General features: G+C 39.9%; 4 protein-coding genes across 4 annotated transcripts; 1 reads left to right on the top strand and 3 right to left on the bottom strand.

Moving 5' to 3' along the window:
• The first annotated feature begins 31738 nt into the window (after positions 1-31738).
• LOC110696733 lies at positions 31739-32918 on the top strand. The gene is made up of 2 exons (XM_021874088.1): positions 31739-32101; positions 32365-32918. The coding sequence occupies exon 2, from the start codon at positions 32368-32370 to the stop codon at positions 32845-32847; it is 480 nt and encodes a 159-aa protein (XP_021729780.1). The 5' UTR covers positions 31739-32101; positions 32365-32367; the 3' UTR covers positions 32848-32918.
• A 132-nt stretch (positions 32919-33050) lies between these two features.
• LOC110696725 (putative protein TPRXL) lies at positions 33051-33918 on the bottom strand. The gene is made up of 2 exons (XM_021874080.1): positions 33607-33918; positions 33051-33517 (listed from the first exon to the last, which is right to left on the bottom strand). Exons 1-2 carry the CDS (start codon positions 33886-33888, stop codon positions 33233-33235), a joined length of 567 nt encoding a protein of 188 aa, XP_021729772.1. The 5' UTR covers positions 33889-33918; the 3' UTR covers positions 33051-33232.
• A 19-nt stretch (positions 33919-33937) lies between these two features.
• Positions 33938-37402, bottom strand: LOC110696994. The gene is made up of 4 exons (XM_021874332.1): positions 34845-37402; positions 34598-34741; positions 34033-34482; positions 33938-33949 (listed from the first exon to the last, which is right to left on the bottom strand). The coding sequence occupies exons 1-4, from the start codon at positions 36615-36617 to the stop codon at positions 33938-33940; spliced, it is 2379 nt and encodes a 792-aa protein (XP_021730024.1). The 5' UTR covers positions 36618-37402.
• A 13135-nt stretch (positions 37403-50537) lies between these two features.
• On the bottom strand, positions 50538-59369 carry LOC110696719 (26S proteasome non-ATPase regulatory subunit 1 homolog A-like). Its single transcript, XM_021874074.1, has 13 exons — positions 59035-59369; positions 58809-58872; positions 58032-58137; positions 57781-57892; positions 57529-57697; positions 54160-54629; positions 53936-54071; positions 53592-53840; positions 53277-53497; positions 52942-53200; positions 52054-52286; positions 51466-51973; positions 50538-51376 (listed from the first exon to the last, which is right to left on the bottom strand). Exons 1-13 carry the CDS (start codon positions 59175-59177, stop codon positions 51047-51049), a joined length of 3000 nt encoding a protein of 999 aa, XP_021729766.1. The 5' UTR covers positions 59178-59369; the 3' UTR covers positions 50538-51046.
• Between the last annotated feature and the right edge of the window lie 12720 nt (positions 59370-72089).

Raw genomic sequence — 72089 nt, 5'->3', positions numbered from 1 at the left:
ATGTCCCATCGTATAACAACTTATACTTGGGAACATAGTTTTGAGGAATAAATTCCCTCGCCCCAGTCTCGGGGTTCGCCTGTATGACAACCTTGAAGAGTCCTTTGTCAAGAATCTCCTCTTTGGCTTTACGAGGAATAGGCGGCAGCTTAGAGTCGTCTGTTAGGAAAGGTGGGTTCCTATTCCACTTGTTAAACTTTTTGTTCTTAATTGTGTCAAGGCTGGAGATGATGTAGAAAGTGTTCCTCCAATCTTTTCATTTATTCTCCTTCCCCAAAGTCATCAGAAAGCCTTTGTGGCTAGACAGCTGATACCAGCCGGTACCACTTGTTTTTGGAGTCCGGCTGAGGTAGTTCATATGGGCGAATGCCTCAAAACTTGATTCTACCTCATGCATCTCGCTGAAAGGAATGGTGTCCTTCCAACAAGTGTATTATTCTGATAGAGGGTTCAGAATTATTACAGAGTTAATTCTTCAGTAAGGTCAAGTGATCGGAATTCCTAGGTGGAGGCCGCTTCCGATCAGTAATATTAAGTAATAATTAATATTACAGCTTAATCTTAACTGAACCCTTCAGGTCAAACCCAATCGAACAACCGATCCGAGACGACGAATTTATCCGAAGGATTTAATGAGTCGACAGAGTTTTACGATTACAGACGTCGGATATCAAGCCTAGGGCATCGAGACCAAGCGTCGCAAAATCACAAGCAACAAGTACGAGCATAGCCGTAGCATCACATTGGCCTACCCATGTGAAGTGCTAGGCTAGGCTAGCCTATCGCAAGCCTAGGCGCACCATGGTGTGCTAGGTGCGCCATAAATGCTAGGCGCACTAGGCTGCCCATCGCAGCACCATGTGCGTGTCTGCGTACCTTCGCATGGCACAGCACCACAACATGCGTTCTTGGGTATCTAGGCGCCATCGCAGGCCACACGCACCAATCACAGCCCATCGCACTGCTGGGCACTTGCGTATGTGCGTGTGTGTGTGTGCCTCGCACCATCGCAAGCTCTAGCACAAGCATACGCACTATCGCATGGCTAGGCTAGTGCGTATGTGCGTGTGCGTGTAGGGCATCGCATCAGCAGCACTAGCCTTGATCTGTGTGCATGCGTGCAAGCCATCGCAGCATCACAGCACCAAGCTTCGCATGCTTGTGCGTGTGGCTGGCGAGGCAAGGGGCCAGCATGCGTGGCTCGCTAGCAGCACGCATGCTGGCTATGCGAATATGTGCGAGAAGGGGTAGGCAGCAGCACCACGCACTAGCTAGCATGCCTGTGCGTGTGTGTGCGATGGCCAGGCAACAGCGCCCAGCCCCCAGCACAAGGCGTGGCTCGCTAGCAGCACACAAGTGCTGGGAGAGCTAGGTGATGCGTGTTGTGCGTTCCAGCTAGGCATGCTAGGGTGGCTGTGCTAGCTGGTTAGCAAAGCAAGCAGCCAGCTCACCCAAATGCATTGTGGCGGTTTTGTGAGGGGTAGGGACCAAGGCTTGGGCAAAGCCTTGGGGAGCAAGGCAATGGTCCCCCCACCTCTTCTTGGTCCTCACCTAACTCTTTCTCTCCCCTTGACACTTGTTGCATTGTGATTGATTTGATTATTAATTTATTTTGGAATTAAATTAATTATAAAAATTATTCATTTTCCCACATTGGTTGGGAAATGAAGATCAAGGGTTCATTTCCCTATAAATACCAAAGCTTGGGTATTTGGGAAAGAATACACTTGAGTAGAATTAAAAAGGCAACTCTTGATATTAGTAAACCTTAAATTCGTAAAACTCTTAGTTTTATTTGTCGGGGCCTCGACTAACCTTCGAGGCTTAGGACGCTCGGGTCGGGTTCGAGGGTACGATCCCGTCGGAGGCCTCGTATTTTCGGGGTTCAAGTAAGAGCTCATTGTTGAGCGAAACACGCGTCAAAGGTATAATCTTTTATCCTTTCTTGTGTTTTAATTATGTTTTGTTTGTTAATTGCATTTATTATGGGGGCGGGTCTTGGCGGGTTTCATTCCGCGTAGTGTGGGTCACTACGAAACCCTACAGCGGTATCGGAGCCACGCTCCTTTTATTTTTTGCAATTATTAATTAATTAAGGTGTTTTAAAGTAAGATTTAAATTCTGGTTTTGCTTTTCTAATTAGATTAGAAGCTCGTTTTAATTAATTTTAAATCTCGTATTTCCATCGATTTGGCTGTCGAACCCAGATTTTGGCTCAAAAATAGTGATTTTTGGGTGGAATCGACATTCTGAAACAGATTCAACCCTCTTTGAAATCTGTCCAGAAGCCAAATTCGAACCAGAAACCCAAGTTTTTGGGGTTTTTTCGTTTTTCAACGAAAATTTTAAATCTTTTTAATCCTTGATTAATGCAAGCATTACATGGTTAGATTAAATGCATTATTGCATCCCTAATCTACTGCTATTTGAATTATCTTTGAGCATAATTATGGAGTTATAATTAGTGCTTGAGTTGATATGCTATTTTTCACACAAAATTGTTTTTTCACAATGATGCAAATAAATGGCATTAATGTGTGAATGTGTAATTTTAAGTTCCCTAGTATGTTAAAGTTCTAATCTTTAAAGGTTTAAATGATTGGAACTCTAAACCTAAATTCCATATTGAACAAAGTTTGGATTTTTCATTTTGGTTGATTAAAATCCATGAAGTTCAAATACATGTGAGTAAAATTTTTGATTAATCTTCATATTGGAAGATGTAATCTTGGTATTTTACACAAGTATGAAAGTTGGAAATTTTTTTATCATTAGATGGTTACTTTATTTTTCCAACTCCCATTTGTCAAATCCATTATTAATTTACATATTGGATAAATTAATCATGGACATAGCTATTTTAATTTTAAGCATAAAGGAAGACCTAAATTATTTCAAAAATAATTTTTTTGGATGATTTAGGCTTGTCCACCGTTAAAATTGAATTTAATTAAGTTGGACTTATTTTATTTTCATTTTTGCCTTAAATTAATTCTAAAATAAATTTAGATTAATTTTATGTCACACGTAAATCGGGATTAAAATCCCGAGAAATGGCACGCAAATCAAGGCAAAAACACCTAAGCGCCACCAAGGCTAGTTGGGCTGCCTAGCAGCCCACATGTGGCTGCCTATGGTGCGCACAGGTGTGTGCCTTGAGGGGCTGTTGTGTGGCATGGGAGTTGCATGCTGTCGTAGTGCTAGGTGTGTGGAAGAGCGGCTAGAGTTGCTTGTGCGTGCTGCTGGGCAGCGAGGCAGCAAGCCCCAGCCAGCCTGCCATACGCTGCCAGGCACCAACTAGCAAGCCAGCATGCGCAGCATGCGTAGCGAGCTACTAGTGCTGGCTGGCGCAGCATGCTACGCTGGGCGTGGATGCTGGCACACAGCACAACAAGCGCATCACATGGGTTATGCTGACTTAATTAATCGGATTGGGCACCCACCAAGCAATTATGTGGGCTAGTTTGCTTGTTTTTGAGCTATGTAATTTTGTAAAAATTTTGCCGTTTTAAATAATTTATGTAATTATTTTAACGAGGTTAGACCTCAATTTTTTCGGCTTTTGCAAAATTTTGATTTTGACAAATTATGGGTTATGCCGACTTAATTAGTCGGATTAATTAGGTATGGATGTGGAATTTAGTGGGAGCTTAGTTGATTACTTGAGCATTTTTCTTTTAGAAATAATGGATTAAACAACTTTGACTAGTTTTAATTAGGCGCGCTAATCGGATTAACCACCTAAGTTAGTTACTAGTTTTGCGTGTTTAATTATATATTTCGTAATATGCATGGGCCATTCTCAAATAGTGAATGGGTGAATGAAAGATTGTTTTTAAAACAGGTTATTGAAAGTGGCAACTAGTGGGACCCGACTAGGATAGAAAATACGGACTGCGTTCCGTTAAGTATTTTTATAAATCTAAACACGGTTTGCGAACCGTTAAGTATTTTTGTACTTTAGATTAATCTTAGTCGTACTAGCTAGTTAATTTATTTTGGCCAAATGTCTCTAGACGGCGTTTCGATGAAGACGAGCCAAAATGAAGACCCATCGAAATCGAAGATTTCAAGGGGTCATGCTAGTTGCCAAATGCATCAATTTATACTTTATATATATGTTATTGTTATATATGAATGTTAGATGCATGTCTAGGATTTCATATGTTGCGACGATTAGTTAAGTTCACTTAAATCAAACCAACATAGAAACCCTAGGTCCCTTAATAATATTGAGCTAAAATTTGTCGTTCCAAAAACAACACTTACCGAACTAATGCGCGTATGTGATGGGCTATGCCAAAGCGAGGCATCACTACTTCCCTAGGAACGTAAGGTATACTAGGCATACAAGTTGTCTTGGTTAAGCTCAACGATATCAGTAAGGAGTCCTTAGATGTCGTGGCAAAAGAGATAAAATGTCAAGAATGCATTAGATGCGACATTTTATCAAACCGAGAGTAGCTTAGAGCTATTAGCAATTGGATTTCTTACCTTAAGATATTCAATGATTAAGACAAGCCAAAGCATGCTTAACCATTTCTTGATCTTTGGGATCTCGGAATCATTTTATTCTGACCCAAAAGGGACAAATTTATCAATGCGTGGATAAAATGCTCAATAAGATTGAAAATATGCATAAACGCCTTTAAATTTCAACTTATTGATTTATGAATGGTTCTTCATTTCAAATTCTTTCAATTGTAGAACAATGTCTGCAAGTAACTCAAACAACAACCAATTCTCTTTACGCTCAATTCTCGACAAGGAGAAGTTGAGTGGGCCTAACTTTCTTGATTGGTAAAGAAATCTGCGCATTGTACTAATGCAAGAGAAAAAGGAATACGTCCTTGATGAGGAAATGCCCGATGCTTCCAATGAGGAGGTCACTCAGGCTGCCCTTAACCGATTGCAAAGTGCCAATCGGGATGTCAAATGCATCATGCTGGACACTATGTCTCCGGACCTTCAAAAGACTTTCTTTGAAAAGGAGACGACTTTTGAGATCATTTCTGAGCTTCAGAATATGTTTCAAGAGCAGGCCCGAACTGAAAGGTTCGAAACCCACAGGCAGATCCTTGAGAGCAAGCTCAAGAAAGGAGAGCCAGTCAGTCCGCATGTCCTCAAAGTGATTGGATTATTTGAGAACATGGAAAGGCTTGATGCTGGGTATTCAACCGAGATGGCAATTGACATAATTCTCCACTCGCTTCACAAAGGCTATGATCAGTTCAAGATGAACTATAATATGCATAGCATGGAGAAAACCCTCACCGAGCTTCATGGTATGTTGAAGCAAGCCAAGCAAACCCTCAAGGATGAGGGCAAGCATGATATGCTCATGGTGAGGAAGGGCAAGCCATTCAAACGTCCGGGCAAGAATAAGAGCTTTAAAGGGAAAAAGAGAAATTTTCCGCCTAAGTCAAACACTACCAAAGGCAGCAAGGACAAAAGGGTAGCCTCTTCCAAATTCGATTCCGAATGTTTCTACTGCAAGAAGAAGGGACATTGGAAACGGGATTGCCTCAAATTCAAGGAAGATAAGAAGAACGGCACCGTTGCTTCTTCATCAAGTATTTTTGTTATAGACTTAAACTTCGCTAGCAAAACATCATGGGTATTAGATACCGGATGTGGCTCACACCTTTGTTCCAATGCTCAGGGACTAAGGATAAATAGGAGGCTAGAGAAGGGAGAGGTCGAGCTTCGGGTCGACAATGGAGCAAAAATGTCTGTCGTCTCCGTTGGAACTCTCAGTTTGTCATTGCCCTCTGGGCTTATTTAAGAACTTGACAATTGTTATCACGTTCCTAGAGTTACCAAAAACATTATTTCAATATCGGCGTTGGACGCCAAAGGCTTTGAATTTCGAATTAAGAACAATAGTTGTTCATTTTATTTTGATAATGTTTTATATGGTAAGGCATATTCAGAAAATGGTCTTTATGTGCTTTCTCTTGACAAACATGTCTATAACATTGATGATACTGCCAAAAAGGCTAAGACCATCGAGTCGAATCAAACCTACTTGTGGCATTTTCGTCTTGGCCATATTAACGTCAAACGCATCAAGAAACTTCTACAAGAAGGTGTTCTTGACTCATTCGACTTGGAGTCGTTTGAAAATTGCGAAGGATGTCTATTAGGCAAGATGATAAAATAACCATTCTCAAAATTGGGAAAGGGCAAGTGACTTATTAGATCTAATACACACGGATGTATGTGGACCAATGAGTACACCCGCAAGACAAGGTTACTGATATTTCATCACCTTCACCGAAGATTTTAGTAGATATGGCTATATCTACTTAATGTCGAATAAATCTGAATCTTTTGAGAAATTCAAAGAATTTTAGAAAGAAGTTGAAAATCAACTTGGCAAGAAAATTAAAGCACTTCGATCAGATTGAGGTGGCAAATATTTGAGCCATGAATTCGACGATCACTTGAAAGAAAATGGTATTCTTTCAGAGTTGACACCTCCCGAAACTCCTCAATGGAACGGAGTATCCGAACGGAGGAATTGAACCTTATTAGACATGGTTCGATCAATGATGGGTCTTAGTGAACTTCCTATCTCTTTCTGGGGACATGCGCTACAAACCGCGGCACTAACACTGAACCGAGCTCCGTCAAAAGCTTTTGAAAAGACTCCATATGAATTATGGACTAAGAAACCTCCTACGTTGTCTTTTCTCAAGATTTGGGGATGCGAAGCATATGTCAAGCGATTAATTTCGGACAAACTTCACCCCAAATCGGATAAGTGTTTCTTTGTGGGATATCCAAAAGAAACCAAAGGGTATTACTTCTACAATAAATCCGAGAACAAAGTGTTTGTTGCTCGTGATGGTGTCTTTTTGGATAAGGAACACATTTCCATAATGACAAGTGGGAGGAAAATCGAACTCGACAAAGTTCGAGAGGACGAGCAACAATGTCAACCTGATAAAAATGACAATCTAAGTGCTTTGGAAGCAGCTGAGAAGATTGGTCAGAATCAAACAGACAATGTAAATGCTCAACCTATTACCCTTTGTAGGTCGCAACGACAAAGATCTCAACCAGACAGATACCTTGGTATTGTCTTAACCGATGATCAAGACATCCTAGTTATGGATAGAGATGAGCCAGTGAAATACAAGCAAGCTATGACAAGCCCCGACTCTGCTAAATGGAAAGAGGCCATGAAATCCGAGATGGACTCTATGTCTGAAAATCAAGTCTGGGACTTGGTGAATTTGCCCGTGGGTTACACACCCATTGGTTGCAAATGGATCTTCAAATTGATCATGAAGACAGACAAGGATGGAAATGTATCGATATACAATGCTAGACTGGTGGAAAAAGGTTATAGAAAAGTCCACGAGATTGACTATGATGAAACCTTTTCACCAGTTGCAATGCTAAAGTCTGTCCGGATTATTTTAGCGATTGCTGCATATTACAATATTGAAATATGGCAGATGGATGTCAAAACCGCCTTCCCAAATGGGATTTTGGAAGAAATTGTGTATATGACACAGCCAGAAGTTTTTGTTGATCCGAGCAACGCTAGAAAGGTTTGCAAGATTAAGAAGTCCATTTATGGACTAAAGCAAGCCAGCAGGAGTTGGAATCTGCGATTTGATGAAGCTATAAGCAAGTTTGGTTTTATCAAGAATCCAGATGAATCTTGTGTATACAAGAAGGTCAGTGAGAGTGACATCGCATTCCTAGTCCTATATGTCGATGACATACTGCTCATTGGAAATAGCACAAAATTACTTGAGTCCGTAAAGGGCTGGTTGGGAAAGTGATTTTCAATGAAGGACCTAGGAGAGGCACAGTACATATTGGGCATCAAGATCTACAGGGATAGATCTAAGAGGATAATTGGATTGAGCCAGAGTACTTACATTGATAAAGTACTGGCACGATTCAACATAGAGAATGCAAAGAGAGGGCATCTACCCATGTCCCATGGCGTAACTCTCAGCAAGAAACAGTGTCCACAGACACCAGTTGAGCGAGAGAGAATGGATCAGATTCCATATGCTTCGCTAATTGGGTCGATCATGTATGCCATGATATGTACCAAGCCAGATGTATCGTATGCCTTGAGTGCTACGAGCCGATACCAATCAAACCCAAGAGAGTTGCATTGGACCGCGGCCAAGAATATCCTGAAGTACCTGAAAAGGAACAAGGATAAATTCCTGGTTTATGGTGGCCATAAAGACCTGGTTATTGAAGGTTACACCGACGCTAGCTTCCAAACTGACATAGACGACTTCAAGTCACAGTCAGGGTACATATTCTGTCTGAATGGAGGAGCGTTTAGCTGGAAGAGTGCCAAGCAGAGCACCACTGCAGACTCTACAACTGAAGCCGAATACTTGGCTGCTTCAGAAGCTGCTAAGGAGGTTGTTTGGATTCGCAAGTTCATCGGTGAAATTGGTGTAGTACCCTCCATCAAGGGTCCGATAGATCTCTACTGTGACAACAATGGAGCTATCGCTCAGGCTAGAGAGCCAAGAGAGCACCAGAAGGTCAAACATGTCCAAAGGCGATTTCACATGATAAGGGAATGGAAATCCGAAGGTGAAATCAGAATTTGCAAGATCGACACGGATGATAATGTGGCCGATCCTTTGACTAAACCTTTGCCTCAAGTGAAACACAACAAGCACATTGAGGCAATGGGAATCAAGCACATTGGAGATTGGCTTTGAAATTCCCTATACATGTGTTTTAATTAAACTGGTTGTTTTAATGTAAGACACTGTATTGAAACCATTCATTTAGGGAGTAATTAATTTTGTGCAAAATTATCATTCACTCCATTACTATTTAATTGTGGTTTAGAATTAAATAATGAGTCCATTCGATTAATGGAAATACTCAAAACAGGGTATCAAGACCATGTCTTGGATAAAGAAACACCTGTTAAGTGAACATTGAATATTTAAATAAAAAATTATCCCTAATTGAGGTCATCTAACTGATGGACGATTGATGACCATCAGAGATTAATGTGTAGTATGATTTACAGCACCGTTTCTTGTGCTACAAGGACATGAGGGTCATAAATCATTTGCACAGGTGCCAGTTTGGAACTGCACTGGATCGACCTATGAGAGTACTTTAAGAGATTCAAAATTGTCATAAGTACATTTCTCATTATAGCTATCGGAACTCGTTTCCTCGACCATGAGTATTGTGAAGTTTTCTTGTTTGAGTACTAGTCTCTTTGATGTTGCCTAACAGCAGCCGTAACTGGGGATCATAACGGGAACAATCGGGAGATTAGGTCCTCTTAGTAAGAGAAACTTACAATGCAAGACTAGGAATGTCCCCCTATTAACAATAGGGAACATGTCTTTGTTGTTTACAAGGCCGCTCGAAGAGTGAGACTATGAAAATGCATGGCCATGCTCAGATGGATTTTAGAAATCATCTGCTTATTGACAATCGAACTCGAAGATCGAGAAACACTTCTAAACATAATAAGGATGACGATGAAACTTACCTTATAGTTCACGAAGATACATTAAGAGACATAGGAAATGGGCTATACACTATATGCACACTTGTCCGGAAGGACAAGTGGGAGATTGAAAGGAATGGTGTCCTTCCAACAAGTGTATTATTCTGATAGAGGGTTCAGAATTATTACTGAGCTAATTCTTCAGTAAGGTCAAGTGATCGGAATGCCTAGGTGGAGGCCGCTTCCGATCAATATTATTAAGGAATAATTAATATTACAGCTTAATCTTAATTGAACCCTTCGGGTTGAACCCAATGGAACAACCGATCCGAGACGACGAATTAATCCGAAGGTTTTAATGAGTCGACGGAGTTTTACGAATACAGACGTCGGATATCGAGCCTAGGGCGTCGAGACCGAGCGTCGCAAAATCACAAGTAACAAGTACGAGCTTAGCCGTAGCATCACATTGGCCTAGCCATGTGAAGTGCTAGGCTAGGCTAGCCCATCGCAAGCCTAGGCGCACCATGGTGTGCTAGATGTGCCATAAATGTTAGGCGCACTAGGCTGCCCATCGCAGCACCATCTGCGTGTCTGCGTGCCTTCGCATGGCACATCACCACAGCATGCGTGCTTGGGTACCTAGGCGCCATCGTAGGCCACACGCACCAAGCACAGCCCATCGCAGTGTTGGGCACTTGCGTATGTGCGTGTGTGTGTGTGCCTCGCACCATCGCAAGCTCTAGCACAAGCATACGCACTATCGCATGGCTAGACCAGTGCGTATGTGCGTGTGCGTGTAGGGCATCGCAGCAGCAACACTAGCCTCGCTCTGTGCGCATGCGTGCAAGCCATCGCAGCATCGCAGCACCAAGCTTCGCATGCTTGTGCGTGTGGCTGGCGAGGCAAGGGGCCAGCATGCGTGGCTCGCTAGCAGCACGCATGCTGGCTATGCGAGTATGTGCGAGAAGGGGTAGGCAGAAGCACCACGCACTAGCTAGCATGCCTGTGCGTGTGTGTGTGCGATGGCCAGGAAGTAGCGCCCAGCGCTTAGCACAAGGCGTGGCTCGCTAGCAGCACACAAGTGTTGGGAGGGCTGGGTGATGCATGTTGTGCGTGCCAGCTGGGCATGCTAGGGTGGCTGTGCTAGCTAGTTAACAAAGCAAGCAGCCAGCTCACCCAAATGCATTGTGGCGGTTTTGTGAGGGGTGGGGACCAAGGCTTGGGCAAAGCCTTGGGGAGCAAGGCAATGGTCCCCCCACCTCTTCTTGGTCCTCACCTAACTCTCTCTCTCCCCTTGACACTTGTTGCATTGTGATTGATTTGATTATTAATTTATTTTGGAATTAAATTAATTATCAAAATTATTCATTCTCCCACATTGGTTGGGAAATGAAGATCAAGGGTTCATTTCCCTATAAATACCAAAGCTTGGGTATTTGGGAAAGAATACACTTGAGTAGAATTAAAAAGGCAACTCTTGATTTGAGTAAACCTTAAATTCGTAAAACTCTTAGTTTTATTTGTCCGGCCTCGACTAACCTTCGAGGCTTAGGACGCTCGGGTCGGTTCGAGGGTACGATCCCGTCGGAGGCATCGTATTTTCGGGGTTCAAGTAAGAGCTCATTGTTGAGCGAAGCACGCGTCAAAGGTACAATCTTTTATCCTTTCTTGTGTTTTAATTATGTTTTGCTTGTTAATTGCATTTATTATGGGGGCGGGTTTTGGCGGGTTTCATTCCGCGTAGTGTGGGTCACTACGAAACCCTACACTCGCAGCTGGCAACATAGCCCAAGATGTTGAACCAAGAATTAGGGGCTAGTTGCCAGACACCCGGCTGGTATCCGTCCAAAATCCTCTCTACAGCCGGATGTAGAGGAAATCTTAGGCCAGCCTTAATTGCCGCCTCGTAGCAGCCGAAGCAGGCGTCCTCGTAGCTGGACTGCTCGAGCCAGACTTCCGTGTCCTCGTCATCCGGCATGCAGATTGCATACCCATGCCCCATGACATGCTCAGCTCAGAAACTTTCCATTTTTTCAGCCATCACCTTCCGCCTGCCCTTTGGGACATGATGAAAGTAGGCGGTGTGTTGCTCTCTGTTGGAAGCAGACGGCTCCGCCCAACTTGGTCCCATGTCTACTAAAAGGGACTCTTGCGCAGTCTCTAGTCGAGAGTGCCTCTTTTCAAATTCATCTGAGACTCTGTTTGAAGTACTTGTCTCGGAATCACTATCTGAGCTCTCAGATGAAGAACCCGCCTGGTTTACCAGATCAACAAGCACTGGCATAGCATTTTCAGCCTCTTCCCCTGATTCTTCTAAAATAGAATCACTAGGGGTACTTGGGGCATGCGGCACGTCAGACAACTCGCTGATAGGCGCATGGAAATAGGAGCCGTCTGAATTGGTTACCCTTGTTGTTCTTTTGGTTCTGGTCATGGTGTCCTGCACAGGCACATAGACAGTCGGACTTGGGCCAGTTCGCAAAGGGTGGTCCAGAAAGGGGCAGTCGGCACTTCTAGTTCTAGATTTAGCCGTCCCCGGTGACCGGCTGATCACTAACCTAGGTCGTGCCGTGTGCTTTTGGGAAACCATTTTCAAAAAGAAAAACAAAGTATGAAAAAATAAAAAGGAACAGACGGTTACCTTTACTTGATGAAGATGAAGGTACTCGAAAGTCCACAGCGAATGTAGGAGCAGTCGGTTGTTCTCTCAGAAAAACAAAGTTCTCTCTAAATGTTTTTTGGAAATGTCCAACAAATAACCAATTAGAGGCAGCCACGTGTCACCTCGTGAGAGGTCCAAGGTGGACCAACCAGGTCATGACATGTGGCAGGTGAAATTGTCAACTGAACAAGTGGTCTCCTACGGCCCAAAGTTCCAGGCAAAGCCCAATCAGCCCTAAGTTTACTAAAACCTTGTATTGGGCACGTTTTCTAACACCCTATAAAAGGGAGATGTTTCCCTCCTGGGAACATCTATTCAGAAATATTGAATACACATTAACTCTACATTAGAGAAAGTTAGACACCTGACACCCCAAAACCGAGCAATTATACATTGCATATCCTCTCTTGGAATCCGAGAGAGACCCTTTACTTTCCGCACTTTACTTCTCATACACGTTCTAACTTGATCGTTGGAGGCGGAGCTCCCACCCACCGGAGTCTCTGTTCTTTTGCAGGTACAAGCGTCCAGAGGTTAGTCTTAGATCTGTAACTCTCCCGAAGGACATCAAAAAACCCCGAAACAGTAGTAGTTCGTGGAGGTTGTGGTTTATGGTGGGGGTAATGGAGGAAGCCATAAAAGGGAGAATAGAGAGAAAGAAGGATGTGGTGGTGGGGAGGAGAGAGAAAAAAGCAGGGGGAGTTTTTTTTTTTTTGTTTTTTTTAAGGAAATTTTTACTTTTGGTACCACAAAAACACTTGGTATTCATTTTTGCTACCACTCAAATTTTTTTTTTATTTTACTACCACCAAAAATCACATATTTTAAAATTTGATACCACTTGACGGAATTCATAAGGGTTCCGTTAAGTTTATTCAAAAAAAAAAATGTTTTAAAAAAAAACCAAGCCCCATCAGCCCGAAACCACCCTAAACCGCCCTATTCCCCCACCAGAATCGCCCCCATTCACCTCGCCGGCGACCGGCCATCCCCCTCCCGTCGCCGGCGCTAAGCCTCTCCCTGCTGGCAACAACTAACCACCTCTACATCATCATCCCCCTTCCCCTGTTCGTTTTCTTTGGCTGCTCTGATTCGCTTCTTCATCATCCACCATCAACTGAAATCAACGGCTTCAAACGCTTCACCTTCAATCATCATCAAATCGCAGCCGATGATTCGATTCAATAATGCATCTCAGCTGCCCAATTTCATTAATTCCGCTCTAGAGTCTCTGATTCTTTAGCTAAATTGGGGCGTAAATTGCCAATTGCGGGGCTGCAAATGCTGAAATTGCGGGCTGAATTAGAGCTTCTTGCGGGCTGCTATTTGTTCGATTGGGCTGTCGGCTTCCATTGATGGTGGTGTGGAGCTGCTGGTGGAGCGCGACTTCTTGCAGTGGTGCAGTAGGCGGGAGTGTTGGTTTAGGCGGTGCTCGCTGTAGTGTTGCGTTGGAGATTGAAGTGTGGGCTGAGCTTGGTGATGTTGGAGAGAGCAGAGGAGTTGCGGTGGTTCGGTGCTGTGGATAATTGTTGTGCTGGTGGCAGTTGCGGCGGTTTGATGTGATGTCGGTGATGGTGTGAATGGTGGTGATGCTAGAGGTGCGGCTGGCAGGGGTTAGTGAGGTGTTTGCGTGAGGAGCTGGTAGTAGGGGAGTGTTGGTGAGTGGTTAGTGTGGTGTAGGTTAATAAATTGGTGTACTGTGGTGATGGATAAATTGGGCCCCACTTAACAGCAATATTGACATAAACCGTCAAGTGGTATCAAATTTTAAAATATGTGATTTTTAGGGGTAGTAAAATTAAAAAAAAAATAAAATTGAGTGGTAGCAAAAATGAATACCATGTGTTTTTGTGGTATCAAAAGTCAAAATTTCCTTTTTTTAACTCAAATTTCTAAAATTAAATGTAAATATTAAAATAATGAAAAATAAAAAAACTAATCATGAACTGCCACGTATGCTAGGTAACCGGTTGTATCGGGTTATTGACCTGCTGGGTTTGATATGGGAAGATGGGGTCATGGGGGTACAAGGTTGGATTAATCTAGGATAATCAAAAGGTGAGATTATTTTGGAAAAACGGAATAAAGGTTGTATTATTTTAGGTAATTTTTCCATTAAAATATATATATATATACACATATAATCTGGGCAAAACTTTTTATAAACACCTGGGTGGCTGGGTGCACATAAAAGTAGGAAAGCCCAAGGATGGTTTTTTGCTCATTTGATATTACACCCTTAGTGCACCCTTGCACCAAAAGTGTACATAACATTTTCACAATTTGGGAGTAAGGTATCCCGGTCAAACAAAACAATTTCATTTCAAAAGAATTTCCTGCGTTTTTTTCTCTCTCCTCTTTCCTCTTTCACGTGCAATTTTCTCTCTCCTCGTTCAAGTTCAGCCGGTTTTCTACTCTCTTTCTCTCTGATTTTTCATCACAACTTCTTCAATCTTCATCAATTCTTCGTCAATGTGAGTTTATTGTTTATATTTTTGTTGTTTTCAATTAATTTTAAGTTACATTCATTGTTTATTTTCGTTTTGATTTTCTTTTTATTTATGCTGATTTCAGCTCACTAATTTTAGGTTACGTTGTGTCGATTATGTTTTAGTTTTTTTTTGTTGATTTTAGTTTTATTTTCGTTTTTTTGAGTAATTATCAAGTTGATTTTAGTTTTGTTTTGCTTGATTTTAGTTTTTAACATGTATTCTTGCTTTGGTTGTGTATTTGTGAAATTATGTTGTGGTTTTGTTGCGATTTTTGCTCGGTTTTGTTGCGATTATGTTGCGGTTTTGTTGTTAATTTGTTGCGATTATGTTGTGGTTCTTTGTCATACATTGTATTCGGAGAAGATGGCGAAATTGTTTCAGCAGCTTGAGTGCACGACCTAACTGTCATCTTCTTGGTTAGTTGTACTAAGATGTTCTTGTTCAATACATTGACCTTTTGAATGATGACTAATTATATAAGTTAGCTGGTTCATCGGAGTAGTGTAATTTCACTTTTAATTTCTATGGAGTATTAGCTTGTCTATAAGCATATTAGCTCTGTTTTCACTTCAGTTGATATTGGAGTATAATTAGTCTACTGATTATTAGCTATGTTGGCTACATTAAATTATTCATGCTTTGACAATTGACAGTGATTATTTGACAATTAACTTTAACTACTCTATCTATCCTTATATTGTTTTTCACGCATATAATCTTATCAACTTAAACTATTAGGTGATGCAATCAAACTAGTAGGTGATGCAGTAGGCTCTGTCAAAGGTGGTGTGTACTTTTTATGCAATTACAAGTGTGAATTATTTTTGAATTGTCTTGCATCAGAGAGATAATGATGTGCTACTTAGGACAATATTTTTCACTTTAAGGATCTTAAACTTTGATTTGAAGGAATTTTGGGGTATAATTAGAACTATGAATTGTGTCTTTGAGCCACTAGTGAGCAGTCATATGCTAGTAACCTATTCTCACAAAGCTCGAGCTTCTTTGTAAACTACAGCTAGTTCAAGAAAGTCATTTAACGGATTTGGAATATGTATTGTTCTTGAAATTGTGTTGGTGATGAATTTAGTGTGGTGTAGGTTAAGATTTGGGTGGGGTGGGGTGGGGTGGGGTGTAAGATAATGCTGGGTTGTAGGGGTTGTAGTGCTGCATCTTGTGGGTACTGGGTAATATATATTATTTAGCTTTAAATTCCTTACTTAGTTAACCAGGCCACTTGGGCGTGATTATGTGAATCCTTGGTGCTTCTTCAACTAGTCTTGCAATTATCATGTTCACAGTGTAATAAGACATTATCTGAAAAAAAAAAAAAATTCTGCAACATAAATCTGATTAGCTTTAAACATCTCAGATGGGGAAACCTCCTCATTAGCATGAGTTAACTCCAACCCCTTTTCCTCCAACCCCCCCCCCTTCCCCCTTTTTATTTCTCTTACAAATTTGCTTCTTAATTTGATTTTTCCTTTGTTTTAGTTAGCTTACATTTTTTTCGGGTTTTTTGTAACAGTGCTATGGATTCTTCGGTTGCTACTGATCCTAACAATGCTAAAGATTATACGGATGTACATTTGGAAAGGATAATGTACGTGTTTTTTTATTTCCTCATTTTATGTTTTCTTATTAAATGATTGCTGATTTAATGAATTATTAAAGAAATAGTTAATTGCTCATTTGATTAGTTTGCTCATTTTACAAATGAGTAACTAACTATTTGTTCATTCGACAAATGAGCATCTATGTTTTGCTCATTTGTGTAAAATTAGCAACTAAATATTTGCTCATTTGACAAATAAGCAACTAACTATTTGCTCATTTGCTAAATGAACAAAATATTGATTGCTCATTTGACAATTGTTCATTAGATAATTATCGGCCTATGCTTCTCTATCATAATATACTCTAGACCCTCCCCTAAAGTATCTCTTCACTACACCTCCAAAAAAAAATCTATGTGATATTTTACTTTTTATTAATGATTTTGTATGAGCAGGAACTCTATTGAAAAGGAGGTTGCTGCCGATGTTGGTTCATCAGGTGTTGCTGCCGATGTTGGTTCAACAGGGTCTGCTGTTGATGTTGGTTCATTAGGGGCTGTAGTGACAGAAGAGAAGCTCAGTAAAAAGAAGCAAAAGAGAATCAAATTAGTTATCTCTAAGGGTCAAGGAAAAAAAGGTTGAAAAAGGAGTGAAAGAAAAACAGATGATTAAGCTAGAGGAGATGAAATCCAGCAGCAAATTGCAAGGTTTGAAGTTAGGCAATGAAGTGGAAGGTTTGAAATCTCATGTTCATGGGACATTGCATAGTTGGATGTCACCCTCATCCATTGTTCAAGTTATGGAATTAGTTTCACTTTCAGAAAATCAGTGGAAAGCAGTTAGAGCTATAGGATTTGGGTCGATGGAGTTTTTGAAGGTGAACCAACTGCCTTTGCAGTTGGGTTTATCGTTGGTGCAGCACTTTGATGCTAACACGTGCTCATTAAATATTCCCGATTCTAATCCTTTCTGTATTACTGAAGACCATGTGCATCAAGTTCTTGGGTTGCCAATAGGGGGCATAGAGATTGATAAAAATAATTTTTCCAGAGATAAGAAAGTCATTCAGCAATGGAAAAAGAAATTCCAAAGCAGCTCACTCTTTATCAAAATAGGGGAGCTTAAAGAGTTTTTGAAGGAGCATAAGTCAGCTGGTGCTATGTTCAAACGGAACTTTGTAGTTCTTTGTGTGTCTACACTGATGGATGGTAAACTTCTTATTTTTATTTTGCTCATTTTACTTTCAACTTGCTCATTTTCAATTTAGTTTGCTCATTTCTATTTTATTTTTCTCATTTAAATTTTTGTTTACTCATTTTTCTTCTGTTTTGCTCATTTTTTTGTCAGGGAAACAAAACATGAATATTAATTCTGAAATTCTTACATTTATTTCTGATGTTGATAAAATCAAGGACTTGAATTGGTCAAAGTATATCCTTGGTTCTCTCGTGAAGGGCAAGCTTTTCTGAGAAGAACGTCCAACTCATTCTTTTCCTGGGTCTTTATTGTTTCTTATGGTATTACTATAATTTTGTTTTTTTTAATGTAGTATTTCTTACTTATTTGTTGATTTTTAATTTACTAATATTTTTTTTCTTACTTGTTTGTAGTTATTGTATGTTGATCAATTTGTACTTGAGGAAGTTCGAGCTGCACGTGAAATTCCAATCTTGAAAGGGTGGACAACAGCTATGTTGTCAATACGTGAGAAATTGGAAATCTTTAAAGGGAGGCTTGGAAATATTCGTGTTAAAAAGCTTGATGCTGGTTCTTCTAGCATGACACAGCCTAAAATGGTGCTTAACTTTAATTTTTTATTTTATTCTTTTCCTTTTTATTCTACATTTTTAACTTTTTTGTTTTTTATTTGGGAAAAATTCATTCCTTCTGAAGTGGAAACTCAAGTAGATGCCAATAAGGAAATCATATGTACTTTAATATTCTTTGTTCTTTTTGGAAATAACCAACTAATTTTGCTCATTTGCTAATGAGCAAGCAATTACTTGCTCATTTTTGCAATGAGCAAATAATTTTTTTGCTCATTTGACAGATGAGCAAATTATGCAATTTCTTTATGTTTTATAAGTAAGATTGGTTTATATTTGTTAGGATATTTGCTTTCAACTTATTCTAACTTTCTTTTTCTTTATTTTTTTTTTGTTTTTTTGGCTTGATTTTAGGAACAATCTGATCCAATTTATACAAAAAATGAAGAAACTGAACAAGATCTAAAGAAGGTATTTATATGAGTTTTCTGGAAACCAATATTAATTCTTATGGATCTTGCAAGAAGTTTCAATGGACCTTTCTGACTACTAATAAAGATATGTTTTTGTCGCTTGTGAAATTTGTTTGACTATTCTGCTGTGAGTTTCAAGATCAACATGATAAATTTGGCAATAGTTTGTCCTGTCTGACTGCCATTTCAAATATCTTCAATACTGTCATTAAGTAGACTTATTTTATATGTGGTGTTGTTCCTGCCATGTTGTGTTCCTACTTGATTTGTTCCTGATTTATTACAAATCAGCCCTCCCCCCTGATCTGTTTGATCGTTTCCTGCCCTGTCACCAGTGATATCATATATTCAGTCAATTGTAGTCATCCCTATAATCCATGTAAAGCTGCCTTCCATGCTGTGTTCCTGCTCATGACAATATGATATTGCCATATTCCTGCACTTGTGTCCCTTGTGTTAAGTGCTTGTATCCCTGGATAATCTGCCTTGTCCTGATGAGATTTAATAGAGACCTTATTCTTTCTCTCAATTTTATTTGTCTAGTTACCAAGAATTTGTCAAATGAGCAAAAACTTCAGTGCTCATATAAAGTTCAATTTGCTCATTTAATTTTCATATGACTTTGCTCATAACAAACCAAACCAACAGTAGCTAGCTTTGCAACAGCAGAGAAAGTCTGACTGAAATCCTACCCTTCCACTTTTTGATACCCAATAGCAACAACCCCAGCCTTGTATCTTTCATTCACTAGTACAAAGTACAGAGTAAGGCCTTATGATTTTAAATCAGAATCTAAATCAATTTTGCTCATTTTATATGATTTTGATCATTTTATATTCAGTTTGCTCATTTTATATTTTTTCTAGAAATGCCTTATGGATCTTACAATAGCTTCAATGAATATAAAAACTTCAGTGCTCATATAAAGTTCAATTTGCTCATTTTTATATGACTTCTCATTTCATATCCACTTTGCTCATTTCATATTCACTCTGCTCATTTCATATTTACTCTTTTCATTTATATTCATCTTATTATGTCATTTTTATTTTTATTTTTTTTATTTTTTATTTTTTTTTTTACAGAAATGCCTTATGGAGCTTGCAACAGCATCTACAAACCTAGTCTTGGCATACATGGATTTCAGTCAAAAACATGAAGCTGCCGTCAAGTATTTTCCAAACAACGAGAAGATACAAAAGTTGAAGGAAGATGCCATGAGCATAAGATGAGCTCCAAAACTTTGACTGAAGATAATCCTCTTTCATTTAGCCAAGATGAACAGTATTGGCAAGATCCGGCAGTAATTGAAGCTTGGGATAGGTTTTCAAAGATTTTAGGCAACGACAAGCATGCTGAATCTACAATCAATGCAAGGGTTGTTCATCTAAATGAATCATAACCTATTGATATTACTAAGATTGCTGTTGAATGTGTTCACATAGCAAGTGGTATCGCTGATGTTGGATCTCCATCCGTTGTCTTAGAGCTAGGGCTGCTGAACATGTGTTTAGATATAGTTTGAGAAGTTTAGTTGCCAAAGGATCTGGAACTCCTACATTCAGTTTAGGAATCTCTTCTCAAGAAACTGATTCTCAGGAGAAGTCCCCTAGCATTGCACCTACTAATGAACCTGTAGTTGCTCCTGTCAGTGCACAAGTTGGTGCTTCTGCAATAGCTTTTATATTAGCTGTTGCTGATGCTCTAAATGCTCAAGAATATCCAATTGTGCTTAAGAGAAAAGGAGATACTGAAAAGGAGAGTTATATTACAAAGAAGAAGCGTAAAGTGAAACCATCGTTGCAGTTTAGATATCCTTTTAAGTCTTGGATTATCAACATTTACACACCATTAATAGCAGTTCAGAAAGGTGTTATGGATTCAGTTTTTCATGAGAAGAAAAATCGTTTGTAAGTATTTATTGCAGTCATATAATTGTTTATCTTGACTTATCTAATTTTTTCTCATTTTCAAAATGAGAAATATTTTCTTATTTAGAAATACTGAGTTAGACCTATTTTAGGAGATACATTTCAGAGTAAAGGGTGATGGAAATTTTAGTAGCCTCTTGCATTTTGAAGTACCCCTCTGGAAATTGGAAATTGACCTTATGTTTCTTTCTTAAAACGAGTCCAGCTCTGTACTCTCGTTTTACATACCTTCGATTGTTATTATATTAACTTCCCTAAATCTTATATGTAGTGATCTAGGGTTTTCATGCGAGGGTGATACTGGTATTGAAGTAATGATATTTCAACTTGAAATGCTAAAAAATCATAACAAAATTCATGTCGAAATCATTAATGCATGGTCTATTGTTCTGAATTATAATGAGCAATATAGAAATATCAATTCAGTGGACATTTCTTTTTCCAGTCTTACTACAAGTGTAAGTTCAACTCTTTCATTTTATTTTGTTTTATTTTTTTCATATTCACTTTGCTCATTTCATATGATTTTTTATATTTGAATGTAGATGTAGTTTGTATTTCCAAAAACTAATATTAGTTCTTTGCTCATTTATTAAATGAGCAAACTGTTCAATGCTCATTTGTCAAACTATTCTTGCTCATTCATTGAAAATAAATATTTATTTTTTGCTCATTTGTCAAATGAGCAGTTAATTTTTTGCTCATTTGTCAAATGAGCAGTTAATTTTTTGCTCATTTGTCAAATGAGCAAAACCTTCAGTGCTCATTTGTCAAATAAATTTCAATTTACTCATTTTATATGACTTTTCTCATTTCATATTCACTTTTCTCATTTCATATTTACTCTTTTCATTTATATTTTATCTTATTTATGTATTTTCCTTTATGTATTTTTTTAGGAATGCCTTTTTCAATACAAAACTGATCGTGCTCTACAAAGGAATAAAATGTTTTGTGATATTGTGGAGTCGGAATTCAGCAAAACAGTCATCCCAAATATAGATATTGAGCTTTTCTTTTTCCCAGTATTTGAAAAAGATCATTAATTTTTTGGTATGTTTTAACACCACCACAGAGCGTGGTACAATGGAGGTTATTGATTATAGTGAAGGCTCTAAAGAAAACAAGAAATTTCATAAAAATCTGGTATGGCTCAAGATTTTGTTAGATTATTTTAGAAAATGATTAGAGTTTAGTTGTTTATCTTGGTCTTGTTCTGCCTATATTTGTTTTGCCTGTTTTTATTCTTATTTTAATTTATTTATTCATTTTCAGAAAAGCGCGTTTTCATATTTCATGGATGGTGAAGGAACTATACAAAGTGTTGTTTTGTCGAAAGAGATCAAGTCTATGGAGTCTGTGGTGATTGATTTACCTTGGAAGTCTTCAGATGATGATCATTTGCATTGTGGAGTTGCAATGATGAGGCATATGGAAACATATATAGGTTTGCAAAAGTGGAATTCAGGTTTAAAGAAAAATAATGTAAGTCTTTCACATTTCATGCTTGTTGTTGCAACTTACAGGCCATGTTCCTCTCATATGAGTATTATAAATTTGGCTATGTTCCTTTCATATAAGTATTATAAATGTCTTTTATTTGAGGTATTTGAACCCTCCATGCTTTGATAGTTGCAAATACTAAAATACTAAATTATTTGCTCATTTGTCAAATGAGCATATATATTGATACCTTTTTTGTCTTGTGATTCAATGATTCAAATGACCAAATACTTAAGTTAAGATCTTATAAGTTCATGTTAGATAAGTTACAAGATTAGTCAATTAAATAGAGCCAAACTATTTAAGACTTGTACACACTCTGGGTAATTTGATAGAAGGTCCTTAAAACACATAAACTACTGACCCATATCTTGCCCATTTTTGGATCTCTCTGATTGCTGGAATATAACTCTTGGTCTGATAGAAGAATTCCCTTATTGTTTAGCAAAATTTTAAAGTAATGGTTGTCAAATAAGTCTGTCGAGTTCTAGTCGAGAGTAGTTGTCTTGTTTCCATCACCATTAACTGGGCACAAGCTCTGCAACTGTGATACTAGGCTAGTGTCCATGGTTCTTTATAGAGCTCTAGTATTAGAAGAATTGAACAGCCTTGAGCTGAAAGCAGCACATCTTTCCAATCCTATTGTATGAGCTGAAAGTACCCTTGAGCTCTAGTGTGATTTTTCTAGATGCATGACAATAAGACATAAAAATAGTATTGAATCGCAGGCAGCTATTGCCAGTATATCAGCACAGAACAAAACTCCACTGCATGTACTCTCATTTGCACTTTTTATCCATTTTTATCTTAAGTGCAACTTGTTGATATGCATGCATGAAGCCATTACTAATCTTTTGTACAATTAATAACCATCTTTTTGCTTATTTGAATTCTATTTTCATTTTAATTCTATTTTGCTACTAGTTGAATCAAAATTTTGCTTTCTAAGATGACCTTCTGCAACTTCTGAATAATCTGAACTATTGCTTCCCTATACTTACCTTGAACTATTGCTTCGTTGTTTCTCTTTGTAGGTCATAATCATTGAAAAACTTCGTTTGAAGTATAGCTTCTCAATTATTTCAAGTGAAGTAAATACTGTTAAATATGTTAAACAAATTGTTCAAAAGAAAAAAAAGGTTTGAGGAAGCTAGTGTTACAACTGAAGAAAGCTAGGGGCAACAATCCAAGAGCATTCAACAAAGAAAATTGAAGACTAAAGTTGATTAATTGTTATGATGTTCTTAGGATTTATATAGAACAATAGAAGTATTAGTTTTTATGATGTTATCAATGGGACAAACGATCAAATTTGACAAATGTGTTAGTGTTTATTTTGTTCTTATAACTTTTGGTATGTTAATGTAATGGAAAACATTTTCTAAAAGTTGATCTTATTAACTAAGTTGTTGCTCATTTGTTAAATTAGCAACTAAGTATTTTCTCATTTGACAAATGAGCAACTAAGTATTTGCTCATTTGACAAATGAGTAACTAACTATTTGCTCATTTGCTAAATGAGCAAAAAATTAATTGTTCATTTGCCAAATGATCAAATAAATGTTTGCTTATTTTACAAATGAGCAACTAAGTATTTGCTCATTTGACAAATGAGCAACTAACTATTTGCTCATTGGCTAAATGAGCAAAAAAGTGATTGCTCATTTCCTAAATGATCAAAGAAATGTTTCCTTATTTTCCAAATGAGTAACTAATTATTTGTTCATTTGACAACTAATGGTTACTCATTTCAAAAATGAGCAAAGAAATGCTTGTTGATTTAATGTATGATTAAATAAATGTTTGCTCATTTGACAAATGAGAAATTAACTATTTGCTCATTTCAACAAAGTTAAAAACACAAAATTTTTATATGAGGGGATGTGCTAAAAATATTAAACTTCAAATTGGAGTTCAATTGCATTTCGAGGCATGATTATTATGACAAATCCCTCTACATGTTTTGGCCATTGGTGGTTTTTGATCTTATTCTTCCCACACTTCTTTCCCCTACAAAGTCTGTCAGTCTTATAGATCAAAGCATACTGAAAAGTGACAAACAGATGCACACAATGACAAGAACAGAAAACAAATAAAGAAATAACAAGTACGGCCTACAGTTAGGAATTTATATAAAAATATTAAATCTTATATTTATATAAAGTTATCATTACACTTTTTTTGGATAATTTTTAATATCATGATGACTCAATTCACCACAACCTCTACATAATCTTTTCTGGTTTTGTTCTATAGCCTTTTCTTTTTCTCCCTTCATCCTTTTTGCACTTCTACCTCTTATTTCAACATTTGGCACATCAATCTCAGCCCCTTTCTTTTTTGAAGCCTCTTCATTTGATACATGAACTCCAGTCCCTTTATTCTTTGAAATTTTTGGAGGTTTGACAATTGTTTCAGTTGGCACACTAGCTCAAATCAATAGCTCAATGTCTTGTTCATTGTTGTTTGCACTTCCAGCTGTTGTTTCATTATTTATTGCAATCCTCTTAGCCTCCAAATCCTTTCTTATTCCTTGAAGATTTATCACAAGGTCTTGAATATCTTCATCTTTGCCTTCTGCCAAACTTACACAAGTGTGTATCTCTGACCATAAATCATTTAACAATTTTTTCTTGTCAATTATATTAGCACATTGCTCTAATTGGTTTCCTCCCATGTCAAAAATTGGTTTCTTCAGTGCCATAGTAGTCCATCTGTGTAGCATATACTGCTCAGGAATGGTTTCAAACCTCTTTGCTTTCCAAACCCAAATCATATGTCTACATGGAATTCCTTGTCTATAAAATAGCTTGCAAGAACATGTGGTGTCATAGTTAGTTGGATTAAACACAACATTAAATGTTCTAGTCCGATTTCCTTCACTTACTTTTGCAACTTCCAATCCATTTTCTTTCTTCAATTCATCAACACCACAAGAAAAACAAGCAATTTCAACCTCATATTGAAATTCATACGGCTGATGTGAAAAAATGTGAGATCCCTTGATCTCCCAACCAGTTCTTGAGGGTAGGCGTCTCAAACTGAGGGCCATTGTAAAAAACCATAGACATAGGAACCCCAAACCAGGTGATGATGTTTCTCCAAATATAGGAGATGACGTCCTTTGTCTTAATGCCTTTGACCGCCTCTGCCTCTACCCATTTGGTGAAGTAATCTACAGCCACTAGAATGTATCTTCTTCCGCCTGAGGTAGGCGTATAAGGACCTAGGATGTCCATGCCCCACTTTGCAAATGGAACCGGGCTGTAGATCGCAGTCAGGTTAGTAGCCGGACGGTGTATGAGCCGGCCAAATCTCTAGCACTTGTCACACTTCTTCACCATTTCCATGGCATCTGCCTCAAGAGTGGGCCAAAAGTAGCCTTGCCGCCTGACCCTTTTTGCTAAAGTTTTGCCGCCTATATGTGATGCGCAAAAGCCCGAGTGCAGATCCTTTAAAACCTCTTTTCCCTTTTCAGGGGTGACACACTTCAGCAACGGCTGGAGGTAATCCTTTCTAAAGAGTTCCCCCTTATAGATCTCGAAACTTAAAGCTCGTTTTTTCAATGCTGCCGCTTCTAAAGGGGCATCCGACAAAGTGTCGTCTACCAAATAATCCCGGATGACATCCATCCAGGTAGAGCTTCGATCCAGAATTTCAATGGGATCATGTTCAATACTTTTTTTTTCCATGACTTCCCAAAAAACTGACCTAGGCGTATCACAGGGGGCGGATGATGCCAGTTTTGGCAGCGCATCCGCCTGATTATTTTCTGACCTAGGCACCTGACTTAGATGAAATTCATCAAGTGTCCCAGCCTCATTTTTGACCGCCTGCAGATACTTGATCATTTTCGGATGGATGGCCTCATAGTCACCATGTTATTGACTAACAATCAACAGAGAATCCGAGCAAGCGTCAACTTTCCTTGCCCCTGCCGCCTTACACATACGTATACCGGTAAGCAGGGCCTCATACTCCGCCTCATTATTTGAGGCTTGAAACTTGAACCGTAGTGCGTATTCATATGTATCTCCTTCCGGAGACTTGCAAATTACGCCTGCACCACAGCCGTTCATAGTAGATCTCCCGTCTACATACACCTTCCAAACCTGATTAATTAATGTCTTCCGGCTACTCCAGCCTTGTCATTTCAACAATGAAGTCAGCAAACGCCGGACCCTTCACTGCCTTTCTCGGTTCGAAGGTTATTTCTAGGCTCTGCATCTCAATAGTCCATTTTAGCATCCTACAAGATGACTCCAAGGTTGTCATTGGCCGCTTGAGGGGTTGGTCTGTGTAGACCACCACCGGATGTGCCAAGAAGTATGGTTTTAACTTCTTTATGGCCATGAAAAGGACAAGGCCAAATTTTACAACCAAGGGGTACCGTAGTTCAGCATTTCTAAGCACATGGCTAATGAAGTACACTGGGAGCTGATTGCCGTCTCTTTCAGCTAGGAGAACGTCACTGAGGGCATGATCTGAGATGGCCAAGTATATGTAGAGAACCTCCCCAACTAAAGGATTGACCAGCCAAGGTAGTGAGTGAAGGTGCTCTTTTAGCTTTTGGAATGTCGCCTCAGCATTCTCCCCCCATTCAAATCTTGTTTTCTTTTTTATTGCTTGGAAGAAGTAAAGGCATTTGTCGCTTAACCGGCTGAGGAATCTCCCTAGTGCCGCCAGACAACTGGTTAATTTTTGGACTTCCTTGACAGTGCGAGGTGACTTCATGTCAATTACTGCCTGTAACTTTTCTGGGCTAGCCTCTATCCCCCTTTGATCAATAAAAAATCCGAGAAACTTCCAAGACTCAACACCAAAGACACTTTTTGGGATTAAGCATGACCTTATGCCGCCTGAGAGTGGTGAAGGTTTCTCGGAGGTCAGCAAGGTGATCCGTTTGCAGCTTAAATTTGACTATCATGTCATCGATGTACGCCTCTATATTCCTCCCAATTTGATTAATGAAGACGGTATTAATCATACGCTAGAAGGTAGCAGGTGCATTTTTCAACCCAAAAGGCATCACCGTATAACAGAATAGCCCTTGATCTGTGATGAATGCTGTCTTTTCTTGATCTTTTTTCCACAAGGGTATCTGATGGAAGCCTGAGTAGGCGTCCATGAAGCTCATCAAGGCATGACCGACTGTAGAGTCGACCAGACTGTCGATCTTTGGAAGTGGATAACTATCCTTTGGACATGCCTTGTTCAGATCAGTGTAATCGACACACATCCGCCAGGTACCATTCGACTTCTTTACCAGAACAACGTTGGCTACCCAGTTCGGGTAGTAGCACTATCGAATGAACCCGGCATCCATCAACTTTTTAACCTCGGCGGCAGCCGCCTGAAACCTTTCCTCACCGTGATTTCTTTTCTTTCGCCTAACCGGCTTCTTCTTAGGATCCACGGCGAGTTTGTGGATAGCAAGATCTGGGCATACGCCTGGCATCTCTTCCACTTCAAAGGCAAAAATGTCTTTGAATTCTTTCAACAATTGGTGCAAGTCTGCCCCCAACTTTGCAAAGGCAACCGTCCCCACCTTCATAGTTCATTCTGGTCGTCTGTCGTCCAGAACGATATCAATGTTATCACCAGCCGATTCGGTACGGAGATCATCTGACCGTTCCCCGATCAGTGATTGCTATTGCTTCTCTTTCTTGACGGCCACTAAGTGATCTACCTTTCTCTTTTTACCGGTTGCCGTGGGAGCAGGCGCGGCTTCTTGACAGTTGTTAAGGTCAATAGATTTCCCACTTTGGCCGGCTGTAGCCACAATAGGTTTGACGTCTGAGAGGTAACACTCTCTCGCCGCCTTCTGATCCCCGCTCAGGGAACCTACTAACCCATCATCCCTCTCGAATTTCAGCAACATGAGAGACGGAATGATGACTGCCATGGACTCGTTGAGGGTAGGACGGTCCAAGATCAGGTTATAGGCGGTCAATTCTTCGACCACCAAAATTTGACAACCATGTGTCGCCCATCCCCCTTCTCACCTAGCCGGATGGGTAGGTCAATCCTTCCCACCGGATGCACCACTCCTCCCCCAAAACCGACTAAGGGGTGGGAGGCCTTGTGCATGCTGCTAGTTTTGTACTTGAGCTTTGCCAAGCACCTGCAGCTGATAAGGTCAGACGAGCTCCCGGTATCAATGAGGATCCGGCCTACTCGTTGGTTGGCGACTTTGCACTCGATGACTATGGGGTCATCGTGAGGCCGCCTGACCTTGCCCTGGTCTTTCTCAGAGATGATGACCTCAGGGAAGGTGTCTTTTGACGCCTGGCCCTCATTCACTGAGTTGACCTCCAGCTTCCGGATGTTATCTTTTGTGCCCCGGATGGTTGGTCCACCTCCGGCGAAGCCGCCTGCTATAGTCATGATTTGCTCCGCATCAGTGTCAAAGCTTATAGCAAGATTGTCTGGCTTCTTGGACGGCTGTCCATTGTTTGCCCGGGGGTTGCCCTTGGGTTTCACAAGGTAAGACTTTAAAGCCCCCTCATCAGCTTGGCGGTCTAGTAGCCGCCTGAGGCTATAGCAACCATTGGTGTCATGGCCTATGTCCTCGTGAAAATGGCAGAACTTAGACTTGTCCCGGATTTTGATGGGACTCTTCATTGCAGTTGGTTTCTCTATAGACAACCGATCTTTGACCTCCATGAGGATGGAGGATCAATCCTTGTTGAACTCGTACTTGGGGACGTACGGTTTCAACTCTTTCTTCTTCTTCTAGGATGACTGATCAGAATGGTCAGCCACCTAGACTTCTTTTCTCTTTTTGCTCTCTTCTTTTTTGACCGGTTGAGCTGGCCATCTGTCCCTTTTGTCGGACTTTTTAGGGTCCGACGTCTGCTTGATGGCACAGAGCTCCGTCGCCTATATGTAGGCTTCGGCTTCCATCAAAGCTTCCTGGAGGGTTGCTACCCTCTTTCAGACTAGGTCAAACTTGAAGGTCGACCCGTCTTTCAGACCCTTAAAGAAGTCTGTGTAGGCAACTTCGTCAGACAGTCCCTGGATCTGAATTCTCATCAGATTGAACCGCCTAACATAGGATCTCACCCCTTCTCTATCTACCTGTTGTATAGCCCCCGAGTCGAGACTTGTCTTCTTGGCCGGGATGTTCATAGAGAAGTTAGACACGAATAGGTATGCCAGTGTCTTGAAGTTGTTGACGCAACCGGCTGGCAGGTTGCCAAACCATCGTTGGGCTATGCTCTTCAATGCTGCCAAAAAGCATCTACACCAGGCGGCATCATCCAACTCCTGCAAATATATGAGGTTGGTGTACGCCATAAGGTGGTCTTCCGGGTTGGTGGTACCGTCATAGGAACCAACCAACACGTTGTTAACCTTGGCCGACTGAGCCGCCTCGGTTATCTCCCTAGAGAAAGCCGAAGGCTGTTCCCCAAGGTTCAGCAGTCGGAGCTTCCAGTCCATAGGCTGGACATTCTGCGCCTCCTGACCCCCGAAGAGGACCGGCTGCATGTACGGAGATCCATACGGAAAGTATGGCTATTGGGGCACATACGGAGCCGGCTGGATAATATGAGGGCTAGTTCGTGCGGACATGCCGCCTAACTGACTCTCTCGGTTTGTCTCCGAATACCTCATTGAAGTATTATGGAGACTGTCTGAGTATGTCGACGTGGATGCCGACTCAGACATTTGTTGACTTCTCCTTTGCTAGAGAAACATCTGAGCATCAGAGAATGTCTTTTTTTACCCATCCAGCTGAACTTGCCGGATGGCCTTCCTCTTCCCCACTTCGGGAAGCGAAATTTTGAAGGATCCACCATGGGCCAATCCGGTCCCTGTGGTTTTGGATGAGGAGTTGGGATCCGGTACTTAACCGACTTTTTCCCAAAGGGAGAAGGCTTCTTCCAAGACGGAGAAGGCTTCTTCCCAGAGGGAGATGGCTTTTTGGCCGACTGACCCTTGTGGGAGCCTGCCTTCTTGCTTATCAGGTCCTTAATTTCCCCTTTGAAACTACTCATGGATTTCATGAATTCGTCTCTGACAACAGGGGCAGCACCCTCAGCCGTTTGGGCTTGTTCAGCCGGCTGGCTGGCTGGGTGGTTGAGACCTTTGTCATTATCCCGTTCCCTTGTTTCCTTGGGACGGGGGCGTCTGGATCTGAACGACCCGTCTGGGGCCATATAGGCTTCGACCCCCTGTCGTCGCCACTATCTTGGTCCGTATGGACCTTAGGTTCGGCTAGAGGCTGTTTCTCGTTGGTAAGTGGTACAGACTCATGGGATGCCATTCTGGAAGTACTCTCCCCACAGACGACGCCAAATGTTTCAGGTTTTTTTGAGGTGTCCAGCGGGAGAGTTACAACACTAGAACTGGTAGTCGACCGCTTATACCTGCAAAAACACGGAGACTCCGGTTGGTTGGAGTTCCGCCTCCGACGATCAAGTTAGAATACGTCTGAGTGAGTAAGAATGCGGAAAGTGAATAGTCTCTCGGATTCCGGGAGATTCTGCAATTAATATTGCTCTGTATTTGTATCTGTGCATGAATGTGCAATAAATGAGGACTTTCCTCTATTCATAGTAGAAGGAGATCAGTTCCCCTATTAGGGGTACGGTGCCACGTGTCAGTAGAGGAGTGGATCCCATTGGGCCTCTCTGGGGTTGACACATGTCAGCATACCAATGGGCCACGTGGCATAGGGTAATTTTACCCCAAACAACAGTCATTCTAGTACCATCACAAATGTGCCAACTACTCCTACAATAGTCAGTTCTCCTAAAGTAACACCTTTGCTCACTCCTGGAGGAACAAAAGAATGGGTTCCAATATGCCCCAATGAGTTGAAACCAGCTATAGGGATGAAGTTTAATAACCTTGAAGAGGGCCTTGAATTTTATAAAAGTTACGCATTTGCTGCTGGATTCAACACAAGAAAGTCTACAACTAAAAGACAAAGAAGAAGCAAAGAATTAAAATAACATTATATCTTATGCAATAAGGAAGGATACAAAGAGAAAAGAAAGGCTACTGTTGAAAAAGATTTAAATAACAAGGAAGGAGAAATCAATGAAGAAAAAGCTTTAATCAAAAGGAAGAGACTCGTTACTCGTGTTGGGTGCAAGGCACATATTGTCATAAAGCATTGTGATGATAACAAATTCATAGTGTCACAATTTCATGAGGGACATACTCATGCACTTTATATACCTAGTTGCAATATCTTCCAAAAAGAAGGAAAATGAACATATTGCACAAAAATATAATTGTGAATAATTCTAAGGTAACATTTTCAAAGTCTCTTATATTTCATGAATTCTCTATATGTTCTAATAAAAGTTGTTTGCTCATTTGACAAATGAGCAAATAATTATTTGCTCATTTGAAAAATGAGCATTAAATTGTTTGTTCATTTGAAAAATGAGCCTTAAATTGTTCAAATGAGCAAGCAAATAATTTGATGAGCATTGAATTGTTTGCTCATTTTAAAAATGAGCATTGAATTATTTGCTCATTTGACAAACTATTTTGTTCTTTAAATAGGTGAATATTGGTCCCGTTACAACTTTTCGAATGATGAAGGAAATTGTTGGGGGATATGATAACATTGGTGCATCTAAGCAAGATTTCAAAAACTTTCATAGAGATTTAAAAGCATACATTCAAGGAAGCGATGCTCAAATGTTCGTGGATAACTTTACCAACAAAAAGATAATGTGGAGCTCTTTTTTCTTTGATTTTGAGATGGATGAAGATTATTGCCTTTGTAGAGCATTGTGGGCAGACCCCCTTTGTAAAAAGAGTTATGCTCTATTTGGTGATATGGTATCCTTTGATACCACATACCAAACTAATAGGTAATTCATAATAATCACAATTCATTTTTAGGATATTTTGGATTTTAACACCTTACAAAAGGCTGAAAATGTTTTTTAACACCCCCCAAAAAAAAACTTTTATTTTAACACCTCCCAAAAATATAAAAGTTGGAAGTTAACACCAAAATCCATCTTCCGTTAACAGAACTGTTAGTGGGGCCCACCCCAACGGATATATTTTTAAAAGATCTGTATATAAGAACCATTCTTCCACGATTCTTGCACGATATATAAGAACCATTCTTGCACGATTCTCCCCCAATGAACGAAATCGTTGTTCTTATTGAATAGCAGCAGCGCATTGCATTGTTGCACGATACTTGAAACAATTCTTTCACGATTCTTCCACGATTTTTGAGAAGAGGAACAGATTGAAGCTGCTGAAACAGGTGAGTGCGGTCAATTGTTCGGTTGTTTGGTAATTATGGTTTAAATTCTCTTCAATTATTATTTGCAATTGTTTCGTACTCAGATTAATGGTTGGATTATGTTATGTACGCATCTAAATGCCCAATTGCGAAATTAGGGTTCGTCAGAAATTGAATTTGGGGCTTTTCGTATTATGAAATTAAAAATGAATTTTGTTGCTGTCAATGTTAATTCGTCAGTGTACAAATCTGTAAATGTGACTGTCGATCTAAAATTGATGCAGATTATGTCGTTTGTTAGCTCTTCCCCTCCTGAGGCCAGAAAATGTAAGTGTGGTGTGCCAATGGCCAAGCTCACTAGCTGGACAAGGGAGAATCCAGGCAGGAAGTTCATATCATGTAAGTTTTATGACCCAATAACAGAAACAAGGGGTTGCAAAGCTTTCGAATGGGTTGATCAACCTGATGGAACAGATTGGCAAACAGGGGTTATCAACAACCTGTTGTTGGATAAGAAGCTGCTAAAGGGTGAAGTTAATGAATTGAAAAGGGAAGTTGATGAAATCAGTGGCCAAAGGAGGTGCCTACTTAATGAAGTTGATAATTTGAAGATGAGATGCAAGGCCTTGAACGCTGACAGGAAGAGAATGAACAGGGAGTGCAATGAAGGGAAGGTGTCTTCAATCAGCTGTTTTGGTTGGGTGGGCATGGCCATTTGTATAGGTTTGTCAATGGGTGTAATTTTCCTAATGGCTAGGGGTGTGTAATAGTAAGCTGTATTAAGTAGTTATAATTTCTTGTAATGACTTGAAGTGTTATAAATATGTCTTTTAATCAACCTATTTATGCCTTGTCTAAGTTCCTATTTATGCCTTGTCTTTTAATCAACCTATTTAAACATGTGAAACATTAAAACATGGGAAATATGTGAAACACTAAGATAGTTCAAGTACAGGTTGACAAAAGAACCTTACTTCAACATGTTTCAATGGCAATCAAAGCCATGCAACCATTACAATTCAATATCTAATTGTTCAAATTTGTTAAGGGAAGCCACTAAAAAACTAGCAAGTTACATAACCAGTCATGAGTACATAATAAAAGTTTGAAATTGTTCAACAGACATAATGTTTGATATCCAGCATGAGTACATCACTGAGTAAGGTTGTTGAGGGATTGCAGCCTGGCCCTTGTTACAACACCTGTGGCTGTTGTAGGCTGACTTGAGGAAGACCTTGTCTTTCTTTTTGGTTGGCTTGAGGCAGGCTGACTTGAGGAAGGCTGAGCTGAGGATGGCTGACTAGAGGATGGCTGAGCTGAGGAATGCTTAGCTGAGGAAGACTGTGGCTGTGGGCGCTTGCTGAATGGCAGACAACCTTCTTGCTCTTGAGGAAACTTTTTGTTTCCTATGCTGTTTGGTCCAGCCCCAATTGCACTCTATGACATGCATATAAAAATAAAAAGTCAATGGAAAAGACACATACATATATAAAACAAAGGGGGAGTTGGTGTAATGCTTGTGTTACCTTTTTAGCAGCCCTAATCTCTTTCTTCTTCCTCTCCTCCACCATCCAAGGAGTGTTCAGTGGGGGTCTGCCTGCTGACTTTATCAGCTCTGTAGCTGGTGCAGCAGGTACTTTGCAAGTCTTGGCATAATGCCTATATCCCCCACAGTTGCTGCATTGCTTCTTCCTCTTGGTACTTGCCTGACCACCTGAAGAAGAACATTCTCCTGGCTCAAGCTTCCTTTTTTTGCTCTTTGGTCTCCCAGGTTGCACCTTAACAGAAGGGGGTAGTGGTTCCCTCATTCTGACTCTCTCCCAGTGCTTTGGGCCAGGCATTGGTTGGACAGTTGATTCATAAGCAGACCTGTATGTGTCCATGGTATAGTATGGGTCAACAACAGCCTCTATGTCACCCCTCATATCCAATATGCAGGCATAAGCATGAACACATGGAATGCCAGTGAGTTCCCAATGGTAACATGTGCAGGTCTCCTTGTCCAAATCAACCAACACCTGGTCATCCTTCAGCTGCACCTCAAATGTATTCCCTCTGGATGGCTGCACCACACAGGACCTAGCCACAAAGTCTATCCTCCCCATAACATGCCTCACATATGGCACTAAGTTGTGTGTAATTGTTTTTGAATCCTCCCACTTTTCATTATTCCTGTTCATAATATACCTCCTCATCCATTCCATTTGGGTGAGGATAGGTTTATCTCTGGCAGGCCTAATGACTGCATTGAAAGTCTCACACATGTTGTTCAACAACATGTTGGACTTGCAGTTTGGTGTGAATGCATGTCTAGACCAATGGTGGGGAGGAATGTTGATTAAATACTCATATGCCTCTTCATCGAGGAATTTGATAGACTCCATGGCAATTTCATGCTCAAACTGACATATAAAAGCATACCAGAAATCACACCAAGCATATACAAGCTAACCAATATAAAAACACACCAACAGTCATATAAAAGCATAGGCTAGCTTCAACAATCAATAAACTTACAATGGTGGTGGCCCTAGCTGCTCTCCAAAACAGCTCCTTAAAGGTTGATCCAGTGAAGTTGAGCTTGAAGTTAGCCCAAATATGCCTCACACAAAACCTTTGCTCAGCTTTGGGAATAACATCAGCCATTGCTTTAATCAAACCCTACCAAATGCAGACAAAAGTATAATCATCAGTCAATCACATACATACACATGAAAACTTAGAAATTGAACCTAAATAGTTAAGAGGGAAACAGAAGCATTACCTTTTGCCTGTCAGACATGATGGTCAGCCCAGCTCCTTGATCATGTGTGAACATTGACATAAGGGATTCCAAGAACCAACCCCAAGTTTCCTGGTTTTCAATCTCCACTGTGGCCCAAGCTAGAGGAAACAAGTTGTTATTCCCATCCTTAGCAACTGCCACCAGAATTTGCCCAGGAAAGGCACCCTTGAGGTGACAACCATCCAACCCTATTAAAGGCCTACAACCCTTTGCAAATCCATCTCTCAATGGCCTTAAACAGATGAACATCCTCATGAACAATGGTGGCTCTGGCCTGTCAATACCATCAACAACAACATTGCACCCTGAACCAGGGTTGTACTTCATCACAGCTTTCCCATAATCCCACACCCTAGCATACTGCTCCCTAGCTGAACCAAATATCAGTAGTTTTGCCCTACACCTAGCTAGCCATGCCTTATAGTAACTCACATCAACTCCTAAATCATTCAAAATCCTAGCCCTAATCTCCTTAATTCTCCAACCAGGGTTACTCCTAAACTCTTCTAAATACCTCTCTGCTATGTATTCAGCAGTAAGCATCTTGTTCTTCTTTACTCTGAAGCAGGAATGGTCTAAATTCAAGGTTTTGATTTGCCAAGTTTGCTGCTTAACAAGTTTTGATGCAAACACCTTGAACTGACACTTTACCCCCCCCACACATGTACAAGCAGGCATTCTACAAGTGTAGCTATTGAACTCACAGCCACATCTATATCTACACTGAACTGTAATCCTTTTACTGTCATTATGCAAGTAGTAGAACTCATACCTGTTTTGAATGGCATGAAGTCTTAAGGCCCTCCTCAAGACTGAAGCATTACTGAATTTCTGATTTAACTTCAACTTGATTGGGTTGTCAAAGTCCACATCAGCATTAAACCAAGGAGCATAGTCCTGTTCCTCATCAGATCCACACAAACTCCTTGAATCATCTGAATCAGCATCACTTTCTGGATTCACCTTCGGTTTTCCAACATCCAAATCATTTCTCAACTCTACTCTCTTATCTTTGCCAACCCTGTCATCTACTGCACTCTCCAAACCTTTCCTAAGGCTCTTGTTCACTTTGGCCAAGATCTCCTTTGACCCTTCAATATACCATTCCTCATCCCCTTCATCAAATTCTTCTTCACCAGGTTCCCAATCTTGTCCCTCATCACTCAAATCTGAACTTGAATAACCAGATCCTTCACATCCATCATCCTTTTCTTCATCAAACCTCAACACTTTAGCATTAGCTGAGGCTTTCCTAGGTGGACTCTCCTCCCTTTGTTCAGTTTCTGTCTTCTTAAACCTAGGGCTCCTCCTAATAGTCGATGTATTTGAACTTTCTACCTTCTTATCCTTTTTTTTTGTCTTTGCAGGATTGGGTTGGGCCTCTTGTATGGGCTGACTAGGAGCTTCTGTTGTTACAAAAACCTCAACATACCCCTCTTCATTTACTGTCTCCAAAAGGCCCTTAACCTCTTCACTGTTAACTAGTTCCCTTTTCCCAGTGTTAAAGGTTTTCCCCTTCTGCCTATACCAACAGCTGTAATGCATAGGCACATCCATATCACCATTAACAAAACCATGAATTGCAGCTGTTCTAATCAAATGCACATCCAACTTAGATACTTGAACCTTCCTCTTCCAGTAACACCAACCACCACACCAACACAGCAGCTGCCTGTTTTTGGTTACTCTTTTAGGGACAAAAGCACCTCCCACTCTAAGGCAGATGTCAACCAAACTATCCTTGTCACCCATTATCTACCCACCAGTGAAAAACATATAAAACATATTAAAAGCCATGTAACTATACATGCACAATACGAATAAACAAATCCATCACAGCCACACAAACAAACACATAAAAAAATTGAAAATAAACATATACAAGCCAATGTAGGTGCTCAGTAACATAAATTAATCAACAAACCACACTTGCTAGTTTAATTAACAATAAACCACCTTAATTAATCTCTACTTTCAATTACGAAATCCAATTAACCTAAGTCGCATAGTCAGTTACAGAAATTGATTTATCAAGGCTTTCCTACTGTGGTCCCAAAATTTACCCTAATTACCCAATTATTGCAAGGTTTACAGCAATGAAGCACCAGTAATTGACGAAATTGCTATCAAAGGAGAGCAATTTTACCTTATTTTCTGTGAATTTCAAGCGGCTTTCGCACTTTTGTAGTTGAAGAAGATGATGAAGAAACCCTCCTGAGCTTATCTTCTCCAACGTTGACACCACCCTACACTCCACTTCTCAGCCAAGATCTCCTTTGGTTCAAAAGCGAAATCAATGAAGGTTCAGAAAGAATTCAATGCAGAAGGTTGCTGCGAATTCAATGAAGAAAGAAGTTTCGTGTTTTGCTGGGTGAAAATTGAAGTTCAAGCCAATTTGTGGGACCCACGTTAAATTTCCGTGACGGAAATCGTTAACTGGTGTTAACTTCCAACTTTTATATTTTTGGGAGGTGTTAAAATAAAAGTTTTTTTTTGGGGGGTGTTAAAAAACATTTTCAGCCTTTTGTAAGGTGTTAAAATCCAAAATATCCTAACATAAAATTGCCTTTGTAGAGCATTGTGGGCAGACCCCCTTTGTAAAAAGAGTTATGCTCTATTTGGTGATATGGTATCCTTTGATACCACATACCAAACTAATAGGTAATTCATAATAATCACAATTCATTTTTATGTTATAACTATTGGTTAACTTAATGACTTTGTTTTAAATGAACTTAGTATAATTGTTTGCTTATTTCAATGTGAAAAGTGAATATCCCCATAAGAGTATGTATGTGGGCATTGAATTGCATGTTCATTTGACAAATGAGCATTGAATTATTTGGTCATTTGACAAATGAGCATTGAATTATTTGGTCATTTGACAAATGAGCAAAGAATTGTTTGCTTATTTCATAAGTGAGCGTTGAGTTATTTGCTCATTTGACAAATGAGCATTCAATTATTTGCTCATTTGACAAAAGAGCAAAGAATTATTTGCTTATTGAGTTATTTGATTGCTCATTTGTCAAATGAGCATTGAATTATTTGCTCATTTAAAATTTAATCTATATGTGTAAACAGGTACAACATGGTGTTTACTCCATTTACAGGGGTTGACCATCATAAGAGCTGCATTACTTTTTCTGCTGGTTTTATAGCAAAGGAAGATATTGTGTCATTTGAGTGGTTGTTCAGATCATTTCTCAAGGCAATGGGTGGGAATGAACATAGATTATGGATCAGGATCCAACAATGAAAATTGTTGTTACTAGTGTGTTTAAGAAGACTGAACATCGCTTCTGTATGTGGCACATAATGAAAAAGTTACTAGATAAGGTGGAGAAATCAATCATGCAAGAATAAACTGGTTTCCTAAAAAAATTATGTGCTTGTGTTTGGCATCTTGAAATTGAACCTGCTGAGTTTGAAGAAAGGTGGAACAAGGTGATGGTTGAATACCACTTGGAAGAACATGAGTGGTTAGGTTATATGTACAAGATAAGGGACAAGTGGATTCCGGTGTATTTCCGAGATGTGTTCCTTGGAGGAATTATGCGTACAACATCAAGATTCGAAAGTGAAAACAACTTTTTCTGCTCCTTTATCAATCCTCATGTGTCACTTATTGAGTTTTACTTGAGATATGAAGCTGCATTTGATGCCCAAAGACACACTCAAGGTCATAATGATAATGATTCAAAGCACAAATATCCTGAGTGCAAAACACCACTAGGGATAGAAAAGCATGCCTCACATTTATATACTAACTCTGTCCCCAAGCAAACAGTCAAGTTGAAGCTTTCAACAAACTGATCTCAGACAGTATCAAGAAGAAAATTGAAAGGGTTGGCGGTCTATGGGCAGATGAACTGCCTCATGTCATATAGGCCATCAGAACAACTGAAAAAGGGGCAACCGGTGAAACCCCGTTCCTCATGACATACGGCACTGAAGTCGTCCTACCTATTGAAATTCATGAGCCAACACTACGCATCATGCTCTATGATGAAGGGGCAAATTGGGAGGCCATGCGTCTAGCATTGGATTCACTCTCGGAGCGCAGGGGCAATGCCGCCTTGCGTCATGAGATATACCGCCTGAGAATGACTAGGGCCTACAACAAAAGAGTGCACAAACGGCCCTTGAAAGTGGGAGATTTTGTGCTACAAAAAATGGAGGCAACCAGCAGGGCCAATGAGCAAGGGAAGCTAACTCCTAATTGGGAAGGCCCCTACCGGATTTTTGACGAAGTGAGAGGTGACTCCTACCGCCTGGAAACCCCAGACGGCATGCAGCTAGCCATAACTTGGAATGTAGATAACTTGAAAAAGTACTACTTCTAAGACTTGTAATCCTTTATTCTTTTGTAAATAGAGTATTAATGAAAGAATGCTTTATTAATTTCTGTTCTGTACAAAGCCGCGGCTGTGTACTACACAACCGGGCAAATTTTATGGCCAAAGGCCAGATTCTCTTAATTTCTGTATGTTGTAGTCTTGTTTGAGCAATGCACGACCGGACAAACTTTGAGGCCAAAGGCCAGATTTTATCTAAAACCAACCGCCTGCTCCAACATGGGCAGGCATTCGGCGACGCCCCTTTGGGTTAAATCGTCGAAGAGAACATCTCTTATTTGGGTGGTACATTGTTCTACCAAAACGTACAAAATGGCTAAAAATCGGTTGTCCAGGTCAAACAGTCGTTTGAATATGCAATTGAAATCGAGATACCTCATGTTGTTCCCAAGTGACACAGACGGTTCCCGAAATCTCGATCAAAGATACACGGCTTTTGCTCAAAAGCATCATAGCCGGTCTCTCGCCAACCACTTCACTTAAGAAGAATGTAAAGGTTGAGATGCAGCCGCGTGACGCTCCAAAGTAGCACAAGCTGCCGCTCAAAGGCACTCAGTCGGTTATCAACCCAAGTTAACTATTAAAATTGACTTTGACTCAACCGCATGTCGCCCCAAAGTGGCACAATCGGTAATTACGGTCTGGATCAGTTAAAATTGGTCCTCACTCAAAGTTACTACAGCCGATCAAAAGCCGCTTGTTTCCTATCAAACGCCGAAGAATGATTACCCGAAGGGTAACATACAGACGGATAAGCGACGGGCCTAAGCAAGCACCGTCTGCTATTCTTACTTGGGCCAATTCGGCCTCTTTCAAAGTGGTCAAGGGACCGCCTGTTTATTCTCGAGATGCTCATTTGGACGGCTACATGCTTAGAGTAGGGCAACTACAAAGCACACAACCGTCCAAGGGTAGGTGAAGCTCATACATCCGGCATAAGAAATTCATAAACTGAATTTGCAAAAAATTGAAGCGAAACGGCGAAAATTAAAATTGAAGATATTGGATATAAATAGAATAGAAATAAAGTCGAATCAGCCGAAAAATGTATAAATTGTCTTATAGCCAAAAGAAATTGTTAACCGGACCCATGTCCGGGAGAAAAAAAAAAAGATACATTCAAATACACGGCACGCGGGCCGGAGAGTTAAATCAACAAAGCTTAAGATTGAGCCGGGTCTCTGGTAGCGGCTTCAGGAGCAGGAGAGGCAAGGGCCTCTTCAGCCTGGACCTCTTCATTTTCAGCTCGGGCATCTTCATCCCCGTCTGCACCCATCTCTGCCTGCATTGCCTCGATCTCCTTCCTGGCCCATACTTCATAAGGCTCCGGTGCCGGCTGGTTCGTTTCCTTGGCCAAAATGGCAAGATCTGCGTATTTGTAGGCTAGTTCCCAAACAACATATTCCGCCTCCGGATGTACCAAGGACCAAGCCATTTGCATGCGGTTTTCGCAGTCTTGCTCATTCTCCTCGATGAGTCGGCTTTGTTCAGCTTCCAAGGTGGCTTGGAAGTTCTGACTGGCGGAAGCTGCATCCTTCTTCAGGCGGCAGTTCTCAGTCAACAGCGAGGAGTTCTCCTTTTTGGTCGCCCCAAAGAGCTTGAGGGACTCCGCCGCCTTCTTCACCTCCTCTTCAGCGTTTCCTTTCTCCGACTGAAGGTTATGAATTTTTGTCCGGGCTTCATCGAGGGACTTTTGAAGCTTTTTTATGGAGTTCGCCTGTTGCATGATTATGCTTTTAGTTTCTAAGTCATGCACAATCATGGAATATTGAGCAACGTTATGGGCCTCAGACGCCTCTCGTTTAGCTCGTCTTACCTCATCCTACTTCCAGGCATAGGCTCTCTTCAACCCTTCCACATGAAGCATGGATTGCAAAAGCACAGCCGAGGTTAGAAGATTAAACTGTTTAATACTTTTGAAATATTCAGTTGGAGGAACATACCTCATCCAGGCTGGCCATGACCCGGTCAGCATTGAAGGTGTTGATCCCCGGGATCGCCTCCTTCTCCTCCTTCGGAATGACCTTCAGCATGGCCGTGGCGTACTGTTGTACATTCGGCCGGCGAGGGGAGAGATCTGCACCAGAAAGAGACAGTGAGAAAGCTACATACGTCCCTCCTACGGACTGACAGCTGCAAGCAAAGTCTTATGGCTGGAGCTGGGAGTGTGACTTGACCCGCATGGGCTTGCCAAGCAAAGAGGGGTTGAAAGGGTCTATTGTACCTTGAGAGATAGGTTGAGAGCCCTGATTGCCCTCAACCGGCACAGATGCGCCTGAAGCCCTAGGCGACGCAACTTCCTTGGATGCCTCTGGGACATCCGGCTGCCTGGAGGTGAGATTAAACCCCAGGCCAGTGTTTTTGACGCTCTTACCCCCAACCGTCAAACAGCCAGGGATCGCTTGTGATGAGGCTTTTCGAGATTTGTTAGAAACGGCGCCCTCATCTCTCGGCTGAGGCCGGATCAACTTGGTCAGAGAGCGAGGCGCCTTACTCCCATCCTAAGTCAAAAGCAGACATAATGGTCAGCCGGTACATACTTACAAAAAAATACAAAGGACTAGGGGACAGGCGTGTATACCTTGTTTTTTGCCGCCTGGGCAGCTTTTTTCTTCTCCGCATTCTCCTTGCGGATTTCAGTAGCTGATTTTGCAGGAGTCTTGTGTGGAGGCAACATTGTAAAGGCATTTACTGCAGAAAAGAAACCGTCTGATTAGTCGAATACAAGAAAATTTTGCTAAGTATGAAATAGCTAAAGCGGCATAACAGTGTCGGGTGCTACTACAACCTACGTTTTTTAAATTGGGTGCTTAACCCACAGGCGGATAAGAATGCCTCATCTCGCAAAAACTCGTGTTTGGGTACCCAATTCTTGGGTACACTTATTAGTTCACCGGTTGAGAGGGAGGTTGTGGTGAGTTCACAGAATCCCGCCTCTATAATCCTCTCATAGTCCTCATCCGGGACTCGGGGCAGCTTGCATTTTTGCCCCAGCAGCTCAGGCTTCCGGTTGTAGGTCCTGAGCTCCCGGTTCTCTTCGTTTGTGGGGGCTGAAACGAGGTAAAAGCGGTTCTTCCAGTCTGACCACTTAGACGGTCTATCCAACGTCATCAAATACTGGGGATAAGTGGTCAGAGTATACCAAGCTCTCCACCCGCCAGGGCTCCGGCTTAAATAGTGCATATGGGCGAAGGCCTCCCAGCCGAGGTTCAGGCCCTGCATCTCGCAGGCAGCAATGTAGCCTAGAATGTTAACCCAAGAATTGGGGGTTAACTGCCACACGCCCAGGCCGTATCCTCTTAAGATAGCCTTTATGGTGTCGTGTAGAGGGAAACGGAGGTCGACTAGAAAGGCCGCCTCATAGCAGCCAAAGTACCCGTTTGCATTGCGCTGGTTGTCTTCCCAGGCAATTGTTCCCATCTTAAGCGGTACTCGAATAGTGTACCCCTCTCCTAGAGGCCGCATGAGGACAAAATTCCCTAAGTTCCTCTCCATGCTAGCCTAGTCCTTAGCTGAGACTTGGATGAGGAGGGGATCACCCTTATTATTCCAAGTGGGTCTCTCTTCCTCCTCGCTATCTACAACCGGTGTAAGATAGCTGTTGCTGCTGCTTTGACCAGATTTTGACGTAGAGGCGATTTCCCCGCTGCTCTCATCACCAGAGGATTTTTCCTCCTCAACTTCAGAGATAGAAGCGGCATCTTCGCCGCCTCCATTATCGGACCCCAAGATTCCATCACTAGGGGTGCTTGGGGTACCTCTTGGGGATTCCCTTGTCATCTCAGTCTAGTTTGTTTCAAGCAGAAATTCTTCGGAGCTTTCTCCTTTGTACTCCGGATCTACATCCGTTTTTCTAGTACGAGCCATTAAGTCCTGCACAGAGACAGAGACAGTCGGATTGGGAGATGAACAAAGGGAATCCTAGTACCCAAAGCGGCTCCCCCAGTCCTAGACTCAGCCGTACCAGGGGACCGGTTGACCTCTAAATTGTGGTGTGCCGGGTGTGTGTTTGGTGAGTTCATTTACTTTCAAAACCAAAGAAAGAAAAAAGAGAAAAAGACAAACAAAAATGCATGAAAGAGCTGAAGGGGGTAGAGACGGTACCTCAAAAGTAAGCTGAAAGACTAAAAGGTATTGACCGGCTGGTAACGCAGGCATAATTCAGTGGATAGCTTGCAAGGGGCACAGGCGTTTGACCGTGTATACCCTCTGAGAAGAGCAAGTATTTTGAAACCTGAACTAGCTAGTGCACAAACGGTAAATTCGTGTGTACCTTTGGAAGTAATGGTGATTACTCACAAACCCCTCAAGCGGTGCTGACCGGCTATCTCAGACGAAAACCGAATGAGTAGGGAGAAGACAGACGGTTGTATAAGCAATAGTAGCCAGAATCAGATCTCTCTCTTTTTTCTCTCAAAAGTTCTCTCAAATTTTGCAAAAGTGTGAAATGAGCGGAGGGGGGTTTCTATTTATAAAGAAACTCAGAAGGCGAACCGTCGCCTCCTCATTTCAAATTCGAATTCAAAAAATAATGGAGGGAAGGAGACGAACTGTCGCCTTCCCAAAGTGTGACACGTGTCACAGGTGCCACGTGGCAAGCCACGCCACACCTGTGAGGGGAAAATGTTTGGGGTAAAATTACCCCTATGCCACGTGGCCCATTGGTATGCTGACACGTGGCACCGTACCCGTAATAGGGGAACTAATCTCCTTCTACTATATATAGAGGAAAGTCCTCATTTATTGCAGATTCATGCACTTTCATAAATACGAATACAAATACTGAGCAATATTAATTACAGAATCTCCCGGAATCCGAGAGACTATTTACTTTTCGCATTCTTAATCACTCAGACGTATTTTAACTTGATCGTCGGAAGCGGAACTCCAACCAACCGGAGTCTCCGTGCTTTTGCAGGTACAGGCGGTCGACTACCAGTTCTGGTGTTGTAACTCTCCTGCAGGACACCTCAAAAAACCCCGAAACAACTGTCAAGTTGTTCGTTGTTCCTCATCATTTCTGTCATTAAACATAATAGAAATAACAAGTCATTAACAATTCCAAAAATAGTAACAAGTAAATATGCACCCCCTTAAACACACTTACACACAGACTCTCAAAAATTAGAACTGAAATCAGATTCTTAAATAAGAATGTACACGACCAAAAGCAAACACACACACTTATACATACACTCTTACACTCACTCACACACACACACACACACACACACATTAATTTCATAATCTAAAATTAGAACTGATATCAGTTTCCGTAATCAGAACTGCAAGCAGTTTTATGAGGAGGCATGGGGGATAGGTTGTGCAAGGAAGTGGAAGAAGAAAGTGTGGTTGGTGTGCAGGAAATAGACCAAGAAGAAAGGGGTAGGTCTTCTGCACAAGCAAGTAGACCAAGGAACGCAATGCTCATTTGTGAAATAAGCAAACAACTCTTTGATTTTTTGTCAAATGAGCAAATAAATGAATGCACATTTGTCAAATGAGCAAATAACTCAATGCTCATTTGACAAATGAGCAAATAAGTATATAGGAAGCACAACCCCAGTAAAACAAACTATCCTAGCAACAGCAACAAGAACGCAACAATGATACTCTAATCCACAAATTCCCTCCACTTTCTTTCTCTCTACTCTTTTTCCTTCACAATAATATGGGCACTCTCTCTCTTCTAATCCTAGCATTAGCATTAGCATTAGCTACAGCTACCTCTTTCACTGCTTCTGCAACTCATGATAATGAGCTGAATGCCATTTCTCACCCTCTTCCTTACACCGTACAATCACCACCACCACCACCAAACTCTCTCTCCTTCCTCCGCCCCTGTCCCTGCCCCTGCACCCTACCACCACCACCATCACCACCACATCCTGTCTCACTCTCACTCCCCTGCCGCCACCTTTATCCCCTGCACCCTACCACCACCACCACCATCACCAAATTATTTTCCTCATTTGCTCATTTTTATATTTTTTTTTTGTTTTTGTATTTGCTCAATTTAATTATGTTTGCTCATTATATTTTTTCTATATTATTACACATATTTAGGTTTGCTCATTTTCAATTTATTTGCTCATTTTAAATTTGATTGCAAATAAGAACTTAATAACATAGGAGCATAATAACATCATTCGGAAATAAGAACATTGTAAGAGTATTAAATTGAAGCAAAAATCGGCAATCAAATTATTAAAATCAAACAAATCGGCAATTTAGAGAGTAAAATTGAAGAAAACAAACTGCTACCTAGCGAATTCGATTTTGTAGCATCGATTGCAATTGCAATTACTAATTGATGCAATTAAACATGCAATTTAATGATTAATGCAATTCGAAAATTAACATGTAATTCGATAATTTTAATGAAAATTCTAAATCAAAAGTAAATTCGAAAATCATCAAAACATGAAATTCAATAACTTCAACAAAAATTCAAGAGTAAATTCGAAAATTACCATAACAATAAATTCAATAACCTGGCGAATTCGATTTTGTAGCAGGGATTGCAATTGCAATACTAAAATTGAGCAAGGCGAGCGAGGTCGGTGTGAACTGGCTTATGATTACTTGGAGGATCCAATTCGAAGCAATGAGAAACAGCGTTACTAAGTGTCTTAATGATTGCAATAAACGGCAGTAAAATAGCACAGAGAGAATAATTGAGATAGTTGATGAAAATGAAGTTATTAATTAGACGCCATTGATGAAGCTTCGTGGTGGAGAGAGAAGTCAGTTAACTGGGTGGAAGGAGAAGACAGTTAGGCGTGGTTTTTAGGAGGTTTATGTGATTAATCACAGCCATTGGATTTAATACAATTTAATGGCTGAGATTTGTTCTCACATATGTTCTCACATATGGGATGAGTTCTCACATAGAAGATGGTTCTCACCGGATCCGGACCGTATATATATATATATATATATATATATATATATATATATATATATATATATATATATATATATATATAGAGAGAGAGAGAGAGAGAGAGAGACAGACAGACAGACAGAGTTTATTTTAACCGTTATTAATTGAATATTTACTTTATTTTCAATTTTTTAGTTAAGCTTGATTGAATTCTTTATATGGAATGTTAACTACTCCCTCTATCCCTAATTTGTTGCCCCATAGCTAATATTTGGGTAAACTTTCAAAACATTGACCATTATGTCATTGGCATATAAGAGTTGATAATTATGTGAGATCTTGTTGCATTCATCTCATTGTATATTTTATTAATATCAAAATTTTAAAACTTTTATGCTTACGAATTAGAGATGTACGCATTTTAAGATACGATAAAATAAAGGGATAGAGCGAGTGCCTTTTATGCACAAGATGTGTGTGAGAGTAAAAATGAATAATCATTTATTTATTAATTTTGCGAAAAAAAAAAACCTTAATCAAGGGGTGAAAATGATAAAATCATGTATATTTTTATATAAAGCAATAGAGTTAAAACATGATTTGTTGAAAATCTATTCACGTGATATTTTAAAGTGACATTCTCCTGAAATATTGTATGAATGCTAAAATATATGTTTTCTAATTTTGTAGTTATTTAAAAAATGTTCATCAAATATAATAATATCTACTATAGATGGGTATAGCCTTATATAATATCTATTGCTTTTCAAATTCAAAGCAGTAATTTTACAAATCTTCAATATTATTATATATTATCAATAAAATAATACTAAAACAGACACCAGGAATGACACGTGTCACTTCCTGGTGCTGTTTTTTCCCTTCAAAACCTCCCTCTACCTTTTTAGCATAAATCTTTTATTTTTGGAATATTTGGAAAATATAACTATAATAATATATTAGGATTAATACCGTTTTTTAATCCCAACTTTTACCAATTTAGTTTCATTAATCCCAACTTTGGATTATTCCTCAATAATCCCAACTTTAAGGTGACCTATCTTTCTTCAATCCCAAAAACCGGTTACCGGTTGAATGGGTTAATTTTGTTTTTTTTTTTTTGTTAAAGTGACACGTGTCGCAAATTTATTGGTTAAAAAATTAAAAAAAAAACAAAAAAAAACCTACCAAACCACCCACTCCCCTCCCCATTCTCGTTCTGCTACCCCTTCCCCTTTTCCGTTCTGTCACCCCTCCCCCTCACCGCCGCCTTTCATGTCCTGTGCTGCCCACCCTTCACCCTCCGGCGCCGCTCCCTTAACCCCAATCCGCCCTAGAAAACCACCAAAATAACCCACCCGAAACCCCACCCAACCAATTGGAAACCCCTAAATTCCACCTGACCACCTCGAAATCCTACCCAAATAACCCGGTAACCTAGCCCACTTCACCATAAACCCACCCTACCCCACCCCAAAACCAAAATCCCACTGATTTAGCTCACTCGTTTCCCGTTTTCCTGCTGCGATTCTCCAACCTCCCTCTTTATCTCCTTTCCCGTTTTCCAGCGACCACTCCTTCCCTTGAAACCTCTTCCTCCACTCAAAAACCCCTTAAGACCACCTCCCCACTATCGAAAACCACCAAAAATCCCTCCCCCACCATCAAAAACCTTAGCCGCTAAGGTTTCGTGGTGGTGGGAGGAGCAATTTGGGATTTTTGGCTGAAACCTCCGTTTTCGTGGCTGGTGGGCTGCAATTTTGGAGATTCGTGGCTGTGATTGTGGGTTTCGTGGCTGCGATTTTGGGGTTTCGATGGCTGCATAGGGGAATGGGAAAGGGTTTCAGGGAGGGGGAAAACGACAATTTTGGGGTTTCGATGGCTGCATGAGAGAATGGGAAAGGGTTTCGGGGAGGGGGGAAAACGACAATTTTGGGGTTTCGATGGCTGCATGGGGGAATGGGGTGGGGGAGACGCGACGTTCCGGTGAGGGGAGGGGCGGCGGACTGGGCAGTGGTAATGGACGTTAGGGTGGGACGGTGGGGAAGGGGAGGTTAGTTGGGATTTTCTGATTTTGTGGTTTTTTTTATTTTTTTTAATTTTTAGACCAATCAAGACTTGACACGTGTCAAGTGACCTGATATAAAAGGTTTAGTTACTGGTTGGGTATGAAGAATGATAGGCCACCTTAAAGTTGGGATTATTGAGGAATAATCCAAAGTTAGGATTAATGAAAATAAATTGGTGAAAGTTGGGATGTCAACTTTAAGTGTTTTTCATTAATCCTAATCTTATATATTATCTTTATAATATAATACTACCTTCGTTAAATATTAATCACAACTTTGGGGTATTATTTGTGAGATATAAAATATTTCAAAATTGCAACTAATATTTAACGGAGGTAATAATTGTATTCCATTTTATTTCGTATCCTATTTACTTAAAATAGTTACACAAGATGTTGAGACCTTTTAATTAAGGAGAATAAGCTATAATTTAGAAGGTTAAAATATGATGGAGAGTATGAAATAACGGGGGCGAAAATTACAATATTAACATTTAAATTACCATTATATAGTTGTACAATAGTGGAGTTCAATGAAAAAAAAAATAAAAAATAAAAATAAAAAAATAAAAAAATAAAAAATATTTCTGTTCATGGTGTTGATTTGAAATCTTGTGAATAATAACAATTGAGTGAGTTTTCTATTAAATATTTCTGTAATAATTTTACCAATTTTAACATTCATTTCCATTCAAAAATTCTATTACCTATTACTAAAACAATTCATGCTTACATCGATCATTTTGGACATATGCCAAGCTATAATTAAAAATATTCTCGCCAATAAAATATAAGATGTCAACTTTAAGTGTTTTTTAAAAAAATTATTTTACTTAGTTTATTTTTGGAATTACATTGTATATTTTTTTTTTGAGACTAAATTAATTCATTTATAAAAAAAATCATACGACATCTACATTGTATAGTTTTATTGGAAATCACATGCATCATTAATATAATATAATGTACACTATTTTAAAATATTTTCAACACAACTAATCAAAAATAATTATTTTTTTCTCAATGTAGTTTTAATAGTTTTTGCCTTATTATTTCATCTTTCTTATATGCATTGTATTTGTTTGTTCCACATGAGCTGCCTCATTTCTATATTATATTACAAATTAATTATGGAAAAAAGGTTATTACTACCGTGCATCGCACGGGCACTAATCTAGTATAATACTTAAAGACACCAGGAATGGCACACGGCGTTTTCTGGTGCTGTTTTTTCCCTCCAAAATCCCCTCCTTTTTTTTCCTTTTTTTTAGCAAATGCCATTAATTACCTTTTGGGTTTTTATTTTTATTTTTATTTGTTTTTTTGAAACCAACGAAAGGGATATATATATTAAAGAAGATAATCACCAAATCAACCTACTATAAGCTATACACAAAATATTCACTAAATCATATAATATAATTGTGATTATATTGATTCATATACTTTCCATTTCTGTAATTTAAATTTTTCATTCTATGTTATTGTAGACTAAATATCTAATGTAATTTTAGATATATATAGAGTTTTCAAATTTTTACTATACAAACCTAAAGTAAAATTAAATTAACTTAGATTAAAAAATATACATCTAAAAGTTAAAAAATATTTTCCTAGGAAAATTTATTCTAAATTTATATTATTAATAATAATAATTAAAGATTTTGGTGAATACAACGAGTAAAACATGTACTTTGTATTAGATTGTAGCTACTGAAGCAGGAGGTATCACAAGAATTTTTTTTTTTTTTTTTTTTGTCTCTACTTTAGATAGGAAATGAATGAGTCAACTTCTCTTATATAGTTATGTGGAGCAATATTCATTTATGTTTCAATTAATAAAATAAAATTATTAAAAAAAATACAAATAACTTAAAATACTATTCAAATTACGTTTTTTTATTTTGTATCGACCATTGGTAAATTAACCCTTTATTACTAATTGAATTATATTTGTTTTTTTTTTCCTACGGGATTAGTAATTTGATTTTTAAACCGTACATCGCACGGGAACTATGCTAGTTCATAGCCCTAATCCTATCCCAAAAAAAATAAATAAATAAAGAAATGACAGTCTAAAATAATTCCAATCTTGCCTCATCTGCCCAAAATCTTAGACCTAATACAACCAATTCCTTAGTTTTGGACTGGGTACCCGGTTTTGCTCACCCCTAGCCTACAACTAACCGTAGTATGGAGGCGTGGAGGGAGCCACTCCGACTCGTCATTTTTTTAACTAACATGTTACTTTTTTACTTTAGGTTCATCCATTAGATTTACTATGTCGTTAAATAGATCCCACACACCTTTGCTACCTGCGTGAGTGGCTGAAAAAAAATGATAATCCTAATATAAATTCCTAAAACGAAAATGTCATATTACTTAACCTATACTATATTTGACAAACTTTTAGTATACAAATTACAAAAGTGAAATACCAGAATCAAAAGTACAAAAATAGAAATCAATATGCAGTCATACCAGAATTTTAAAGCTAGGCAACACCCAAAGAGTGGCGTTTTAATAGTTGCACAAAGTGCCTGGGAGGAGGGTAGATTAAAGGGTACTTTGCAGGGGCTCTGTTGCCGCTATCACAGGCAAATTGAATGCAGTTGAGAGAACAAACTAGGGAAAAGGACATTTTCCAGTCAACCATAGAATTTCCTCACTCAGTTCACATCTTTTGACAGAATTGTAAGCACAAAAGCAATATCGACAGTGGAAACACTTTGCCAACACTTCCGCACAATGTGCTCAAGCCAACAGCTCAGTTCATGAACTTCTGCACCAAACTCAGGGCACAATATACATTGCCATTCACAATAACAAGGTACAGTGCCACATGAACCACGTCACTTGAACAGAGAAATTATGATGTGTACTCGAAAGGCTGTGGGGGTTGAGGTTCCTCATCAACAGCCATGGCAGCCACAGTTCCCTGTTGCACTGGTGCAGTGGACCCAGCAGCAGCATTTGTTGCTGCAGAAGCAGGTGCATCTGTAAGAGACAATACCTCTGGCTCCTCAGGACGCAAATCTTTCAGAAGGACAAAACCAGAGGCAGCCAACTTCACAGGCATATATCTGCTTCCCTCTAAAAACTTAATGAATTTCTCTTGAGCAGGAACTACCCTAGCAGGATTAGTTAAGGTTTCAAACGAAGGTTCTGGCTCAACCTTTTTTTCTGGTACATTATCAACCTGCCAATTGCAAAGAAACAAACCACGTCAGATGATCCAGTAACCTGGAAATATAAACAATAATGAAGTGTGAAGCTTGAATGGCATACCAGCATAGAGTCTCCCTCCTCTGTAGACGACTTTCCTTTTCCAGTGGCAGACGTAGAAGCTGAGGGCTCTGACCCAACAGATTTCTCTTTCAACTCTGTCTCCTTTTTCGCTCTAGCTTTGGCCTTTGCTGACGTTGATAAGACAGCAGTGGGAAGTTTCACTGCCGATGTAGTGGTGGGCACAGATGTTGGCTTTGGATACTCGAACAAAGAGGGTTTTGCATGAGACAAAAACTCAAACTTTGGAACTTTCAAGTCATAGTTCAGCCCAACAAAAGCTGTAGGGGAGAATGACAAGCTTATGAAATATATGAGAGGATACCAGTACCAAAACTGGCTAAAAACAGCCAGACCAACCACCGCAGTAATTTTATCATGTTTTGACTTAGAGAGCAGCCTAATTGTCACATTCCTTCCACCCGCATCAAGAATCCCAGATGCCAAAATAGCTCCCATCTTGCTCATGGTATCTTCATGCTTGTCAAGAATTATCTTCTCCAATTGCCGCCTAAAAAAGAATACTATATGATAACAGAAATGAAACTTAGAGAAAAGGATAAAAAAGGAGCTGATAGATACAATTATTACCTAAATGTTCCAACCCGAGAATCCATAGCTTCAGTAATCTGAACCATAACCATGGCCATAGCAATCAGGGCACCTTGCCGGACAAAATCAACGACATCTGATGTCAAGGGCTCTAACAAAGATATGGCCTCGCTCAGACCAGTACCGGCACAAGAAATGCCAACTGCCAAGGCTGCACCGTATCGAACATGTGGATTGTAGGACTCAGACAGCAGGGACACAATACGAGGTGTCTGTCAAAATAAAACCACTCAAGTGTGAATATTAACAGAAAACAACAGCTACCAGATAGACCAAAAGATCATAAATCATCAAAGTACTTGTATATGCAGGTTTATAGTATACTACACTTCAATCCCTAAGATATTCAAGACTACCTAATCAATAATATGAACCATCGAAAAAATTGAAGCAAAACTATATTTATACTCTAGATCAAGCATGTATAGCATTTGAATATTAAGGATCTAGAATAGGAAAAAAATAAAAAGAAGAATTTAAGACTGGTATAAGCTTAAGGTGTGGAATAAGGAACAAAGAAATAATAAAATACTATATATCCTGGACTTTATAGCTTTGCAAATTGATTATGTTATTCTTGGGATTAGTAGGAAAGGAAGGACCTTTAAAGGACCAACTTGCTAAGTTATTCTTTATGTTTTGCATATAGAACATTTAGACATAAGAGTACAGAGGGCAAGAATATGTATAAAAGTAATCCACCTTACTGCCCTTTGGAGCTATCCTATAAATGTTACCCAACATCAGCACTTGATTTATGTCTTTACAATGCTCTCCTCAGTATTATTTATCCTCTATCGTCATACCTTTTTTTAACAGTTTCTTTCTTATCTAAAACAAAGAATCAAGAGAAAAGGTAAAACCAACCTGTTCTGGTTCAGAATACAAGACAAAACCAAGAGCCAAAACTGCAGTTCGCCTAACATCATCACTCACATCTGACACTGCAAAGTGTAGCAGCTGCCGGATGGCCTTGTTATTTGATGTTCCACTGTAAGCCAAAGCCAATGCATACATACCACCATAACGTATTATAGGATCTTGGTCACGAGTCATTTGCTCAATAAGAGTGTCAGCTTCCTCCTCTCTTCCATAAACTGTAAGAGCTATACCTAACGCCAATCCCCTGGAAATGCCACATAATCATATGAGAAAACAGGGATGGATAACAATAATACAATAGATGATACATCTAGCTTTACCTAATTATCTTCTCATGCTGGGTTTCATGTGCATAAGCAAGCATCTCACCAGCCTTCTCACTAGCTGTACCAACCATAAGCAATCCCATGCTGATGCCGGCAGCTTCACCAGCAACAGCACTGTCTGTATAGAGCACATTTTTTATGTCCTCAAATATATCTTCATCTGCTGTTCCAAGAGCTGCTAATCCTAACCCTAGGCAGGCACCATGTTGTATGACCTGTAATGACAAGATTTATACACAAATTAGTGTGTTTTATCAAACTATACTAAGCGGGAAGACAATTACACTTTCATCGAACAAAACACCACACCTCAACATTAGTACTGCGTAGGCTATCACGAAGGAATTGTTTGATACCCTCCCCATGGTTAGCATGGATCAAACCAAGAGCATACAGTGCTCCACCTTCAGAGTATGGACTGCCACCACCTCCAGCGCCACCCTGTGGCAAGTAAGGCGCCATTAGTGACCGGCCCTGTTGCAAGTGGCCTCTGTGAATAACACCCAATCCAGCAGTTGCACTGAACTTGGCCCAGTTAGTGGCCCTGCTTAGCCAGTCCTGACAAATAAAGTAACAAAACAATTAAGAGTACAACACTTTCCAATTTTTGCTCCCAACTGCCATTGCCTATTGGGTAAAGATAAAAAAATTACCAAATTCTCCCTTAGAAAGGTATCCACTGTAGTACCAGCATGCATAATTGCATTTGCATATATGGTTGCACTGTGACAAACACTATTTCTCATCTCAACAGACTGCTTTATGGTCTTGAGAATCAGGAGGTCTGACCTAAATCCCAAAAAATAAAAAAAGATTTAAAGCAGAACTTAAAATAATACATATATTTGTTGAACAGTATAGAAATGCAATATCTCACTTGTTGTGACTATATAGAAACTGCAGAGTCAGCTGGATGGAAGTCTCCCCAGACAATATCCCTTTAATTTTGGTCAATCTTTCAGCATATCTAGCTTCAGTAGCATCCATTTCACTCACTACTGTTTCTGAGACTCGAGTCCCTTCATCCATTTGCACATCCTCAGAAGCAGTGGTATTTTCAGTCTGAGAGGGCTCTGGTTCCCTGGATATGGGCACCACTGGAGAAGATAATTTTGGCTTTGAAAGACGATCCCTCACGTTTAACAGAAAAGCCTGATGCTCGTTTTCGACAAGATCAAAAGCTATTTGGAATGAAAGCAAAGTATCTTCCAAATTCTCTGCACGGAGAAGCTTTTCCAGAATGCCGGCAACAACTTCCGGTTGATCCAAAAACATAAGACACTGACAAATGCTCAAATAATCTGGGGATGGCAACTTCTGATACACTCTAACAAGCAGACGAAGCACCTGAAAAGGCAAAACAGGTTATATATACAAGCATAAGATAGATGTGGTCCCCCCCCCCCACACACACACTCTTTGTTTCCCCAACATGCGGTATTTTCTGATATCAATATCAGCAAACAATATTTTCTAGTGTCCAGAAGAGGATGCTAACCACATGAACAGGTTCTATACCAGGAACCAGCCATGAAATTTAAACAAGACAAAATGGGTATCCAATCGTATGCCAACCGTGAAAATATTGCAAGAAAATTTAAATTTAAAAATGTAAATACAATCGTCTGCCAACCATAAAACTATTACTAAAGATGCAGGATGTCACAGTAAAACTTAGCACACAATACCCATTAGACTAACTTTAATATAGAAGAGAGCATGCAAAAACAGGTAACCTAAGGAAATGTGATACCAATCAACAACATGGTATACCGCTACAGATGTTTAGATTCTATTTTAAAAAACAACCCATCTCATAGCAAAGGAAGCCATATCTGAAGAATGTAATTCCACAACTAACATTGTAAGTTTGTTGTAATGCAAAACCACGCAGGCTCAGAAATCCATAATATAATAGTAAAAGGAAAAAACGCATAATATATCTAATAATCATGAAGCATGACAATTCTAATTAGAATGACTGTGGTTCATTACTACTCCGCTATGTTGCACAGACTCGAGTTTGGGTGTCGTATCCAAGTAGTGATCGGAGGATCCGATACTCTGATTCAAAAATAAGCCAATACGGGTATACGGTCAAAAGGGTGTCTTGACAAATTTTTTGGACATGGCTGGTATATAAAATGTCCAGGAAATTTTTTAGATAATTAAAATAAATAGTAATAATTATCAAATAATATGAAAGGGTATTTAACAAAAGATGGTACTCCATAATAATTATCATTTGTACTGTTGTAAAAAAAAAAATATCATTGGTACAAAAAAAATAGAAGGCCCAAAGCCAAAATGATACACATGACACATTGACACGTGATATTAAGTCTATTCACGTGCTTTATACACCTATCCAAAGAAAATACTCAAAAGTAAAACTAAAAAGAAAAGGGAATTAGCAGACAGCCAAACAGCTGTCCCACCCACTTTTACCTTCCCAAGTCAACAGTTGTCCCACCCTTACCCCATTATTAATGGTTGTCCCACCCAAATTCACCCCATAAGCTTTTACTCTCTCTATCGTAAAGCTTTTGCAAGGTTGCAACAATGAAGTCCATAGTCCACCGATCTACTTGATCCCAACACATGCTCCGGGATGCACGTCGTGTCGAGTCGACACGCAATACTCTAGGTTGAGGAGAGTGTCAGGGTAACAAAGCTACTCCGTCCACAAAAAATCTTTCAATTAAGCTTTGGCATGCATATTAAGGAATTTAGTAGGGTGGGGTGAGAGTGTGAGAGGAATAGGAAGAGAGTTATTGCAGGGTCCACTTCAAATGGGTTGAATAGGATAATTTTTTATTTTATGTAACAAGATCATTTGTGACAATTAATGAATGCTTTTAACAGTCCTACTTATATTCTAATATCAGTTTGCCTAATGTATGCCCATTGACATATGTTAAGTTACAAAAAAAACAAAAAAATTCTGCAACTTTACAAGAAAAACCCTGTTAAATAAGGGACTGGAATACACATTGAAAGGAAACAAGATCCACATGCCTATGTTTTTCTTATCTATAAATCACAGAAGCTAGTCAACGTAGAGCATTTGAATAGTGTCAAAAGTTAGACGTGTCAACTACTAATATTTTGTTTTTACTGAGTACGAAAAATCATCTCTATGTACTTAATTTTTTTTATTATGCAAACCTGCTGAATAGCATTAAGACAGATATGCTAGAACAAGAAACAGGCTTGTCACATTAGTTATGCATGCAATGGTAACAAGTCTGCTTTTTATGTGGATTTTTAAGCAGGGAAAATGAGTAGAGATTTCTTTTCCCCTTGAAATCTTCTGGCTTAAAAGATCTAAAGATGGTAAAATTTAAAGGCAGTGCAAGAGAAGGTGATTTAAAGTTGACATCTTTGGTGGTGTTTTATACTGAAAACATGGAAAGCTCTTATATTGGGTTAATCAAGTTCAAGTGAGGGGGGAAGAGGGGGTCGAGATGGACAGCAGAATGGGAGGGGAAGGAAATAGGGAGAATGAAAACTTCAAAAGTGAAAACAAAAGAATGACCATAACCTTAAGCACAAGAGCATGGGCTGAGAAATAAATTGACATGCTCAATAAAAATTGATCATGTACAATTATCTATTCAACAAGAAGCATTTATAATAAAAGAAGTGAGTGTTCACTTTCCCACCCCACCTCACCCCCAAAAGGAACAGGAGCAGTGATGATCAAGAATGTGTTTTTATGTAGCAGTGTAGCATTGTCTTACACAAAAATACATGCAGATTCAAACTTTGCCAAATCAATACTACAAAAGTATAAAACTATGCCATACTAATACCTACAAAGGAAAAATGTGAATAAAAAAGAAAAACAGTCAGCTAGATGTCATTATTATGACCCATGGCAACAATTCTAATTATTTATAATCCAGACAAAGTAAGATTTAACAACCCTTTACAGATGGAAATCACCATAGTAGTCAGCTTTAACATCTTACCTTGTTTCTGCACAAGAGGCAGGGGCGCTATGATTCTATAAAATAAGTTGTTTCTCTAGTCTTCTCAATAGCCAGAATTTTCAAACCATTATACAGGACGGCAAGGTGCAACAGACTATGGAGAAAGAAAGATGTATAAACTGGCCCCATTATGACAATCCTAGTCACCATTCCATGCAGAGCATATAATGAAAAAATGTAACAAATTCATAAAGCACAATCTAATATGCTAAAGTCCCAGTTTTGTATGACAAGAATGAAAAAATTCTCACCTCCTGCCGATATTCTCTGCGACTAACATAGGAATGGGAAACATTAATACAGTATGACAGACTTCCAGGAGCATTATCACTCCTCATTATAGCCTCCTCAAGTTTATCTAATCTTCGGCACTCAATTGCCATTCCCATAGCTTGCTGATACCTTCCATCTAAAATGCACCTAATAAAAAAAAGTACGTATAATAAGAAACAGTAAACTACAGAAGCATAGAGTATAATATGCACAAAAAGGAAACTTCATACTTCTCCAACATTCTCTCCACAATTGCCTCTAGCCTGGGGTCAATGTTCACAGCTTCTTCCTTCGACTCTGCTGCTTTATTTCTAAGACTAGCATACTCATCAATGGCTTTGTCTGAAAGAATGAAGAAAAAAAAATAGCATTAATCAAGGGCTAATCAAGTTCCAGCAATCTCCAACAACATTTTTTGATTTACTGAAGAAAGCTATTGGTCACCAAGAATCATTAATACATGTAAGAGAAGCATAATTACCGAGAAGGGTCCTAACATAATCAGAATCCTCAGAAACATCAAATAATGTCCCAGCTCCCAGTGCATATGCCAAAGAATCATTCAGTTCACCCAAATAATAGAAAACCTGAAAAGAGAGCAAACCTTAGCGCATTATCACATTGTGCAGTAAAGGACAACTCCAGCTAAAGGCTCAATTCGATTGACACTTACTAGAAATGTTCCGAATACTTTAATAAAAGCAGAAACCACATATATCTCCAAACTCCAGCTAAAGGCTCAATTCGATTTACTCTTACTAGAAATGTTCCTAATAATTTAATAAAAGCATCAACAAGATATATCTCCAAACTCCAGCTAAAGGCTCAATTCGATTAACGCTTACTAAAAATGTTCCTAATAAAAGCAGATATATCTCCAAACTCCAGCTAAAGGCTCAATTAAATTAACGCTTACTAGAAATGTTCCTAATAATAATTTAATAAAAGCAGCAACCAGATATAGCTCCAAACTCCACTTAAAGGCTCAATTTGACTTACGCTTACTAAAAATGTTCCGAATAATTTAATAAAAGCAGCAACAGATATATCTCCAAACTCCCGCTAAAGGCTCAATTCGATTTACACTTACTAGAAATGTTCCAAATAATTTAATAAAAGCAGCAACCAGATATATCTCCAAACTCCAGCTAAAGGCTCAATTCGATTTACGCTTACTAAAAATGTTCCTAATAATTTATTTATTCTCGTAATTCTTCATCAGTATACATAATAAACTATGTTGAGATTGAAGATTTACCTTAGAGACAACTAATCCTGCCAGAGGTCGCTGAGAGAATTCTTCATCTTCATACAAACTTTCTCTGAAATTATAATAAAAATAAAAATCATAAAGAAAAACTACAATTTCAAATGATACAATAGAATAGAGCAATAGAAAACGAAAAAACCCCCAAATTAGAAAAAATCAAACCCTAATAGATCTAAAGCGATTAACCCTACTAAAGAAGGAATTGGAGAAATACATGAGAGGAATGCTAGTGGAGATCTCAGGCCATAGAAATTGAGCGTAAAGGTTGAGATTGGAGAGAGCGTGAAGCTTCAGAGCAACTGAATTCTCGCTAAGCATAGCCAGCATCGCTCCTGCCGAACTCACCAAGGTCGCCATTGGAATTCAATTCAAAGATCTTGAAGAAACCCTAACCCCCAAATCCAACAAACAACCAAAGAAACAGCAGAAAATCAAGAAACCAACTTTACTCTACAAGACTGACTATATTCCAAACTTCACATCAACTTTTGGATCTTAAACATTTATACGAGTATGTAGTTTCTTTTCCAACAAGCCAGAATGTATTGTGGTAAACTTAAAAACTGGACCTTTTTCCAAACTAAGCCATATTAATGTATTTTGCAAACTAGACTTGTGGAAATTTTCCAAACTAAGCTTTAAGGCGAACAGCGTTTTATACCCTGGTTTTTTTAAAAAAAAAAAAAACAATGTGTAAAACGCTGTTTGCATGTTGACATTTTTTTCAAAAAAAAAATTCGTAATTTATAGTTTTAAAAAAAAAATTTATAAAAAACAAAGAACCTAAAACGTTGCCTGAGACAGCGTTTATCTAATTTATAACAGTGAGCTTTTTTTTTAAAAACCAATAACAACGAGCTTTTTTTTTAAAAAACCAATAACAACGAGCTTCTCCCTGCATTCCCACACTTCCATTTCCTCACTTAATCTCTCTCTCTCTCTCTCCAAGACCCTTCTGCTTCTCCGTTCAGGCCGCCACCTCCAACGCCGTCTCACTTCGACGACCGGCCGCCGAAAGCCCCGAAAACCTAGCCTCACTTCAACCCGAATTTGGTATTTACTTAATCTCTCTTTGGTTTTTAAAATTCTAGGGTTTATGTTTTTGGTTTTTAATTTTTTGGAATTGTGGTTAAAATCTTGATAATGTTGAATTGTTAGTGTTTGTAATTGTTGAATTGTTAGTGTTGGTAATTGTTGAATTATTAGTGTTGATAATAGTTTGGATAATGTTGAATTGTTAGTGTTGGTAATTGTTGATAATGGTTGATAATTGTTAGTTTTTGAGTGATTGTGATAACCTACATTATTGTTTATTAATGATGATTTAGTGATACAAAGTTGTTGTAAATTGAAAAGTATGTCAACATTGTTATTTAATTATGGTGATTTAGGGATGATTTAGTGCTTTTAAGTGTAATGTGTTTTGGTTGTTATGTAGAATATGGATGCATAAAATGTAGTTTTGTTATGCCGGTGGGGAGGTGAAATTCAGTTCGATGGACCCGTGTCGAGTATAGTGGAGGAAATATGGAACCACTAACACTTGAACCGAACATGACTTTCAATGATTTGGTGAACGAGGTTCGTAGTAGTATAGGTTCAAACCCAAGGAATAATGAACTAAACATTAAAATGAGGTTTGAGACTGACAATGGGATTCAAGTATTACTTGTTTCTACGAATAAACATTTGAAAGCTTTGAGGAGCGTTGTTGCAATGAAGGGTGTTCCCACTGAGATATATGTAGAAACGGTGCCTATATGTACCCAACAAAGTACTCGGCCAGAACAATCTACATATATTTCTGGTTACAACATAGAGCCCTTCCAAGTGCCCTCACACGACATTCCATCATAGAATATGGGATGGAATCTTTCAGTCGAATGCTGCACGACAATCAATGTCACATGCCGTTTAGTTCTCATATAGCTTCACCTGTACATGGGGGGCACATGTGGCAATGACCGGCCAACCTGGGCCTTCGACATCAAACACCGTCACACCTTCACCGATGCAATTGCATAGCTATTCGCCTATGCAAGATGATGTTCAAGCATCGTCGTCTCAACTTGTGCCAAATCATCTTGAAACTATTGTGAATAACGAATTGTCTGTGTATGATGTGTATACAAATGATGAGGCCGAGAGCGGAGGAGAGGAAGATGGACTTCAGAACATGGATGGTGAACCTGCACACATGGAAGTTAGCGAGCCCCTGGTTAGAACTCCCGTACCTTGGTTCAGTCAGGTAAACAAGAACTATGAAGTTGATCAGTATTGGGGGGCCGAATCGGGTAGCCATACATCGTTTGTTCTCGGGGGAGAATTTGAGAAAGGTATGTATTTTGAAAGTAAGAAACTGCTTCAAGAAATGGTGAAGATGTATTCTATACAGAGGAATCAATTCTACACCATAGTGACATCGAATGAGAGTGTTCTTCATTTGCTGTGCAAGAAGAAATGTGGTTGGATGCTACGGGGAACCAAATCAAGTGAGCACTCGCGTGGCTTTACCCTAGTCACGTACAAAGGCCCACACCGGGAGAATTGTGACACTGAAGTACTATCTATTGATCACCCACACTTGGATTCATCCATAATATCAGAGTATGTGAAGTCCTTTGTGGGGAAATATCCGTCCTTGAAAGTTGAATTCATATAGGAACTCATCTCCAAGCAATTTCATTTCGATGTTCCGTATCAAAGAGCATGGTATGCCAAGGGGAAAGCTATAGCTGAAATATTTGGGGATTGGGAGAATTCTTACGGCAGACTTCCTCACTTCATGCAAGCACTGAAACAGTCAAACCCGGGAACCGTGGTCGTATGGAAACACAAAGCTCTGGTGGATGGTGTATACTACAGCAACATGGAAGTGTTTGAACGAGTGTTTTGGGCCTTCGGTCCTTGTATCGACGGTTTTAAACATTGTATGCCTGTTATCTGCATCGATGGGACGCACTTGTACAGGAAGTATAAAGGAACACTGTTGGTTGCTACAAGTGTGGATGCAAGCTTCCAAGTATTTCCGCTAGCATTTGCGGTGGTTGAAGGGGAAAACACTTCCAGCTGGTCTTGGTTCCTGGGCTGCATTCGCGTTCATGTCACGCAACGAGATGGCCTCTGTGTTATATCTGATCGACATCCTGGGATCATTGCAGCAATGAATGATCCTAACTTTGGATTCACCGAGCCGTGAGCCTATCACATGTTTTGTGTTCGCCACATAGCTTCTAATTTGAAGACTCACATGCGAAGCAACAACATGAGAGATGATTAGGGGATTTTGCTCCTACCAATCGGAATGCGCCACGTGGGCCAATCAGGTCCTGCCAAGTGTCCCCCAGTTGGAACTGTCAGGGCTTGCCACGTGGCACGCGCTTATTCGTCCACCTTGGACCTATTATGTCATGACATGTGGCATACTCCATGCCTAATGGAGAAACCGGCCACCCAGGCCCAACTTCCGAGGGAAGCCCAATCAGCCCTAGGTTAACCTAAACCTAGGATGGGCACGTTTCCCAAGGTTATAAATACCTCCCTTAATCCTCATTAAGGGGGATTACGAAAAAACACATTAATTACACACAGTAATAACCGGCTGATCTCGCTAACAAAGCAGATTACCTACATTAAACACTCTCACCTAGAGAGATCCAATCACTTTAATTTCCGCATTAATTACTCCTTAATCAAGTACTAACTTGACCGTTGGAGGCGGAGCTCCCACCACCAGGAGTCTCCGTTATTTTGCAGGTACAGGCGTCCGGTTCCAGTCTCGGAATTGTAACTCTCCCGCAGGACATCAGAAAACCCCGAAACAAGAGATATGTTCAAGGCTGCGGCGTACCAAAGGCAGGAAAGAAAACTTCAAGTTGATCTGTGTTTCATCGGTGAGGCTTGTACCAAGGCCATGGATTACATTGTTCAAGTCTCGTTCACTATGTGGTCTCTCTTTCACGACACTGGTCGTAGATATGGGATATGTACTACAAACTTCTCTGAAACATTTAACAATGTGTTGAAGGGAGCTCGGTTTCTACTGGTCATGTCCGTTGTCGAGTTAACTTTCCACAGAGTTAACAGGTATTTCACTTTGAGAAGGGAGTCTTCTGAGGCAAGGTCTGAACAGGGACTTGCATACCCCCCCAAGGTCACTGCCATTCTGGAGAAGAACATCGCAAAAGCCAGATATCACAGAGTGGATGCGTATAACCGCCGATTGCATATTTACCAAGTTACAACATAAATGGGAGAGCGACTTGGTAGTAAAGGATGCCATAAACATACTGTTAACTTTTAGTTGAAAACGTGTACATGCAACAAATTAATGATATTCCACCTCCCATGTTCTTGTGTTCTAGTAGTCTGTGCGACGTATTCACTATCAAAGCGGTCGTGGGTGGACCCTGCGCTGCAATCGGAGGCCTACACGAACACCTATGCACCACAATTCTGGCCTATCCCCTGCGAGACAACCTGGACGCAGTACGTCGGCCCTAAACTCATTCCGCACGGCAGCATGGTACGTGGAAAAGGGAGGCCAAGGTCAAAGCGCATACGCAATGAAATGGATGAGACTAACCAGCCCCCGAGAAAATGCAGCCGCTGTCACCAGCAAGGTCATAACTGGACAAAGTGTCCATCTAGACCGACATAGGACCTAAGTTTGTATTTGTTATTTGTTGTAGTAGTAGAAAGTAGAATTATTTTATATCAGATTTTCTAGAGTTTGTAACATTTGTAACATTTGGATCATTTCTATTTTCTACTTTGGATGTCGTTTGAAATTTTCTGTCTCTGCCTTTAACTCGTCAACTTATGTTTAATTGCTAATTCAGTAATTGTGTTGGTATTTGGTGTATAACGTTTTCAATGAACAGATATCATGGACAGAGAAGATAGGACGCCCGGACCCGTTGACCCTTATGTGCTTACACTACAGGACACACATCGGAGCGTTGCCATATGGGACCAGACGGTAATATTTCATCCGTTCGTTCATGTACTTATGCATGTTAAATTGATATACTATCTGATATTAATTACGTTCGTACGGTTTTTTATCAGGCTGATCCAACGAAGTAGCTAGTTTGCAGGCACTATACAATCAGGTTTATGGGGGGATGGGTTGTCAATCCACGCGTTATTGCGTACGTTGAGTTGGTTGGCTTGGGTGGTTTTCAATAGATGGCGTTCATGGAGATCGATCGAGCGCTTGTCACTACGCTCGCGGAGAGGTGGAGACATGAGACGCACTCCTTCCACCTACCTGTTGGGGAGGCGACCGCTACGTTGCGGGACGTCGCGATACTCACGCGCCTTCCTATACATGGGACTGTGGTGACAGGACATGCATTAGTCAATCCCATTGGTTTGGTAGCTCGGGTTCTCGTTGTTCAGCCAGCTCCCGACGAGATCAAGGGGTCCGGGTTGAGGACCGGCTAGATACGCGAGACTTTCCGTGAGCTGCCTCTAGGCGCTGATGACGCCACAGTTCAGAGATACGCTCGACGTACTTGTTCTTTCTCATCTCGGCCGTGTTGTTCAGCAACAAGAGCGGGAGCCATTTGCAGCTCATTTACCTACAGCTGTTAGACAAGACTGGGATCATATCCGTGGCTACAGCTAGGGTTGTGCCTGTTTGGCGACGTTGTATCACCAGCTGTGTAGAGCATCCCACCGCGGTTCTAACGAGATCAGAGGTCCCTTGATTGTGCTTCAGGTAACTCACCTAATTACCAATAAACTATTTCGAAAGCCACTTACCTAGTTTATACTAAACCTAGTTTTGTATTTTTGTGTTGTAGTTCTAGGCTTGGGAGCATATCCATGTAGGCAGACCAGGTAGGCCTTCTAGACATCGTCGAAGGGAGCAGGACCGGGACAACCGGTACCAGGCATACGATGCTCCACCGCTCCCTACACCTGATGAGGCGTACAGTTGCAGGTTTGTTACAGTTGTCATTACTTTAGACTTCATATGGTTTTATTGTGCTATAACAAACTGAAACATTTTTTGGTATTAGGTGGGTGGTCCCCAGACTGACACTTGCGCATGCGGCGAGGGGTCTTCCGTACTACCGAGACGCCCTAGACCGACTCACCGAGGATCAGGTGGTAACCTAAAAGGAATTTGTAAACAGTAATTTAATATGATTCTTGTTAGTGCACTAACCTATTTACGGTATTACTTTTGATGTGTTTTTGCAGGTGACATGGGATCCGTATGTAGCTGACTTAGTTGATGCCATGCCTGCACATCTGCTGGATTATCAGGCAGAGTGGCATGCTAGGACCCCGTCATCTGTTTCGAGGTTATGGAGAGTCACCTCCCCGACCGAGTCATGCGACAGTTTGGACTACGCCAACCCGTCCCCCGGCAGTGTGACACTAGTATCCGCCTGCACAACATTGACCGTCGGGGAAAGGGGGAGACAGACTGGTCAGTGGAGCATAAGGTTTACATTGACCTATGGCAGCGACAATTGGAGTTCGTCGTTGAGGGTGATCCGATGTAGGGCGTTATGGATCCTCACGATCCGTACATGGTCTGGTACAGGCGGATTACATGGCGTTTCATCAACCCCAGCTACACACCACCTTCCACACATTACCATCCATCATATGACGTCATTAACGGATATGTGAGTTTATTTTATTCTACTTATTTTCATCAATTTTTTCATTTCTATATCATACAACCGACTGATCGATGATTACTACAGGCGACGAATATGGTGGCGATGGTTGATGCATTGTCAATCGCCCTTGCAGACGGACCCACCAGACCCCAAGTCGAGCGGGTGCGAGATATGGGCGTGGCTACCTTACACAGATATGGTCATGGCTATCTCGTCCACCAGCGGGACAGCCATGATGGCCACTCCGTCCATTCACAATCCGAGCTCGACCAGAGTAGCTGTGGAGGTGATCTTACGTCATCCAGAGACGTAGAGGATTACATCATCCACAATTCTGCGCCCACCCCCACCCAGGAGGGCCCATCGTCCAGCCAGCAGACTCCCCCACCGCCCCGAGACCCATTCACCATATTACACATTACAGGCGGCGTCGTGTCAGACGGAGGAACGACATGTAGGATAGAGAACAGTTATCTCGAATAAATGAATCGAGATAGTATTAGCTGATACATTTGTTGTAGCCGGATTTTGTAGAATGTTGTATATAACACTTACATTATTAATATAATAAATGTTTTTTGAATGAATCTGTGTGTGGTTTGCAGTTTAATTTCCTTATTTGTCCAAATCGGACTTATGTCAGTCAAAATAGATCCTTCTAGGCCGATATATATCAAACATAAGACATTTGGGCTCCATAATGAGAAACGGGGTAGAAGCGATGGCCGGTCGTGGTTAATGTGGTGGTTCATGGTGGTTATAGTGCTGTTGGGGTGGTTTGAGTGGTCTAAAGTGGCTAAGAGTGGGCAAAAGTGGTGGGTGATGGTGGTGGTGGTGGTGGTCGATGGTGGGGAGGTTGTCAAGGTTCGTGAATGGCGATGGGGATGGTGGTTGAGGTTGGGGTTGGTGGTGGGGATGGTGTTGGAGGGTGGTGGTGGCGGGTGGTGGCTGGATAAGTGGTGGAGGGTGGTGGTTGAATGAGTGTTGGAGGGTTGGGGGCTGAAGTTGATGTGAGGAGTCTTCTAGTTGTTGTGTGTTGCAGCCAGCAGAAAAAACGCTGTCTCGGACAGCGTTTTATATGCAAAAAAAAAATTGCACATAAAACACTGTTCCAGGCAGCGTTTTATGCTCAACAAATAAACGCTGCCTTAGCTAGCGTTTTATGTACAAAAAAAATTGCACATAAAACGCTGTCCCAGGCAACGTTTTATGTTAAAGAAATAAACGCTACCTCAGCCAGCGTTTTATATGTTTTTGATTTTTTTTATTTTTTTTAAAAATCAGAATTTACGAAATTAAAAACAAATGGTCAATAGGTAAAAACGCTGTCCGAGACAGCGTTTTATACCTTAATTTTTTTTTTAAAAAAAGAAAAAACCAGGGTATAAAACGATGTCCGAGACAGCGTTTTATCCCTGAAGCTTAGTTTGGTAAATAGTTTTGCCACGCAACCATATTGCAAAATATTTTCCAAATATGGCTTAGTTTGGGAAAACGTCCGTAAAAAATGACAAGTGTAGTGCCTAATGTATAACTAGGAGTGTTCAAAAATTGGTCCGGACTAAAAAAATAGAGACCGGTCTCGGATCGGACTGGACCAAATTAATCAGTCCGGTCCAAAACCCTATAAAAATCGGTCTTGGAACGGACCGGTTTTTTTTTCTTAAAATAATACAGAAAACCTTTAAAAACGATTAAGATTTTCCTTAACAAGCTTGGAAAAATTTAGTCGTATAGGCTTTTATGTACTAAATATACAAAAAACGACGTTAAAATATTGTTTTTCCTTTTTTTTTCGAGTTTCCACATATTATTTAAAATTTAGAATTTTTTTTATAAAAATTCTAAAATCGGTCCAAACCGGTCCGGTCTGGGTTTTGGACCAATTTTTTCGGTCCTAGCTTAATCGGTCCGGTCTTTGGTTCTTGAAATTCAAATTTTCGGTCTTTGGTCCAGTCCGGTCTTGGACCAATGAACAACCCTATGTATAACTGATGATATCTCAGCCTCTCAGGGGCACTGAGGTAATCTCATCAAAAAAATTTTTTTAAGACAATCAAGATACATATTTTTTTTAAGTAGGCAATGAATGCACTGTGGTAAACTGAAAAAAATTACATGATTTTTATTTCTTCACTATATGACCAACAATAAACTTTGAAGTCCCCCGCCTAGGGTTCGTCGTCCTTGTTTAGGGTTCGTCGTTTTTCCTTTCGCGTTTCACATTGTTTTTTCTCAATTTTCCTAAGCTTTCTGAAGTTCTAATTGTGGTGGTTCTAATGGTGGATTATTTAATTAAAGATTAGAAGGAATTCCAATTAACTGAAGCTGAGAATTCTGTGGTTGGATTATCGCTTGTTGAGGGAGCTGATGACGAGTCAATTACTCATATGCAATTGGCACTAGTGGGCAAACTCCTCAGAGTGAAACCTTCCAATATGTAAGCTATGAAGAAAACCTTTACTAGTGTATGGAGATTAGAGAATAATATCGTAATCCGAACAATTGACACTAATCTGTTTATTTTTCAATTCGTGAACGAGGAAGATAAACGAAGAGTGAAAGGAATGGTGTCCTTCGAACGGGTGTATTATTTCGATAAAAGTGTTCAGAATTATTAGAAAGCTAATTATTCAGTTATGTCAAGTGATCGGAATGCCTAGCCGGAGGCCGCTTTTGATCAGTAATATTTATGTTTAATATTACAGCATAATCTTGACTGAACCCTTCGGGTCAAACCCAATCGAGTAACCGAACCGAAACGACGAATTAATCCGAAGGATTAAATGAGTCATTAGAGTATTACGAACAAAGACGTCGGATATTGAGCTTAGAGCGTCGAAACCGAGCGTCTTAAGTCGAGTCGAATTAAGAATTCGACGAGACGAGAAATTAAGCAAACGACAAGTTTAAGTTAAGCCGTAGCTACGTATTGCCTAGCCATGCGAAGGCTAGGCTAGCATAGGGCACTAACCGCAATGCATGGCTATGCTGCAAGCCACGCATGCATGTGTGTGCTAGGCTTGCTAGCCGAGCATGCTTGCGGGGCTGGTGCACCTGGTCACACGCAAGCTAGCAGCTGGCGCGCCATGCGTGCTAGCGTGCTAGTGTGCTGGGCCTCGCACTCAACAGCAAGCATAGCAGCTAGGCTACGCCTAGTACGAGCATCGCATTAGCAGCAGCTGCGCGCTATGCGTGCGTGCGCTGTGGGCTATGCGTGCTTGCGTGCTGAGCAGTGCCTAGCACAAGTAGCAGCAAGATAGCGAAGGCTAGCGATGGCAGCACATCATGTGCGTGTGCCAGCATGTGTGTGTGGCACATGTGCATGTGGGAGCTTGTGTGTGTGGGTTTGCTTGGGGAGCAAGGGGAGGATGGTCCCCCCTTGTGGTCCTTAACTAACCCCTTGCTCACCACTTAACACTTGTCATTTGTTGATTCACTTGCATTTCAATTTGATTTTTGAATTAAATTAAATTGAATAAAATGAATTTTACCAACTCTCCCACATTGATGGGAGATTGGAATTCAAGAGTTCCCTTCCCTATAAATACCAATCATTTGGCATTGGGAAGGGACACTTGAGTTGTGAACTTTAAGGGATCTCCTAGAAGAGAATATCTTAGTTCTAATACTCTAAGTTCTTTTGGTCTAGCCCCGACTAAGCTTCGGGGTAGGGGCCATTCGAGTCGGTTCTCGAGGGTAAGAGCCGTCTGAGGCTTGCGCATTTGCGAAGCTTTACGCTTTCAAGTACGAGCTCTTAGAAAAAGCGATCACGCATCAAGGGTAAGATCGTCTTTTCTTCTCTTTCTCTCCTTGTTAATTAATTATGTGATTGTTAATTAATTAATGTGCATGTTTAGTTACTTTAATTTGTGTGCGGATTTTGGGAGGGTTTCATTCCGCGTAGTGTCGGACACTACGAAACTCAACAGCAGTATCGAAGCCGCGCTCATTTAATTATTGTAACTAATAATTAATTTAGGTGATTTAAATGGATTTAAATTTCTGGTTTTGCTTTCTAATTAGATTAGAAGGTCGTTTTAATCAGTCTTAATCTCGTATTTATACCAATTTTAGCTCAAGAACCCATATTTCGACCTAAAAGTAGTGAATTTTGGGTGGAATCGATGTTCTAAATCGATTTTGTTCCTCTTTAAGCCTGTCTAGAAGCCAAAATCCACCCAGAAACATGTTTTTCGTGGGGTTTTTCATTTTTGACGAAAAATTTTAAATCTTTAAACCTTGATTAATTATGACATGTTAATGTTAGACTATGTGTATGGTTACATCATTAATCTACTGCAATAATAACCCTTATTAAGCATGTTTATGAAGTCATATTTGGTGCTTAATTTGGTGAGTTCATTTTTCACATAAACTTGCAATTTCACATTTTTGCAAATTAATTGCTTCAAGTGTGAATGTTTATGGTGAATTTGTAATTTTGAAGTCCCTAAAAATGTTAAAGATCCAATCTTTAATTGTTTATTTGATTAAAGTCTTAAAAGTTCAAAACTTGTGATTGAAATTTAATTAATCTTCATATTGGAAGATTTAATTTTTCAAGTTTACACAAGTTATTGTTGGAAATTTTTCATTGGATGATTGTGGTTATTTTTCCAACTCCTTTTATTTTGTCAAATCTCATTATTAATTTATGTTTGATTAAATTAATTGTTAGAATAGCCCTTAACTTTTGTAGCATCAAGTTGAGCCAAAAATAATTTAAAGAATGGTTCTTGAATTAATTTTGGTTTGTACAATAAAAATTGAATTTATTTAAGTTGGACTTATTTTATTTTCATTTTTGCTCAATATTTGTTCTAAAATTAATTTAGAATTAAATGTTTATGTCACAGGAAATTGGGGATAAAATCCCGAAGTCTCAAGTGCGCAAACCGAGGCACAAAAATCCCAAGCATTCCCTTGGCTAGCTAGGCTGCTCGCGCAACCCGCATGTGACTGTCGAGGGATGCGGGCTGCCGGTGCAACAAAGTGCGCGTGCGAGTGTGTGTGCGAGAGCTGGTGTGTATGCGCGGCTGGTGCATCGAGGATGCGTGGCTGATGTGCATTTGGTGCTGCGGGAAGCTTGCGGGGGCTGCCGCGATGTGCAGCTAGAGCAGCACAAGCCCACATGGCTTATCTAGGGCCTTTGAGGCCGTGACTTGTGTTTGTGCAAGTGCGCTGATGTGGTCGGTAAAATGCGCAAGCGACATCGTAACCCACTCCCACGTGCTTGGCACAACAAGCGGTTGTGCGGGTGCGGCCACGCAAGGCACCTCGAGCCTTAGTGCTAGGCACTCGGGAATCGAGGGGCTATACGATTTTGCGATTTTTGCCGTTTTAATTATTTTAACGAGGCTAGGCCTCGGTTTTGCCGACACTTGCAAAATAATTTGGCAAAATTTGGGTAAATCGGCTTAATTAAATTTATTGGATTAATTTTAATTAAGTTGGATGCGGAATTTAGTGGGAGCTTCCTTAATTACTTGAGCTAATTTTATTGCGTTTAATCACATAATCGGTTAACAACTTTGACTAGTTTTAATTAGGCGTGTTAATTGGATTAACCACCTAAGTTAGTTACTAGTTTGTGCGTGTTATGCATTGTTACTTGTTTTACGTTGTAAAATGCATGGGCCATTCACATATAGTGAATGGATGAATGGAATGAATTTGTCATAGGTTTTGTGAAAATGGCAACTAGTGGGGCCCGATTAGGATAGTAAATATGGACTGCGATCTGTTATGTATTTTTGTAAATCTAAATACGATCTGCGTACCGTTGTGTATTTTTGTACCTTACACTAGTAGAAAAAATGAAATAGGCACCCCCCTTTAGCACCGATTCTTGAAAACCGGTGCCGAAAGAAATTGGCAGGATTGAAAAATTCGGTTTTGGCATCGGTTCGCCTTAAACCGGTGCCAACTATGGTAATTAGCACCGGTTCAAACCGGTGCGAATTAAAAAAAAGGCAAAAAAATTGACTTTTTCCGAAAGGACGATTAGATATCATGTATTCAAAATACTAGGTAGTTTTGAACATGAAGTATTGAGTTGAAAAACTCAAATTGTCAATAGTTGACAACCAACATATCTTTTCGCTTCATACACAAATGAGTAGGACTCATTGATGTAGTAATTCAAGTATGAATTAAAGGAAAATATGGAACTTTGTTTTGCGGCGCATTAGATGCTTAATTATGCCTGACAAAGTATAAAAGTCAAAACACTTAAAGAAATGGTACTTAAAGTTATGAGATGTATGATAAGAAATATAAGAAACAAGGAACAAAGAAAAGGAATAAGATTCCTTTTCTACCCATGAGTTTATGATTATTGTAGCACTCGTTATCTTCACAAGTATCGGATACTGCTTGAGTGTTCCACTTTGACAGTGACCTCAAACCATTGAAGTTAAGGTAAGTTATTGACTTACAAGCTTAGAATGAAGTAAGTAGTGCTACATCAGTTGTAAGGTCATTTGTTTTGTTTAAAGACTTTTTAAGCTAAGGCTGGAACAAATAATGGTTATTATGTTCCATAATCAGCAAACGATCCGTTTACACACGGAAAGACTCACATTCAAAGTAAAAGAGCAATAGTTGCGAGTTTTATTTGAAT

The sequence above is a fragment of the Chenopodium quinoa genome, unplaced genomic scaffold (assembly GCF_001683475.1).
Source record: "Chenopodium quinoa cultivar QQ74 unplaced genomic scaffold, ASM168347v1, whole genome shotgun sequence".
Taxonomy (NCBI): Eukaryota; Viridiplantae; Streptophyta; class Magnoliopsida; order Caryophyllales; family Amaranthaceae; genus Chenopodium; species Chenopodium quinoa.
Note: the sequence above shows the minus strand (reverse complement) of the source record. Positions and strands in the feature narration are given on the sequence as shown.

Excerpts from the sequence above, each read along its gene's own strand:
- LOC110696733 (XM_021874088.1), top strand. The coding sequence starts at position 32,368 with ATGTCGTTTGTTAGCTCTTCCCCTCCTGAGGCCAGAAAATGTAAGTGT.
- LOC110696725 (XM_021874080.1), bottom strand. The coding sequence starts at position 33,888 with ATGAGGGAACCACTACCCCCTTCTGTTAAGGTGCAACCTGGGAGACCA. Across the intron at positions 33,518-33,606 it reads AGATTAGGGCTGCTAAAAAG|AGTGCAATTGGGGCTGGACC; the intron begins GTAACACAAGCA and ends TGCATGTCATAG.
- LOC110696994 (XM_021874332.1), bottom strand. The coding sequence starts at position 36,617 with ATGGGTGACAAGGATAGTTTGGTTGACATCTGCCTTAGAGTGGGAGGT. Across the intron at positions 34,742-34,844 it reads TCATGTCTGACAGGCAAAAG|GGTTTGATTAAAGCAATGGC; the intron begins GTAATGCTTCTG and ends TGCATTTGGTAG. Across the intron at positions 34,483-34,597 it reads CAGCTAGGGCCACCACCATT|TTTGAGCATGAAATTGCCAT; the intron begins GTAAGTTTATTG and ends TTTATATGTCAG.
- LOC110696719 (XM_021874074.1), bottom strand. The coding sequence starts at position 59,177 with ATGGCGACCTTGGTGAGTTCGGCAGGAGCGATGCTGGCTATGCTTAGC. Across the intron at positions 58,873-59,034 it reads TCCACTAGCATTCCTCTCAT|AGAAAGTTTGTATGAAGATG; the intron begins GTATTTCTCCAA and ends TTATAATTTCAG. Across the intron at positions 57,893-58,031 it reads TTATGTTAGGACCCTTCTCG|ACAAAGCCATTGATGAGTAT; the intron begins GTAATTATGCTT and ends TCATTCTTTCAG.